Source organism: Pseudorca crassidens, chromosome 18, assembly GCF_039906515.1.
Source record: "Pseudorca crassidens isolate mPseCra1 chromosome 18, mPseCra1.hap1, whole genome shotgun sequence".
NCBI classification, from domain to species: Eukaryota; Metazoa; Chordata; class Mammalia; order Artiodactyla; family Delphinidae; genus Pseudorca; species Pseudorca crassidens.
Genome location: NC_090313.1, coordinates 3,041,550 through 3,113,638, shown reverse-complemented (window position 1 = coordinate 3,113,638; position 72,089 = coordinate 3,041,550). Strand labels below are relative to the sequence as shown.

At 44.5% G+C, this 72,089-nt stretch overlaps 1 protein-coding gene across 2 annotated transcripts; it reads right to left on the bottom strand.

The window, feature by feature from the left end:
• Window positions 1-36,385: 36,385 nt before the first annotated feature.
• ANKRD10 (ankyrin repeat domain 10) lies at window positions 36,386-69,253 on the bottom strand. 2 transcript variants are annotated; one of them, XR_010936883.1, is made up of 7 exons: window positions 68,896-69,253; window positions 65,319-65,471; window positions 61,493-61,584; window positions 49,784-50,019; window positions 41,306-41,395; window positions 40,625-40,919; window positions 37,890-38,018 (listed from the first exon to the last, which is right to left on the bottom strand). XR_010936883.1 is itself a non-coding variant. In XM_067713202.1 (6 exons), the coding sequence occupies exons 1-6, from the start codon at window positions 69,103-69,105 to the stop codon at window positions 37,543-37,545; spliced, it is 1,257 nt and encodes a 418-aa protein (XP_067569303.1). In that variant the 5' UTR covers window positions 69,106-69,248; the 3' UTR covers window positions 36,386-37,542. The 2 variants fall into 2 exon arrangements, 1 of the variants encoding a protein (XP_067569303.1); XM_067713202.1 differs by lacking the exon at window positions 40,625-40,919 and having other exon boundaries at window positions 36,386-38,018; window positions 68,896-69,248.
• Window positions 69,254-72,089: the final 2,836 nt, after the last annotated feature.

Sequence of the window (72,089 nt, the reverse complement as noted above, 5' to 3'; positions counted from 1 at the left end):
TGTAATTCCATATGCTATAAAATGTTAATATGCAGTGACTTACGATTAATTTGGGAGAACAACTAATTGACATCATGGAAGATGGAAATTTACTAGCTGAATTTCAAACAAAAATGTTTGCATAATTGGTGGATAAGATTGAAAAATGAGTAACATGATTTAGTAAGTCAATTATTCATTATTGTTTGGGTTTGTGCTTCGTTGAGGAGTATGTTTTACAAGTTTGAGAGCCATTAAAATCAAGTATCAAAGTAAACGACTTAGACCTTCAAATGCTGTATCAGGAAATGTTAAACTAAGAGTCTCAAAAAGAGTGAAGTGTGTTCAATCACATCACTCTCCACTAAAAATACTATTATGTATTACAACACAATACAAAAAAATTTTATTATGTATTATATATGTATTATTTTATTACAATTTTTTTTTGTCGCTTTGTCACAGCTTACCCTTCACCCTCCCCATATCCTCAAGTCCATTCTCTAGTAGGTCTGTGTCTTTATTCCTGTCTTACCCCTAGGTTCTTCATGACATTTTCTTTTTCTTAAATTCCATATATATGTGTTAGCATACGGTATTTGTCTCTCTCTTTCTGACTTACTTCACTCTGTATGACAGACTCTAGGTCTAACCACCTCATTACAAATAGCTCAGTTTCGTTTCTTTTTATGGCTGAGTAATATTCCATTGTATATATGTGCCACGTCTTCTTTATCCATTCATCCGATGATGGACACTTAGGTTGTTTCCATCTCTGGGCTATTGTAAATAGAGCTGCAATGAACATTTTGATACATGACTCTTTTTGAATTATGGTTTTCTCAGGGTATATGCCCAGTAGTGGGATTGCTTGGTCATATGATAGTTCTATTTGTAGTTTTTTAAGGAACCTCCATACTGTTCTCCATAGTGGCTGTACCAATTCACATTCCCACCAGCAGTGCAAGAGTGTTCCCTTTTCTCCACACCCTCTCCAGCATTTATTGTTTCTAGATTTTTTGATGATGGCCATTCTGACTGGTGTGAGATGATATCTCATTGTAGTTTTGATTTGTATTTCTCTAATGATTAGTGATGTTGAGCATTCTTTCACATGTTTGTTGGCAGTCTGTATATCTTCTTTGGAGAAATGTCTATTTAGGTCTTCTGCCCATTTTTGGATTGGGTTGTTAGTTTTTTTGTTATTAAGCTGCATGAGCTGCTTATAAATTTTGGAGATTAATCCTTTGTCAGTTGCTTCATTTGCAAATATTTTCTCCCATTCTGAGGGTTGTCTTTTGGTCTTGTTTATGGTTTCCTTTGCTGTGCAAAAGCTTTGAAGTTTCATTAGGTCCCATTTGTTTATTTTTGTTTTTATATCCATTTCTCTAGGAGATGGGTCAAAAAGGATCTTGCTGTGATTTATGTCATAGAGTGTTCTGCCTATGTTTTCCTCTAAGAGTTTTATGGTGTCTGGCCTTACATTTAGGTCTTTAATCCATGTTGAGCTTATTTTTGTGTATGGTGTTAGGGAGTGATCTAATCTCATACTTTTACATGTACCTATCCAGTTTTCCCAGCACCACTTATTGAAGAGGCTGTCCTTTCTCCACTGTACATTCCTGCCTCCCTTATCAAAGATAAGGTGACCATATGTGCGTGGGTTTATCTCTGGGCTTTCTATCCTGTTCCATTGATCTATATTTCTGTTTTTGTGCCAGTACCATACTGTCTTGATTACTGTAGCTTTGTAGTATAGTCTGAAGTCAGGGAGTCTGATTCCTCCAGCTCTGTTTTTCGTTCTCAAGATTGCTTTGGCTATTCGGGGTCTTTTGTGTTTCCATACAAATTGTGAAATTTTTTGTTCTAGTTCTGTGAAAAATGTCAGTGGTAGTTTGATAGGGATTGCATTGAATCTGTAGATTGCTTTGGGTAGTAGAGTCATTTTCACAATGTTGATTCTTCCAATCCAAGAACATGGTATATCTCTCCATCTATTTGTATCATCTTTAATTTCTTTCATCAGTGTCTTATAATTTTCTGCATACAGGTCTTTTGTCTCCTTAGGTAGGTTTATTCCTAGATATTTTATTCTTTATGTTGCAATGGTAAATGGGAGTGTTTTCTTGATTTCACTTTCAGATTTTTCATCATTAGTGTATAGGAATGCCAGAGATTTCTGTGCATTAATTTTGTATCCTGCTACTTTTCCAAATTCATTGATTAGCTCTAGTAGTTTTCTGGTAGCATCTTTAGGATTCTCTATGTATAGTATCATGTCATCTGCAAACAGTGACAGCTTTACTTCTTCTTTTCCGATTTGGATTCCTTTTATTTCCTTTTCTTCTCTGATTGCTGTGACTAAAACTTCCAAAACTATGTTGAATAAGAGTGGTGAGAGTGGGCAACCTTGTCTTGTTCCTGATCTTAGTGGAAATGGTTTCAGTTTTTCACCATTGAGGATGTTGGCTGTGGGTTTGTCATATATGGCCTTTATTATGTTGAGGAAAGTTCCCTCTATGCCTACTTTCTGCAGGGTTTTTATCATAAATGGGTGTTGAATTTTGCCGAAAGCTTTCTCTGCATCTATTGAGATGATCATATGGTTTTTCTCTTTCAATTTGTTAATATGGTGTTCCACGTTGATTGATTTGCATATATTGAAGAATCTTTGCATTCCTGGAATAAACCCCACTTGATCATGGTGTATGATCCGTTTAATGTGCTGTTGGATTCTGTTTGCTAGTATTTTGTTGAGGATTTTTGCGTCTATGTTCATCAGTGATATTGGCCTGTAGTTTTCTTTCCTTGTGACATCCTTGTCTGGTTTTGGTATCAGGATGATGGTGGCCTCGTAGAATGAGTTTGGGAGTGTTCCTCCCACTGCTATATTTTGGAAGAGTTTGAGAAGGATAGGTGTTAACTCTTCTCTAAATGTTTGATAGAATTCGCCTGTGAAGCCATCTGGTCCCGGGCTTTTGTTTGTTGGAAGATTTTTAATCACAGTTTCAATTTCAGTGCTTGTGATTGGTCTGTTCATATTTTCTATTTCTTCCTGATTCAGTCTTGGCAGGTTGTGCATTTCTAAGAATTTGTCCATTTCTTCCAGGTTGTCCATTTTATTGGCATAGAGTTGCTTGTAGTAATCTCTCATGATCTTTTGTATTTCGGCAGTGTCACTTGTTACTTCTCCTTTTTCATTTCTAATTCTATTGATTTGAGTCTTCTCCCTTTTTTTCTTGTTGAGTCTGGCTAATGGTTTATCAATTTTGTTTATCTTCTCAAAGAACCAGCTTTTAGTTTTATTGATCTTTGCTACAGTTTCCTTCATTTCTTTTTCACTTATTTCTGATCTGATTTTTATGATTTCTTTCCTTCTGCTAACTTTGGGGTTTTTTTGTTCTTCTTTCTCTAATTGCTTTAGGTGCAAGGTTAGGTTGTTTATTCGAGATGTTTCCTGTTTCTTAAGGTAGGATTGTATTGCTATAAACTCCCCTCTTAGAACTCTTTTGCTGCATCCCATAGATTTTGGGTCGTCGTGTCTCCATTGTCATTTGTTTCTAGGTATTTTTTAATTTCCTCTTTGATTTCTTCAGTGATCACTTCGTTATTAAGTAGTGTATTGTTTAGCCTCCATGTGTTTGTATTTTTTACAGATCTTTTCCTGTAATTGATATGTAGTCTCACAGCGTTGTGGTCGGAAAGGATACTTGATATGATTTCAATTTTCTTAAATTTACCAAGGCTTGATTTTTGACCCAAGATATGATCTATCCTGGAGAATGTTCCATGAGCACTTGAGAAAAATGTGTATTCTGTTGTTTTTGGATGGAATGTCCTATAAATATCAATTAAGTCCATCTTGTTTAATGTATCATTTAAAGCTTGTGTTTCCTTATTTATTTTCATTTTGGATGATCTGTCCATTGGTGAAAGTGGGGTGTTAAAGTCCCCTACTATGAATGTGTTACTGTCGATTTCCCCTTTTATGGCTGTTAGTATTTGCCTTATGTATTGAGGTGCTCCTATGTTGGGTGCATAAATATTTACAATTGTTATATCTTCTTCTTGGATCGATCCCTTGATTGTTATGTAGTGTCCTTCTTTGTCTCTTCTAATAGTCTTTATTTTAAAGTTTATTTTGTCTGATATGAGAATTGCTACTCCAGCTTTCTTTTGGTTTCCATTTGCATGAAATATCTTTTTCCATCCCCTTACTTTCAGTCTGTATGTTTCTCTAGGTCTGAAGTGGGTCTCTTGTAGACAGCAAATATAAGGGTCTTGTTTTTGTATCCATTCAGCCAATCTGTGTCTTTTGGTGGGAGCATTTAGTCCATTGACATTTAAGGTAATTGTCGATATGTATGTTCCTATTCCCATTTTCTTAATTGTTTTGGGTTCGTTATTGTAGGTCTTTTCCTTCTCTTGTGTTTCTTGCCTAGAGAAGTTCCTTTAGTAGTTGTTGTAGAGCGGGTTTGGTGGTGCTGAACTCTCTCAGCTTTTGCTTGTCTTAATTTTAGGTTTCAATTTCTCCATCAAATCTGAATGGGATCCTTGCTGGGTAGAGTAATCTTGGTTCCAGGTTTTTCTCCTTCATCACTTTAAATATGTCCTGCCATTCCCTTCTGGCTTGCAGAGTTTCTGCTGAAAGATCAGCTGTTAACCTTATGGGGATTCCCTTGTGTGTTATCTGTTGTTTTTCCCTTGCTGCTTTTAATATGTTTTTTTTGTACTTAATTTTTGACAGTTTGATTAATATGTCTTGGCGTATTTCTCCTTGGATTTATCCTGTATGGGACTCTCTGTGCTTCCTGGACTTGGTTAACTATTTCCTTTCCCATATTCGGGAAGTTTTCAACTATAATCTCTTCAAATATTTTCTCAGTCACTTTCTTTTTCTCTTTTTCTTCTGGAACCCCTATAATTCGAATGTTGGTGCGTTTAATGTTGTCCCAGAGGTCTCTGAGACTGTCCTCAGTTCTTTTCATTCTTTTTTCTTTATTCTGCTCTGCAGTAGTTATTTCCACTATTTTATCTTCCAGGTCACTTATCCGTTGTTCTGCCTCAGGTATTCTGCTATTGATCCCATCTAGAGTATTTTTAATTTCATTTATTGTGTTGTTCATCGTTGTTTGTTTCATCTTTAGTTCTTCTAGGTCCTTGTTAAATGTTTCTTGCATTTTGTCTATTCTATTTCCAAGATTTTGGATCATCTTTACTATCATTATTCTGAATTCTTTTTCAGGTAGACTGCCTATTTCCTCTTCATTTGTTCAGTCTGGTGGGTTTTTATCTTGCTCCTTCACCTGCTGTGTGTTTTTCTGTCTTCTCATTTTGCTTATCTTACTGTGTTTGGGGTCTCCTTTTTGCAGGCTGCAGGTTCGTAGTTCCCGTTGTTTTGGGTGTCTGTCCCTAAGGTTGGTTCAGTGGGTTGTGTAGGCTTCCTGGTGGAGGGGACTAGTGCCTGTGTTCTGGTGGATGAGGCTGGATCTTGTCTTTCTGGTGGGCAGGTCCACATCTGGTGGTGTGTTTTGGGGTGTCTGTGGACTTATTATGATTTTAGGCAGCCTCTCTGCTAATGGGGGGGGTTGTGTTCCTGTCTTGCTAGTTGTTCGGCATAGGGTGTCCAGCACTGTAGCTTGCTGGTCGTTGAGTGGAGCTGGGTCTTGGCATTGAGACGGAGATCTCTGTGAGATTTTCGCCGTTTGATATTACGTGGAGCTGGGAGGTCTCTGGTGGACCAATGTCCTGAACTTGGCTCTCCCACCTCAGAGGCACAGCCCTGATGCCTGGCCGGAGCACCAAGAGCCTGTTATCCACATGGCTCAGAATAAAAGGGAGAAAGAAAAGAAAGAAAGAAAGAGAGAGAGAGAGAGAGAGACACACAGAGAGAGAGAGAGAGAGAGACAGAGCAGGAGGGAGGGAGGGAGGGAGGAAGGGAGGAAGGAAGGGAGGAAAGGGAGGAAGGAAGGGAGGAAAGGAAGGAAGGAAGGAAGAGAAAGAAAGAAAGCGATAAAATAAAATAGTTATTAAAATAAACAATTATTTTAAAATATTAAAAATAAAAAAAAGAAAGAAGAGAGCAACCAAACCACAAAACAAATCCACCAATGATAACAAGCACTAAAAACTGTACTAAAAAAAGAAAACAGACAGAACACTAGGACAAATGGTAAAAGGAAAGCTATGTAGACAAAATCACACACAGAAGCATACACATACACACTCAGAAAAAGGGAAAAAATATATATATCTTTGCTCCCAAAGTCCACCTCCTCAATTTGGGATGATTCGTTTTCTATTCAGGTATTCCACAGATGCAGGTACATCAAGTTGATTGTGGAGCTTTAATCCGCTGCTTCTGAGGCTGCTGGGAGGGATTTCCCTTTCTCTTCTTTGTTCTCACAGCTCCCGGGGCTCAGCTTTGGATTTGGCCCTGCCTCTGCGTGTAGGTCGCTGGAGGGCGTCTGTTCTTTGCTTAGACAGGACGGGGTTAAAGGAACCGCTGACTCGGGGGCTCTGGCTCTCTCAGGCCGCGGGGAGGGAGAGGCATGGAGGGCGGGGCAGAGGCCGCCGTGACGTCGCGCCGCCGTGACGTCGCGCCGCCGTGACGTCGCGCCAGCCTAAGGCGCGCCGTGCGTTCTCCCGGGGGAGGTGACCCTGCATCCCGGGACCCTGGCAGTGGCGGGCCGCACAGGCTCCCCGGAAGGGGGTGGTGGATGGTGACCTGTGCTCGCACACAGGCTTCCTTGTGGCGGCAGCAGCAGCCTTAGCGTCTCATGCCCGTCTCTGGGGTCCGCGCTTTAAGCCGCGGCTCGCGCCCGTCTCTGGAGCTCCTTTAAGCAGCGCTCTCAATCCCCTCTCCTCGTGCACCAGGAAACAAAGAGGTAAGAAAAAGTCTCTTGCCTCTTCGGCAGCTCCAGACTTTTCCCCGGACTCCCTCCCGGCTAGCCGTGGCGCACTAAACCCCTGCAGGCTGTGTTCATGCCGCCTACCCCAGTCCGCTTCCTGCGCTCCGACCGAAGCCCGAGCCTCAGCTCCCAGCCCCGCCCGCCCCGGCGGGCGAGCAGACAAGCCTCTCGGGCGGTGAGTGCCGGTCGGCACCGATCCTCTGTGCGCGAATCTCTCCGCTTTGCCCTCTGCACCCATTGCTGTGCTCTCCTCCGCGGCTCCGCAGCTTCCCCCCTCCGCCACCCGCAGTCTCCGCCCGCGAAGGGGCTCCTAGTGTGTGGAAACCTCTCCTCCTTCACAGCTCCCTCCCACTGGTGTAGGTACCGTCCCTATCCTTTTGTCTCTGTTTATTTTTTCTTTTGCCCTACCCAGGTACGTGGGGGGGTTTCTTGCCTTTTGGGAGGTCTGCGGTCTTCTGCCAGCCTTCAGTAGGTATTCAGTAGGAGTTGTTCCACGTGTAGATGTATTTCTGGTGTATCTGTGGGGAGGAAGGTTATCTCCGCGTTTTACTCTTCCACCGTCTTTCCGGCTTTTTTTTTTTTTTTTTTGCGATACGCAGATCTCTCACCGTTGTGGCCTCTCCCACTGCGGAGCACAGGCTCCGGACACGCAGGCTCAGCGGCCATGGCTCACGGGCCCAGCCGCTCCGCGGCATGTGGGATCTTCCCGGACCGGGGCACGAACCCGTGTCCCCTGCATCGGCAGGCAGACTCTCAACCACTGTGCCACCAGGGAAGCCCAATGTATTATTTTAGGGAGGATAAAAAGGTTTGCCGTACCATAAATCAATAAAATAACCCACAATTATTTTAGAGCATTATTCGTTTAATCTTTAACTCAGCCTTTAAGCATGTTTATTGTTGTGTAGGTTTTAAAATATAGGTAATATGTTAGCACGGCCATGCTTATATATGGTTTAAAAATACATAATTATGTAAGGAGAGTTTGCTTAGCTGTTTTCACTTTTGGGGATGTGAGATCAAAAGTATTTTTAGACCACAGCTCTGAATCCAGGATGGCTTGAACCTCAGAGCAAATGTTTTATATGTGTTACTTCATTCAGTTTTCACAACAAGAAGAGGTGAGTCTTCTTTGTGAAGTGATAGTTGTCCCCAGGTTTTAGTTCAGGAAATGGGAGGCTGAGAGAATGTAGGAAGTAAACGTGTGGTTTAAAGTCAGGAAGGGATTTGCCAGAACTGAGAACCAGCCTCGTGTGTCTTCCCCCCTGCGCTCTGACTCGGCGTGAGTCTGTCCACAGGCGCCACGGAGTTTCTAAAATGGGCTTCCCCTCAGTGTGGAGGCTGAAACCGTGAAATCATCTCTCATCCTCACGGGCACCTTTGTTGATGCCCTGTGTGCTGTGTCCAATAGATGTGGAACCGGGGATCTGAATATCAGGACGTGTAAATATTCACCAAGGACAGTGGTGAAATTAACTGTCTGCCTGTGCCCCGAGAGAATCAGCGCTGTGCTAATCTGTGTATGAGGTCGTTCGGTGCCCATGTGCGACGACACTATTATGCTTAACTTCTGCTTTCATTTGGGGAGCCCCTGCACACACGCTGGCTCATCGCATTATCACAAGAACGCTTTAGACAGGTATTATTTACCCCACTTTTCCTTGTGTGCAGGTGGGAGCGGGCAGCGCGCTGGGGACTGAGCGAGGACCAGCCTCGTGGGGCGCCGTGGCCACTCCAGGAGCATGAGAGCGCCGGCGTTTACACCAATGAAGTTGGGGGGGGCGGAAAGAGGTGATTCTGAGTCCCCATTTTGCAGAGAATTGACTGAGGCTCCGAAGGGGAAGTTAAATGACTTTCTCAGGGTCACACAACTTGTAAGTGTGCCCCAAAATCCATTCTGAATCTACTGTATCTTTCTGTCTGTTACTAAACGCTTCGTTCAGTGGTTCTTACCAGGGGAGGTTCTGCCTCCGAGGGGATCTGTGGGGACGTTTTTGGTTGTCGCAGTGATTGCTGATATTTAGTGGGCAAGGGCCAGGAATGGTGAAGGTTCTGTAAAGTGCAGGGGGTCCCACACAGTAAGAAGTGTCTTATGGCTGCCCAACTTTGGTTTTACGACGTGTTTGTCGTTATCTGGACGCAGAATGTAGCACCACATTGAGGTGCAGAGCTGGACAGCCATGGAGGGGTGCCCATCCTTGTCCCGTGGTTCATGGTCAGGTACCAGGACTTCCCAGGGAAGGGATGCCGGGGCCCAAACTGCTGGGGAAGTGGGTGGAAAGCTCTGTGTATATTTCCTCTTCCACATTCTCCTTGGAGAATTTGTTTTTTGGAAGTATTTGTTCATTACCTCTTCGTCCACATGCAAAACACTTTTAAAAAGCCATCATGGTGTCTCGGGATGTTTTGTAATCAGACGCCTCTGGTTCTAATGCTGGTCTTCCCCCTTTGGGGCAAGTTCCTAAACCTCTCTGGGCCTCGGTTTCTTTGTAAAATTGAGTAGAATCGCAGCCTCACTTGGTCGTCCAGGAAACCAAACGAGGCAGAGCCTGTGCCTAAAGCACGCGGACCACTCGTGCCCCGTCCGCTCCCCTCCTTCCTTTTTCTGCTACACGAGGAGTTCAGTTTGCCTCCTGTAACGTATCCCTCATTTAAACAGAAGAAGTGTTTTCATCATCGAGAATGTCTTTCTTTCTGCAGTTGTTCTTGTTCAAAACAAACAAAAATAAGTAAATGCATGGCTGCTATTCTGAGCATCGCAAGGACTGTGGCCTACTTTGAGATTCTAACACACATCTCCCCGCAGGTGCACAGACACACCTGCCCATGCACTTTTACAGGTAAGCCTGGCTCCACCTAGAGAGGCAGGGTGGGCGTGGCTCCAGAGGACGCCTGAAGGCTGCCCTGAGTGGTGCTGAGCTGGGGCTGCACCGAGACCTGGCGTGGAACCGGGCCCCAGGGCACAGGCAGGACGGCCTTTGGGCCGACCGGCTGCGGGCCCGCGGCGTGGAGAGACAGGCCGCTCACAGACGGACAAAGCTTTCAACTGCACACGCAAGCACCCGCAAGTGCCCACACTGCCACCTTGATTGCCAGGGCCGACCCCCGTTGTCCTGTCCTCCCCTGTTACTGAAGCATCTTCTGGGGCAAAGAGGAAGCTACTGTGGTCAGGGTGTGTGAGAAGCTAGCACCTTCATTGTCAGTTTCACCACTAAAAGACCTCATTAAGTCAAGCATTTGAGAGTGACCAAGTGGAATTATTAACTTTGGGGATTTCCAGTTTGGTCTGCATTAGACCATGACCAGAGACATTCACGCCAATGACAAGCCAAGAGCTTGAGTTTTCCCTCTTAAACGTTACTTTTAGGCAGAAGCCATGATGCTCTTTCCACGGAACTGTTACACGATACTGTGCAAACTGCAGGAGTTTTCCAAGTGAACACTTGAAAGCAGTGGTGCCTGGTGGGTTGGGATTGCTTGGACAGAGAAACAAAAGAAAATGTGTCCTAAAAATAAAGCCCGGATAGGGAACCTGATTTTCCACCTGGAGGTCACCAAAAAGCATGGTTACGAATCTGTATTGGTTTTTCAAGGTCTTTCCAGGGAAAGAAATGGAGGAGGGAGGTGAGCTTTTGCTTCAGGCGGCATCAGAGTCCTTGCTTCTCTTTTGTCCCGGGTCTTGCTATGATCCCTGCAAGTTTTCACTGGTGGTTTACAGCCCAGACTGCCTGGCCCTCGGGGGGACGCTGAGCTGATGGGATCTGCAGGCAGGACCCGCGCATGGACGGCGCTATCTTGCCCTGGTCACACTCACACACAAGGTGAGCCTGAGAAAACAGCCAGGAGAGAGAAGGGTGTGCTTCCTCATGCAGCGTGACCCCCGGAGAGGCAGCGAAGGGTCCTGGGTGAACAGACGTCACCTGCAGGGCTGGGATGAAAACTCCTGACTTTTAGTCCCAGTGGGGAACTGGGGGTAATCAAACCAAATCCTGTTCTGCCCTTTCCCGATGTTGCAGAGTTGTGGCAGGTCATATGACCCAGCAATGGCCCTTCGGCGATGACCGTGGCCAGAGGGATGGCTGAGCAATGGCTTGGAGGGAACCCGGGCTCCCCCTGCCCAAGCGCAGGGAGCACAGTGTTGTTTATACAAGCAAAAATGACGGCAATAATCTAACACCTGTCAGTGGACTGCTTCAAGAAACGTTGCTGCAACCGAACAATAGAATATATAAAACCATTTCATAGAATGAGGATGCTCTATATGTACTGAAATGAAACCACTTCCAATATATAAAGTAACGAAACAAAAGTACCATGAGGAAGTTTGATTCCTATGCTCTCGTTTGTGTAAAATAGGTTGCACTCGTGTATATTGGGTATGGAGTTGAATATACTTTTACGCAGATGATGCAGTACGTAATACTTGAGATGTCAAAAAACCAGTAACAGAGCTTGTCTCTGAATAAAAGAAACACGAGCCTGAGGAACAGAGGTGATATCAGTGCTCTTACTACATATGCAAAGAATGTCACAAAAATAAAAGAGTAAAACAATGGAAAACATCTCATTTTTCCTTTCGACCATGTTTACTAACTACCCCACAGCTTACCCTGCGTTAGCTGATGGGATGGGACAGAGAGTAAGACACCAGGTTTAGAGCGAGCATCGGGCCAGGAGGCGAGGTTGAGGCCTGGGTGGAAGGGCTTCCCCGTGCAGCCGGGAACCCAGTGCGGTGCAGCATCGGCCCTGGGACGCGGCTCCAGGGGGAGGCCGTGCAGGTCCCTGCTCCCGTGGGCTGTTGGGAAGCCCTGGGCTGGCTGGCTGGCTCTGCGTCCATGGGGTCCTCACCTCGGGGTCCTGGCGTCCATCGGGTCGCCTTAGGGATCAACTGGCTGGCAGGTGAGGAAACAGACTCAGAGACATTGAGTGCTGTGCCCAAGGTCACACAGCCGGCTGATCAGAGACTGGGATACGGGCCCCCGTCGCCGTGTCCGCGGCTGAAACAGCACACGCACGCTTCTCTGATTCTGTGGTCGGGAGGCTGGGCACGGCTTTGCGGGGCCTGACCATGCTGGCCTCTGCCTGCAGTTTCTGTCTCCTTTCCCAGCCTCAAACCTCCTACCACCCTGATCCTTCTTCTTTCATGCCCCTCGAGTTGCTCCTGTAGTGCTGCTGGGTCCTTTGTGTAGTAACAACGTGATTCTTTCACAAGCAGACGTGTTTTTACAGTGCTGCTCAATAGCCCACCTCCTGCATGGGACTTTCCATCGATTCCTGTTGGGAAGTCTTCAGGGTGCCTTACAGATAAGTGACCTTTTCAAAAACATCGCAAAAGACAGAAGGACTAGTGAACGTATTGCTTTGGGGCCCTTCTGTGCCCTTGTTAAAAAGAGAGGAAAGAGCTTCATTTCTGAGCATCCCAGGTCCTTTTCCTGTGGCCACAAGGGTGCAAATCTATCCGTTTTGATTTACTTAAGGAACGGTGTTGCTCTAGGAAATGACACAATAGCATTCCAGAAACAACCGGTCACAGATCCTTCGGGAAAGCGACGTCCTTCCATCCATCTAAGCTGCACTTGAGGTTCTCAAGGCAGGGGAGGGAATGAAACAAAAACAAGGAAGCCCATCTGCACTGGAGCATTTCCATAGGCAAGCTACACCAAAGATGCGTGGCATTCTCACTCCCCAAGCGACAAAGCTTGGGCACACAGACAGCAGACATACAGATAGCAGGGCCCACCAAGCTCCCGTTCTCTCGAGGTGGCCTTTACATCAGCCTGGCTCCCGAACGACCTTCACCGATTTACCTAATCCCTCTGCAGCTTCATCCCGGCGGCACACTGGGAACAAGGACCCGTTGGAAAGGTGGAGGGCAGGCTGCTGTCCCCTGGGACATGCCTGTGTTGTGTGTGACCTTGCTCTGATGGGACCTCCACGTTTCAGGGTCTCCCCAGTGTCGTAGGCTCAGAACATCAGTAGTTATTACAGGAGACAAGGAACTGATGTCAAATGAGCTCCGCCAAATCTGAGGTCACGGTATTAGTCTACAGCAAAACTAAATCCAGTGGGCAAAATGCAAGTGTTTGCGGATCCTATGTTCCCTCCTGTCTCCATGCCAGACGGGGTGGCTTTTGACAACAGGAGTCTGTTTCTCGCAGTTCTGGAGGCTAGAAGTCCAAGACGAGGTGCCGGCCGATTCCATGTCTGGTGAAGGCCGGCTTCCCGGTCCATAGACGGCTGTCTCTGGCTGTGACCTCACATGGCAGAAGAGGGGAGGGACTGTCTGGGGTCTCTTTTAAAAGGGCACAAGTCCCATTCATGGGGGCTCCACCCTCATGACCTCATCACCTCCCAAGGGCCCACGTCCTGACACCATCGCATTGGGGATTAGGTTTCAACATATGCATTTGAGGGGACACATATTCAGTCTACGGCAGCTCCTTAAAGGCAAGTGTATGCGTGGAGACCAGGCACAATCCGCGGGCTGCCTGGAGCATTGGACGGAGCCGGGCGGGGCTGGGCGGTGGACAGCGGTAGTGGTTGTGGTCCAGCTATAAGAACGGGGCCCCCACTGGCCTGGCAGGGAGGTACCACCGCGCACTTCGCATGTTGTGGTGCCCCCAGGGCGGCCCCTGACTGCTGGCCTGTGACTCTCCCGCAGGGCAGGATGCGTCCAGCTGACTCCTGCGAGCTTCCACACGTTTGTGTGCTTGTCCTCCAGGCAGGGTGATCTCCATGACTTTTCCTTAGAGGTTCACCAGCTACGTATGTATCACCGTAGACACACAGCGTTTGGTTTTGTCGTTTTGGACCCCTGTACAAATGGAACTGCACGTTATGTATTCTCCCACGATGCCTCTTGCTCAGGACACATCATGTTAAATTTGCACAGCTTTGTCTCATTCTTTACGACAACTGCATAGTATTTTTTTATGTGACGCACCACAACTTACTTATCCGTTTACTCCTGATGGATCGATGCCCAGCCCTTCCCTCCCACCAGCGGCTGGTGTTGCCTGCCTTCTGATGGTGAAGTGGTAGCTCAGCTGGTTTTAAATTCTCTCCATTGCTAGTGAGGTGGAGACCTCCACGTACGTTTATGGGCCATTTGTGATTCCTTCTCTGCACACTGTCCGATAGTGTTTTCTGAATATTTTTCTATGAGGTTATTTGTGCTTTTCTTGTCTGTGTGTGTGAATTCTCTGCATATTCTGAATAGTAACTGTTTGTGAGGTACATGTGTTGCCAGCATCTTTTCCTAATCCGGGCTTGTCTTTTTATCTTTTTTTTTGGTTCAAACAAAATTTTTTTTTATGGTGGTAAGAACTACCCTCTTAACAAATTTGAAGTGTACAATACAGTATTGGCAACTATGGGCATCATTTTGTAGAGCAGATGTCTAGCGCTTACTCATCTTGATGGTAGCTTTTGATGAGTAGAAGTTTTTAATTTTAACATAGTTCAGCTTATCAGTTTTGTTCATGATTGTGTGTGTCTTCAGATGCAAATGCACCCCATGGTTGTAGAGTCTTTTTATTATCTTGTAAAAGTTTTACAGTTCTTTTTCGTATTTCAGTCTTTAATCCACGTGGAATTGATTTTTTAATATGGTGTGAAATAGGGATATGACATCATTTTCCTCTGTGTTTAATGTATTGCCAGGGTTCTACTCATTAAATGGTACTTACTATTATCAAATAGGGCACACCTGCGCCAACACAACTCTGTCTCAGGTATGAAGGGGCTTGGTTCTTGGCTCCCTTTGCTGTCCTGCTGTCTCTGTGTGTCCTCTTGCCCACCCCACGCTGTACTAGCCACTCAGCTCCCTGAGTTGACCTCCTCCTGGGAGGGTACCTGCCCCAACCTTGCTTTTCTTCCACACAGTCTCAGCTACACTGGGTCCTTCATTTTTCCATATAAATTTGAGAATCAGCTTTTCAAGTTCCATAAGAAATAAAGCTCGTTGTGATTTAAGTGAAATTCTATTGAATCTACAAGTCTGTTTTTACTTTTTTATTGTTATTTTCTAAACATTTCCCCTCAAAAACAGTATTCCAGTTCCATGTAGAAAACTGGAAAACCCAGTAAAACAAAAACAAAGAAAATCACTAAAGCAAATCTCAGCACTAGAGATAAGCACTGCTACCATTTTAATATGCCATTTTATCATCTTTTTACATACAGTCTATTATATACAAAATACCTATTGAATACATGTATACGTATACAGAACATATATAAATATAACACTTATCTATATATACAGAATATTTATATATGCTGCAGACCACATATTATCAACCCCCAGTGCCCACTTTTTTCTCTTCTCTGGACGCAGGACGCTCTGTCTAGTCGCCCTGGGCCAAGCAGACGTCTTGCCGTGTCCTCTCCTGCGTAGGACCTTGCAGGCAGAAACACTGCAGAGGCAGGGCTGGAATGCCCTTCATTCCATAGACGCTGCTTCCCTGCATTGCTGCCCTTGTGGAAGTGTCCTGAGGAGCCTGACGTGTGCACCCCGGGGTGGGATGCGGTTTGGAAGACAGACTCTGAACTTGACAAATGGCAAAGGAATCTTAACCACTTGGTTTTGCCTTATTTCCCTACTTAGGTATCCAAAGAAGTGGTATTTGATAAAAACCCATGTCTAAATAAGACAAAAATAGCTCTTTTGACAAGTACAAAATGAAAATTCTAAATGTTGATACAGCATGCTTTTTCACTGAGTTGTGAACACTTTTTTCCCTCTTAATTGGCCATAGAATGATGGGATGTACCGTGTAGACCGTGGATGGGCTGGTACAGTCCACCGGCATTAGCACTAGGGTCAGTTCCTATGGGGCGTGATCCATCCGCCTAGTCGCCTGGTTCACAGCAGGTGAACAAATGGAAACCCTTTCCTCCCTCCCATAACTGGGAATCGGCTGTGGTTCTGTTTTGACTCTGACATGAGTTATCAGCGACTCCCCCGAATTATCACGTCCAGATTGAGGTTTGGTGTTGTGTTTTAAGTACCATGTGTGTTATCAAAGATGCACCCTGAACTCCCCTTGCCTTCTTTGGGATGGGAGTTCAGTGGACATCACCAGGTGGCCAGGAAGGTGATATAGAGGGTGCTGCTGCCCCCTGCTGGTGGAGGTGGACATTGCCAACCATCAAAGCAAAGGCAACCAGAGTTTCCCGTCCCAGGGTTATCTTTTTCCCACAAGCCACACAGCTAATTTGATGCAGAATCTGGGATTTTCTTGTAACATTGAAGTAAAAACCACCTGGGTACACAACTCCAAAGCAATGGTGGCATTGCTACTAGAGTTAAGCTATTCTCAAGCAGAATTTATTTTTTTCCTACTGCTCACCAGGTATTAAATATTTTTGGTGAAATTTTGCTTTTCCTGGACACTGGACAGTGTAACTATTTCAAATGTATTATTTTGTTATATACTGTGTATTCACTTTTATTAGAGTATTTTTTAAACATGTACTATGGCTACCTTTTAAAAGAATCATTTAAGTTTTTTTTTAGTCTGCCTTATATTTTGTACCAATTTTTAGTAGTACATTTGCTCTGTCGATAGGAATTTTATATACATTTATTCTAATTTGTTTCACGTTGTGGCTTGCTTTTTATTTATTGGTATTTCCTGAAATACAATTCCCAGGTTGGCTTTTAATGGTACGTGAAGCATTTGTAAATTTACTAGTAAATTTGTTGTGTTTACTTGTGCCCTATTTAACAAGACTTCAAACACAATATATTTATGTTTGGCTCTATGGCTTTCCATTTTTCTTCTTCAGGTTTAAATCACTGTGATTTAAACAGTATCATCCCGACTGGACTCTAATGCCCAGTATAGCTTTATGTAGGTTTGCTCCTGTCATAACCCTTGAAAATAGCGTTCCAGACATAAATGATAAAAAAATGCTTAAGATTTTGTTTTTCAAAAATGTCCTTGTTGGGTTAGGAGCCCATATTCTGGGTATGGGTGGACGGGCCTGCCTCTCCGCCTGCTGCCCCGTGGGGTTACGATGGGGAGGTGATGTGTCGCCTGAGTATGGCGCTGTAAATGACCTTTGCGGATCAAGGGCTTTGGGGGCTGCCTCTCTGCAGCAGATGGCCACTTCCTGCCACTTTCCCTAGGGAAATCCTCGGAAATAAGGAATTATTGTCTCCAAGAGATTGTTCAATTCAGAGATAAATACATACTGGACTGGGAACACAGGCGTGCAAAGGGCCTCCACATCCCAGGGACCTGCTCTGGTTTCTCTGAAGTGTGAGGTGTGCAGACCCGTGGGAGCGCTTTCTGGCTCAGAGTTCCCGCTACTGAATGTTCTAGCCACTTCCCACCCGCAGGGGACGGCACGGGTGGACCCTGCTGGGGACTGGAACAGGGCTTCCCCTTCTGCCAGTTGGTCTCTGCATATGGTTGAACCGGTTCGTGTAAATCAGAGACCAGCGAAAGCCAGTTTGGGGAGAGATGGAGAATCCAGCAAATGGGGAGAGAGGCGGAGACTGAACCCTGAGCACTGTGTTCTCAGCAGCATCTGGTTGCAGGGGCTTCCCGAGGCTCCGGTGCGCCCCAGCGTTTGTGTCACCAGCCAGCCCTGTACGAAACGTCATTGCTGCCTCGTCTTGCCTCCGGGGGCCTGAGCTTGCCTCCAGTTCTGACAACCCCAGTACACGAATGGATACAGTGACTGAGGCTTGTCTGACGCTAAAGAAACGTGCCTTGTGCAAGAAATCAGGTCGTTTAAACATCGTCAGCTCCCACTATTAGATATCAAGGGTTATTTTCATAATGGATGATCATTTATTATAATTTGAAAAACTAAACATCAAACCTCCAATGAATTGACTCTGATATTAATGCAGTAGCATCATTGGGTGGGGAATATTCTGGAACCTTGGGCTGTTTGCTTTTTGTTTAACACAAGAAAGCAGCTGAAGGAGTACGGTCTTATTCGGAAGATGGGCCGGCCAGCAAAGGGAGCAGAAACAAGGAGGTTCAGAGTCCAGCCAGTGTGTCCTGCCCAGGTTCCCTGGGCGTGATCCCCCTCCTCTGGACAATCTCCCCTGACAACCCCACCACCCGTCCTGGGAGCGCTCATCCCCCGTGGACCCTGTACTCCCCCCTCGTGGCACAGAATCATAATTCCCTGTTTACTCGTGTGTCCCAGAAGCAGGGTGAGCTGCTGGAGGTTAGGGGACTCTGTGCGCCCTTCGCCCTGCCAGCCCGCACCCGTGGGGGCTGAGAGCAGAAGGAAGCCTGGCTTTGTGCAGCCCTCCGTCCTGGCCGTCTCCATTCTCTGTTAAATATATCCACATCCTCAACACAACCGTGTGGGTCACTCACACACCCACTGGGTAGTCGGGCCGTGCGTGGCTCGGGGCCAGACCCTGCAGCAGGCGCCTGGCCCCGGTTCACACATCTGGGGCGGCGCGAGGCGCCCAGGCCACAGGCCTCTTTGTCACTTCCAGACCTCCCTAGGAGCTTTTCATTTGAACTTCCACCAGCTTCCAGGGTTTCTTTACGAGCAGCTCGGGTTTCTGACAATGCTTTTAGAAATGTGATGAGTAATTATCACGCTACCATACATTCTGCGCTGTTCTGAGAGGAGAAGCCTCAGAACAGCCTGAATGGTTTATTCAAGGCCCCGTCCAGCCCCAGGCTGAGGCCAGGATGGTGCCCAGGAGTCTGAACTGTACAAATCAGGGTTCTCTGGGAAGCAGAACCAGCAGGATTTATACACACACAGAGACTTGTTACCAGGAGTTGGAGAGGGAGGCAGGGCACCAGGGCAGATCCTCCGAAGCCCTCATGGTCATGACCAACCGTTGATTTGCATGTTCGGTCTGGGGGTTTGATTTGTTGGTGGTGAATTCCACAATGTGGTGTTTATTGGTTAATCCACTTAAAGGGGGATGACCCCCAAATCCTGAGACTAGGTTAGGACCACCACCTGCGACAGGCTGATTATGACTAGTGGGGACGGAGGCTAGCGTCGCTGGAACGGTGTAACCCACCAGAACTTGTGGTGGGGGGTGGCCGCCCTTCCGCCCGGCACCCCGCTGCACACCCACGTGCCGGAAAAGGGCACCCAGGCCCCGCTCCCCCGGCCCCGCACGTCCGCAAGTCCTCACGTCCCCGCCTCCTGGGCCTCCTGGGGAGAAGCCGTCCTTCCTCCTGGGGCCCCCAACAGCCTGGCCTGAGGACAGCTGAACCAGAGCCGTGGGCGTCGTCCCGGGAGGAAGACCCAGGGCAACGGGCTGCGGTGCGTCCCTCTGTCCCCCAACCCAGGGGCATCTGGGGCCGGAGGGGAGGGCGGGCGTCGAGGGCAGAAACTCAGACCAGCACAGGGGCCAGGACTCCGGGCCGGAGCAGCCAGCAGGCCCGACTGGAGGAAACCGAGTCCACACAACAGCATTCGCTCGGAGGGTCCTGGTCCTGGCCCAGATGCTCACAGCAGGGGAACGGGGAGGGGCTGGTGACCTGACCTCCTCCTCATATCACATCTGGGACTCTCCCGAGGGACGGCGACACGGACAGCCTCAGCACACAGATTTTGTAAACTCGTGACCTGAATTGGATTGACTGTGACCAAAGGTCTAAGTGTCTCAAATGTAAACGGTAATGGATGGGCTGCTGTCTGAGGTGCAGGAATTTGAGGGCTTCTTTCTCACGGCCTCTCCATAACTGCCTGGTCCCAAATCTCTCTTGGCTCTATTTCTTTTTCTTTTGTTTTTGTTTTTGCGGTATGCAGGCCTCTCACTGTTGTGGCCTCTCCCGTTGTGGAGCACAGGCTCCGGACGCGCAGGCTCAGCGGCCATGGCTCACGGGCCCAGCCGCTCCGCGGCACGTGGGATCTTCCCGGACCGGGGCACGAACCCGTGTCCCCTGCATCGGCAGGCAGACTCTCAACCACTGCGCCACCAGGGAAGCCCTTCTTTTCCTTTTTCTTTATGGCCATGCGGTGTGTGGGATCGTAGTTCCCGGACCAGGGATCAAACCCGTGCCCCTGCATTGGAACGCGGCTTCTTAACCACTGGACTGCCAGGGAAGTCCCTTAGCTCTGTTTATTTACATCAGGGCATTGGGTCCCTCATTAAAACACGGTGATTATTGGACTTAGGTTGCGTTTTCCTAATTTACAAGACCTGGATCCATCAGCTGTCCAGTCTGTCTCCTGTGGCTTGGAGTCCCCCCTCCCTACTGCCTGGTTCCCCCCAGGTAGAAGCCGGCCAAGCCCTCAAGTCCTGAAGGCCAACTCCTCCTGGCCCCCTGCCCGTCTGCACTCGCACCACGTGGCCCTTTCTGTCTGAGGTCCCCCACGTCCCTGGGGAGTTAGTGTGAGTGACAGCTGCCCTCCCCTCCACGTGCTCTGCAACCGCGCTGCCTGACTTTGGTCCCTTCCTTCCACAAACGCAGCCTTGCACGCGCATGGCCCCTCTGCCCCCTGGTTTGATGGGGCACTCCTCCCGTCTGGCCCTCCTGGACCTTTCGGCAGCTCTGGGCCCCGCCGGGCGCGCCTTGCCTCCTGAAAGCTCACTCCCCGTGTCCACAGCCAGCGCATGGTGCTCCTCCGACGTGCCTGCCCAGTCTTAGCGCCTTCTGCCCAGGCGCCTCTTCCTCTGGCCTCCTTTACATTCTCCTTCCTTTCCTAGCCTCGCTAGGTGAACTCACCCATTCCCATTGTCACCTAGAATCTGACCACGTCTCAATCCATATACCTTCTTAGGTCTTCTTGAGTCTCAGGCTGAAACGCCCATTTACTCACTATCAACTAGATATGTATTTTTCTATTTTATTGGAGTGGAGTTGATTTACAATGCTGTGTTAGTTTCAGGTGTACAGCAAAGTGAATCTGTTACACATATACATGCATCCACTCTTTTTTTAGATTCTCTTCCCATATAGATCATTACAGGGTACTGAGTAGAGTTCCCCGTGCTCTACAGGGAGGTCCTTATTAGTTATCTCTTTTACATATAGCAGTGTTCAACTAGATATTTCCACACGGCTGTGTTATGGGTTCAGTTGTGTTCCCCCTGAAAGAGGCTGCAGCCCTAACCCCTGCTACTTGTGCATGTGACCTTATTTGGAAATAGAGTCTTTGAAGATGACCCAGTTAGGATGAGATCATTAGGGTGGGCCATGGTCCCATATTTCTGTGTTCCTATAAAAAGGGGAAATTTGGGCCCAGAGACAGGTACACACGCCCAGGGAGAACAGCATGTGAAGATGAGACAGAGATTTCTGAGCCGAGGAGAGGGGCCTGGAACAGACCCTTCCCTCACAGTCTGCACGGAGTACCAGCCCTCTGGCACCTTTGTTTCAGACTTCCGGCCTCCAGAAATGGGAGACGATCTTTCTGTTTTCGAAGCCTCCAGGTTTGTGGTATTTGGTTCTGTTGGCCCCAGGAAATAGGCAGTAATAACTAATGCTCACATGGTGCTTTCCAGGAGCCAAGCACCTTTTAAGGATGTTCCAAGCATTAACTAATTTAATTCTACACCAATCCGTGAAGCAGATACTGATTCCCCCATTTCACAGCTGGGAAGATTGAGGCGCGAGCCCCGGCTGCGTGGGTCCCCAGAGCCTGTGCCGTAGCCCTTCCGCTCTCCCTCTGACGCTCCAGACCACCCTGTCCAGGTGGCTCTGAGCTCCCGCCTTCTCATGCCCCCTCCCCACCACTGCCTGGGAGATGAGTCAGGTGACATAGCCCTCAGTTTCACAGGAAGGGCATCTGCACCCAGCTCTTCACTAAAAGGCCCGAATCCACCACTATCACAGCTGGACTTGGATGTTAGAACTCTCAGTGGTGTGGAAGTTAGGTCGACGGTTCAGGTGAAAGAGAGACGCAGTCCGAGAAAAGGCCATAAAAGCCTGAACGAAGGCGGCCTCGTGGGATGGAGGGGAGGGGGGTTCCGGAATCATGCAGAATTATCATCGCTGTGACATGGTGAGTGGCTTGAGGGAGGGGGTCAAGGGCACGCACATCCTCCAGCTTCAGGAGCTGGTCCGTGGGGTCCCCATTGCCAGGACAGGGGACAGGAGGATGACTGGGTTTGAGAACCTTCTAGAAGGCTGATGAATATTTGGAGCTGAAGCTCAGGAAGGGGTTTGGGCTGGTAACCAGAATTCAGAATCCTAAGCAGTGTTCGCAGACGCAGGGTAAAGTGTCCAGGGAAGACGCTGCCTGACTTGTTACCCCTCCTCTTAGCTTCTCCGCCGGCGTGCAGAGGGGCAGGCAGCTCGTAGGGACGGCGATGCTGGCCACTGCCTCCGTCGAGCAGCCCCACCAGCACTGAGAGCCTGTGGAGGGGCCCCTGGCACACGGTGGCGTGGGCGCCCCACTTTTCCATCTAGAGAAGGGGAGGGGGCTTACAGGCCAGGGGTGGTGAAGTTTGTTGTTGCCCAGCTACTTAAGAAGAAAGAAGATTTCTCCTCCATGCTGGGCGGGTGATGCCCCTCCAGATGGGACCAGGGATGCTCCCTCTACCCCTGGCCGCCCTTCTGCCCTTGGATTCATGCTCATGCCCGCAGGGGCCCCTGTTATGAGTCTCTGAGGCCAGCAAGTCCATCCCGCTTTCAGGACACTTCCACAGAGGCACTGCCCCTTCTCCGGACCCTCCCTGCCTTGGGCCGCTTCCTGGAGCCTCCAGGCTTCCGCTGGACAGACTCTGATGGTCGGAAGAGGCTCCTTGGGTGCACCTGGGCACTCTGCTCTGCCCAGCCTCCCAGATGGGGCAGGTAGAGGCTGCGCCCGGTCCTGGGTCCCCCGGCTCCGCTCCAGTCTTCACTCCAGCCGAGTGTAAGGTCCTGCTCGCTCCTTGACCTGTGACTAAGTCAAACATTTCTCAGATGCTGCTTGTGACTTTACTGAGGAAAGAATATTCCTTCTGTGAGCAGCTTCCTGACCTCGCGCTGAGGCAACAACGGGACCTACTAGGACCCTGAGGAGGACGGCGCTTTTTGCTGCTCTGTCTGGGGATCCGTCAACATCGCACAAGAACTGCACCACCTTGGTTCTGTTTTCACATTTTCATCGAATCGCAGCACGTGTGAAAGGCGCAGACCACCGTTGTATGGCTTGAGAACAGCAGCCAGGGGACTCGCCTGTGAAGCCATCATCCTGGTATAGATGTAGAACATGTGCCCAGGAGCCCCCTGTGCATCCTCCCCGTCACTCAGATTAGATTAAAAAGAAAACAAAATGAACCTGAACTATATTATTTTTATGAGACAGTCAAAAGAGTAGTCAAGAAAGAAAGGAACAGGCAAACGCTAAACAACGAGGAGAGGCCAAGTGGAATTCAAGGTCCTGTTAAGGTGACAGGACACGCACGATGGCAGCCTCGGGTGTGGATCGCTGGAGGAGGGCTTAGGGACAGGACTGTGCACCAAGGTGGGACAGTGTCTTGGGCACCACGGGGGACTCTCGGTGGCTGCCGACCACAGGACTGTGCTTTCTCCAAGTTTTGAAAAGGTGGGAGAGGGCGGGTTATGGGGCCCAGGGGGACAGAGTCAGTGGGAGGGGTCACCGAGAGGGGGCAACCCGAGGCAGACCCACAGGCAGGGGCTGCGGGATCAAGGCGGGGCCGCCACCCCCCGAGGCCCACCCAGGCCGGGCGCAGAGCCTGGAGGCCGTCCATGGTGGGTCACTTCCACGGAAGGGAGCGGGGCCGGGGGGGCTGGACGGATGCTGCATCCACCCGTCCGCTGGGCTAAGGGGTATGTCGCGAAGTTAAAAAGAATGGTCCACTTAAGAAAGGAAACAGTCAGTGCACCAAGCCAGACACATCAGGCAAAAGCCCCACAAATCCAGGGAGAATCTGTAAAATCCCACTCCCAGGGGGAAGCTGTTACCCCTCTCTCAGAACCTGACCAGTCGAGAAGGAAATAAACAGACATTCAGGATTCAAAGAAGAATCAACGAGCCAGGGTCTGTGTGAGCGCACATGTGTGTGTATGTGTGTGAGATATTCTCTTGTGAAAATAGAAATTTCCCAATTTCTTTGATATCAAAGGAGTTTTTCATAAATTGTGAAAAGTAGAGTTCTTACAGACCACACTAATCTGGAAATGAATAATAAGAGGCCAAACTATTTATCCACTTGGAAATTTGAAAAACACTTTAGGAAATGATTCCCAGATCAAAAGGCAAATAACTTCTAAGTGACTAGTTATGTAGAAATCTGTAAAGGGAGTATATTTCATCTTAAAACCTTTAAGATGAACCTAAAGTCATAATTAGAAGAAATTTTGTAGCTTTACCCATAATTACTTTTATTGTTGAGCAGGAAACGTTTGAAATGAACAAGTTAAGCATTCACTATTAGAAACCAGAAAAAAAATGAATAAAAGAGAATAAGAAGGATAAAATTGAGAGTGACTAAATTAATAGAGTACCAAAAAAACCCTGGACTAATAAAAAATACCAAAAGCTGGTTATTTAAAAAAATATATATTTGGGAAAGACAAGTTCCTGGCAAGCCTGACTTTTAGGAAAACCGAGAGGGAATATACACAATCGAATTTAGGAGTCAGAACAGGGATGCAACGGCGAGAGATGCAAGAGACGAAAAGAACTGTAAAAGCTACCTGTACAATTTTTTTGTCAATACATTTGAAAATATGGATGAAATTAATGACTCTGTGGAAAAATTCACCCGCGGAGTGGGAGTGAGCCCAGGTAGATAGCCTGATAACCACATAATCCCGCGAAAAGCATAGCAAAGACTCACCACCAAAAGAAGGTGAAAAGCTGCCCAAGTCAGACGATTTTTCAAGTGATTTTACCAGATATACAGGGAACATGTAACCCCTGTTTACACAAACTGTTCTAGGACAGAGAAGACTCGAGTACCAGTCATTTCGTAAAAGCTTCACAAACCACTTAATAAAGATCCCCCCATACACAGTAGAGACGTTCCTTCCTCATGACAAGCAAACACCCCAAGTAAGTCATGAGCAGACTGAACCCAGCAGTGACACGTTAAGAACTCAGACTGCGGTCAAGAGGGGTTTATTCCAGAGCATGGGGACTGCTTCCCCCCTGAGAGGTCTGTCAACACAGCTTATCACATCCCACGTTCCAGAGAAGAGAACTCAGGGGATTTTATCACTGCACGACCAAAACGCAGCTGAGAACATCAGATTTCCTAATCACAAGCTTGGTGTAAATAGAAATAGAATAGAATTTCAAGACTGTAACAAAAAGTGTCTTCCAGAAACCAACAACAAACACGACCTTAAATGAGGAAATACTGAAGGTGTTAAAGGCAGAAACCATTTAGAAATGCCCATTCATGTAATATCGCTTCAGACATGTCAATCAAAGCAACAAAGCAATAAAACTGAGTATACAAATATTGCCAAAGAAAAGACAAACTATCGTTACTCTCATTTTTAAATAATGGCTAAAAATTAACTTTATTTTTACCAGATTTATTGAGGTATAATTGGTATATAAAAAACTGGACATATTAATGTATATAATTTGGTGAGCTTGGACATATGTATAGACTCCTGTCACCATCACCACGGCCAAGGAAATGAACACATCCATCGCCTTGGAAAGTTTCCGTGTTTCAGTTTTGTGTCTTTTGTGGTGATGACATTTAACAGGGGAGCTACCCTCCTCGCAGATTTTTAAGTGCACGATACCTTTTTTTTTTTAAGACGGAAGTGCTGAATTTTATTTTATTTTATTATTGTTTTAATAAATTTATTTATTTATTTTTGGCTGCGTTGAGTCTTCGTTGCTGCGCGTGGGCTTTCTCTAGTTGCGGTGAGCGGGGGCTACTCCTTGTTGCGGTGCGCGGGCTTCTCATTGTGGTGTCTTGTTGCAGAGCATGGGCTCTAGGCATGTGGGCTTCAGTAGTTGTGGCACGTGGGCTCAGTAGTTGTGGCACATGGGCTTAGTTGCTCCGTGGCACGAGGGATCTTCTCGGACCAGGGCTCAAACCCGTGTCCCCTGCATTGGCAGGTGGATTCTTAACCACTGAGCCACCAGGGAAGCCCCACAATACCTTCTTGTTACCTTTCGGCACAAACTGTACAACAGATCTCTGGAACTACTCATCTGGGGTAACTGTAACTTTACACCCATGGCGGCCCCGCCCCCTCCCCCATAACCGCTGTTCTGTTGTCTGTGTCTATTTCAGGTGCATCTCAGCAGAGGAACATGCGGCTCTTATCTGGTGGCGGGTTTATCTGACTCAGCATAACATCCTCCAGGTCCGTCCACATTTCTGCCAATGGTAGGAGTTCCTTCTTTTGCAAGGCTGAATAATATTCCATTGCATATATATGCCAGATTTTCTTTTTCCATTCACTTGTCAATGGACACTTGGTTGTCTCCATACCTTGGCTCTTGTAAATAGTGCTGCAATGCACATTGGAATGCAGACAGCTCTTCGAGATACTCATTTCAATTTTTTTGAATATATACCCAGAAGTGAGATTGCTGGATCGTACTGTAGCTCTATTTTTAAGTTTCTGAGGAATCCCTACACTGTTTTCCATAGTGGCTGCACCATTTTACATTCCCACCAACAGAGTACAAGGGTTCCAATTTCTCCACAACCTTGCCAACACTTAAAAAAAAAACTAACAAAAATACTCATCTTAACAATGTGAGGTGGTGTCTTATTAAAGTTTTGAATTGCATTTCCCTGATGATTAGCAAAAAAAAAAAAAAGCACCTTTTCACATACCTGTTGGCCATTAGTATATTTCCCTTGGAGAAAAGTCTATTCAGATCCTTTGCCCATTTTATTTTTTATTCACTTAAAATTTATTTACAACTTAATTTGAAAACAACTTTTCAAGCATGGTAAGTTCTGGGGATGCAAAGTCAAGGAGTTTTTAGACTCACAGTGGATACAGGTAAGTAAACAGTGTGACAGTGCTGTTGTATCTACAAGAGCAACCCAAATAAAATGGAGAGATGCAAATAAAATTTACCTAAAATATTTGTACATTTTTTCCTGTGATTAGATTCCCTACCTCTGCCTTCTACATGTACACAGAGTATAATGTATGTTATCAACAACAAAATTATGGGCTCACTCACAAAGTCCCATTTTTAGAATGCATCTATACATGTAATACAAAATTAGAAAAACCAATTCTCTTTTGTGTAATGTGAGACAAGCAGAAAGCAGTCCTGATAGGTTATTTTTATGTGTTGCTACTTTCATCTCACTCTTTTTTTTTTTTTTTTTTTTTGCGGTACGCGGGCCTCTCACTGTTGTGGCCTCTCCCGTTGCGGAGCACAGGCTCTGGACGCACAGGTTCAGCAACCGTGGCTCACGGGCCCAGCTGCTCCGCGGCATGTGGATCCTCCCGGACCGGGGCATGAACCCATGTCCCCTGCTTCAGCAGGCGGACTCTCAACCACTGCGCCACCAGGGAAGCCCCCTTTTATTTCTTTTTCTTATCTGATTGCTGTGGCTAAATCTTCTGAAACTATGTTGAATAACAGTGGTGATAGTGGGCAACCTTGTCTTGTTCCTGATCTTAGTGGAAATGGTTTCAGTTTTTCACCATTGAGAATGATGTTGGCTGTGGGTTTGTCATATATAGCCTTTATTATGTTGAGGTAAGTTCCCTCTATGCCTACTTTCTGGAAGGTTTTTTTTTTTTATCATAAATGGGTGTTGAATTTTGTCAGAAGCTTTCTCTGCATCTATTGAAATGATCATATGGTCTTTCTCCTTCAATTTGTTAATTTGGTGTATCACATTGATTGATTTGCGTATATTGAAGAATCCTTGCTTTCCTGGGATAAACCCCACTTGATCATGGTGTATGATCCTTTTAATGTGCTGTTGGATTCTGTTTGCTAGTATTTTGTTGAAGATTTTTGCATCTATGTTCATCAGTGATATTGGTCTATAGTTTTCTTTCTTTGTGACATCTTTGTCTGGTTTTGGTATCAGGGTGATGGTGGCCTTGTAGAATGAGTTTGGGAGTGTTCCTCCTTCTGCTATATTTTGGAAGAGTTTGAGAAGAATAGGTGTTAACTCTTCTCTAAATGTTTGATAGAATTTGCCTGTGAAGCCATCTGGTCCTGGGCTTTTGTTTGTTGGAAGATTTTTAATCACAGTTTCAATTTCAGTGCTTGTGATTGGTCTGTTCATGTTTTCTATTTCTTCCTGGTTCAGTCTTGGAATGTTGTGCATTTCTAAGAATTTGTCCATTTCTTCCAGGTTGTCCATTTTATTGGCATAGAGTTGCTTGTAGTAATCTCTCATGATCCTTTGTATTTCTGCAGTGTCACTTGTTAACTTCTCCGTTTTCATTTCTAATTCTATGATTTGAGTCTTCTCCATTTTTTTCTTGATGAGTCTGGCTAATGGTTTATCAATTTTGTTTATCTTCTCAAAGAACCAGCTTTTAGTTTTAATGATCTTTGCTACAGTTTCCTTCATTTCTTTTTCATTTATTTCTGATCTGATCTTTATGATTTCTTTCCTTCTGCTAACTTTTGGGGGTTTTTTGTTCTTCTTTCTCTAATTGTTTTAGGTGTAAGCTTAGGTTGTTTATTTGAGATGCTTCTTGTTTCTTAAGATAGGATTGTATTGCTATAAATTTCCCTCTTAGAACTTCTTTTGCTGCATCCCATAGGTTTTGGGTCATCATGTTTTCATTGTCATTTGTTTCTAGGTATTTTTTGATTTTCTCTCTGATTTATTCAGTGATCTCTTGGTTATTAAGTAGTGTATTGTTTAGCCTCCATGTGTTTGTACTTTTTACAGATTTTTTCCTGTAATTGATATCTAGTCTCATAGCGTTGTGGTCAGAAAAAATACTTGATACGATTTCAATTTTCTTAAATTTACCAAGGCTTGATTTGTGACCCAAGATATGATCTATCCTGGAGAATGTTCCATGAGCGCTTGAGAAGAAAGTGTATTCTGTTGTTTTTGGATAGAATGTCCTATCAATATCAATTAAGTCCATTTTGTTTAATGTGTCATTTAAAGCTTTTGTTTCCTTATTTATTTTCATTTTGGATGATCTGTCCTTTGGTGAAAGTGGGATGTTAAAGTCCCCTACTATTCTTGTGTTACTGTCAATTTCCCTATTTATGGTTGTTAGTATTTGCCTTATGTATTGAGGTGCTCCTATGTTGGGTGCATAAATATTTACAATTGTTATATCTTCTTCTTGGATTGATAATTATGTAGTGTCCTTTGTCTCTTGTAATAGTCTTTGTTTTAAAGTCTATTTTGTCTGATATGAGAATTGCTACTCCAGCTTTCTTTTGATTTCCATTTGCATGGAGTATCTTTTTCCATCCCCTCACTTTCAGTCTGTATGTGTCCCTAGATCTGAAGTGGGTCTCTTGTAGACAGCATATATATGGGTCTTGTTTTTGTATCCATTCAGCCAGTCTATGTCTTTTGTTTGGAGCTTTTAATATATTTACATTTAAGGTAATTATCAATATGTATGTTCCTATTCCCATTTTCTTAATTGTTTTGGGTTTGTTATTGTAGGTCTTTTCCTTTTTTTGTGTTTCCTGCTTAGAGAAGTTTCTTTAGCATTTGTTATAAAGCTGGTTTGGTTGTGCTGAATTCTCTTAGCTTTTGCTTGTCTGTAAAGGTTTTAATTTCTCCGTTGAATGTGAATGAGATCCTTGCTGTGTAGGGTAATCTTGGTTGTAGGTTCTTCCCTTTCACCACTTTAAATATGTCCTGCCACTCCCTTCTGGCTTGCAGAGTTTCTGCTGAAAGATCAGCTGTTAACCTTATAGGGATTCCCTTGTATGTTATTTGTTGTTTTTCCCTTGCTGCTTTTAATATTTTTTCTTTGTATTTAATTTTTGATAGTGTCTTGGTGTGCTTCTCCTTGGATTTATCTTGTATGGGACTCTCTGCACTTCCTGGACTTGATTAACTATTTCCTTTCCCATATTAGGGAAGTTTTCAACTATAATCTCTTCAAATATTTTCTCAGTCCCTTTCTTTTTCTCTTTTTTCTCAGGGACCCCTATAATTCAAATGTTGGTGCGTTTAATGTTGTCCCAGAGGTCTCTGAGACTGTCCTCTGTTCTTTTCATTCTTTTTTCTGCTCTGCAGTAGTTATTTCCACTATTTTATCTTCCAGGTCACTTATCCGTTCTTCTGCCTCAGTTATTCTGCTATTGATCCCATCTAGAGTATTTTTAATTTCATTTATTGTGTTGTTCATCGTTGTTTGTTTCACCTTTATTTCTTCTAGGTCCTTGTTAAATGTTTCTTGCATTTTGTCTATTCTATTTCCAAGATTTTGGATCATCTTTACTATCATTATTCTGAATTCTTTTTCAGGTAGACTGCCTATTTCCTATTCATTTGTTCGGTCTGGTGGGTTTTTATCTTGCTCCTTCATCTGCCGTGTGTTTTTCTGTCTTCTCATTTTGCTTATCTTACTGTGTTTGGGGTCTCCTTTTTGCAGGCTGCAGGTTCGTAGTTCCCGTTGTTTTGGGTGTCTGTCCCTAAGGTTGGTTCAGTGGGTTGTGTAGGCTTCCTGGTGGAGGGGACTAGTGCCTGTGTTCTGGTGGATGAGGCTGGATCTTGTCTTTCTGGTGGGCAGGTCCACGTCTGGTGGTGTGTTTTGGGGTGTCTGTGGACTTATTATGATTTTAGGCAGCCTCTCTGCTAATGGGTGGGGTTGTGTTCCTGTCTTGCTAGTTGTTTGGCATGGGGTGTCCAGCACTGTAGCTTGCTGGTCGTTGAGTGGAGCTGGGTCTTGGCATTGAGACGGAGATCTCTGTGAGATTTTCACCGTTTGATATTACGTGGAGCTGGGAGGTCTCTGGTGGACCAATGTCCTGAACTTGGCTCTCCCACCTCAGAGGCACAGCCCTGATGCCTGGCCGGAGCACCAAGAGCCTGTTATCCACATGGCTCAGAATAAAAGGGAGAAAGAAAAAGAAAGAAAGAAAGAAAGAGAGAGAGACAGAGAGAGAGAGACAGAGAGAGACAGAGAGAGAGAGAGAGAGCGAGCAGGAGGGAGGGAGGGAGGAAGGGAGGAAGGAAGGGAGGGAAGGAAGGGAGGAAGGAAGAGAAAGAAAGAAAGCGATAAAATAAAATAAAATAGTTATTAAAATAAACAATTATTTAAAAATATTAAAAATAAAAAAAAATATTAAAAATAAAAAAAAGAAGAGAGCAACCAAACCACAAAACAAATCCACCAATGATAACAAGCACTAAAAACTATACTAAAAAAAGAAAAAAGACAGACAGAACACTAGGACAAATAGTAAAAGGAAAGCTATGTAGACAAAATCACACACAGAAGCATACACATACACACTCAGAAAAAGGGAAAAAAAAATATGTCTTTGCTCCCAAAGTCCACCTCCTCAATTTGGGATGATTGGTTGTCTATTCATGTATTCCCCAGATGCAGGGTACATCAAGTTGATTGTGGAGATTTAATCCGCTGCTTCTGAGGCTGCTGGGAGAGATTTCCCTTTCTCTTCTTTGTTCGCACAGCTCCCGGGGCTCAGCTTTGGATGTGGCCCTGCCTCTGCGTGTAGGTCGCTGAGGGCATCTGTTCTTCGCTCAGACAGGACGGGGTTAAAGGAGCCGCTGCTTTGGGGAGGGAGGGGCACGGAGTGTGGGGCGGGCCTGCGGCGTCAGAGGCCGGCGTGACGTCGCGCCAGCCTGAGGCGCGCCGTGCGTTCTCCCGGGGGAGGTGACCCTGCATCCCGGGACCCTGGCAGTGGCGGGCCGCACAGGCTCCCCGGAAGGGGGTGGTGGATAGTGACCTGTGCTCGCACACAGGCTTCCTGGTGGCGGCAGCAGCAGCCTTAGCGTCTCATGCCCGTCTCTGGGGTCCGCGCTGTTAGCTGCGGCTCGCGCCCATCTCTGGAGCTCATTTAGGCGGCGCTCTGAATCCCCTCTCCTCGCGCACCCCAAAACAATGATCTCTTGTCTCTTCGGCAGGTCCAGACTTCTCCCTGGACTCCCTCCCGGCCAGCTGTGGCGCACTAGCCCCCTGCAGGCTGTGTTCACGCCGCCAACCCCGGTCCTCTCCCTGCGCTCCAACCGAAGCCCGAGCCTCAGCTCCCAGTCCCGCCCGCCCCCGCAGGTGAGCAGACAAGCCTCTCGGCCTGGTGAGTGCTGGTCGGCACCGATCCCCTGGGTGGGAATCTCTCTGCTTTGCCCCCCGCACCCCTGTTGCTGTGCTCTCCTCCGGGTCTCCGAAACTCCCCCCCTCTGCCACCTGCAGTCTCACCCGCGAAGGGGCTCCTAGTGTGTAGAAACCTTTCCTCCTTCACGGCTCCCTCCCACTGGTGCAGGTCCCGGCCCTATTCTTGTCTCTGTTTATTCTTTTTTCTTTTGCCCTACCCAGGTACGTGGGGGTTTCTTGCCTTTTGGGAGGTCTGAGGTCTTCTGCCAGCGTTCAGTAGGTGTTCTGTAGGGGTTGTTCCACGTGTAGATGTATTTCTGATGTACTTGTGGGGAGGAAGGTGATCTCCGCGTCTTACTCTTCTGCCATCTTGAATCCCCTTCCTTTGCCCATTTTAAAATCAGGTTATTTGTTTTTTTGCTATTGAGTTGAAGGAGTTCCTGACATATTTTGGGAATTATCCCCATATCGGATACGTGGTTTGCCAATATATTCTCCCATTCCATAGGTTGTCTTTGCACTTGGTTGGTTGTTTCAGTAGGTGTGTAGATTTTTAGGTAGATGCAGTGACCCTTGTCTGTTTTTGCTTTTGTGCCTGCGCCTTTAGTGTCATATCCGAGAAATCACTGCTGAGACCAATGTCAAGAAGTTTTTCTCCATGTTTCCTTCTAGTTTTATGGTTTCAGATCTTACATTTAAGTCTCTAATCCATTTTGAGTTAATTTTTATGTATGGTATAAAATATGACTACAAAATTTAAAAGCCTTAACCAGGACTTCCCTGGTGGCGCAGTGGTTGAGAGTCCGCCTGCCGATGCAGGGGACACAGGTTCGTGCCCTGGTCCGGGAGGATCCCACGTGCCGCGGAGCGGCTGGGCCCGTGGGCCATGGCCGCTGGGCCTGTGCGTCTGGAGCCTGTGCTCTGCAATGGGAGAGACCGCGGCAGTGGGAGGCCCGCGTACCGCAAAAAAAAAAAAAAAAAAAAAAAAAAAAAAAGCCTTAACCAAAGATGTATTCGACTAGGAACCTTCAGCAAGATAACTGGGTATGAGACAAATTTATGCAAAAAATTCTTTCATATTTACAGTATTGTTAGGAAATTAAAGGCCCCACCCGGCCTGGGGGGGTGGCCTGGCCCAGTTTCACCCCCTCATCAGCCAGCACCGGCAATCACCCCACCACTGGCTGCACTTATGCCCCCATCCGGAGCCTGTCCCTCCTCCCCCGAGGGTTTGCTGCCTGGATCACCCTGGCCCTTCACTCTGCTCGGGCTGTTTCACTGTTCACGGTGACTATACCGTCTTGTCCCCGCGGTGCCTGACTAGCCAACGCCATCACCTCCATCAGAACTGCCCCCCGCCCCCACCACCCCCCTCCTCAGCTTAAATCCTAGCCACTCCAACCGCTGCTTTGTCCAGCTGGCTCAGCTGAACTGTAACGCGGTTCAGCTCAAAGTCAACTCGGCCCTTCTGCCCAGGATCACCTATGGCTGCAGCCACAGGTTGGGATGCCAGTGTCTCTTGGAAACCACCTGCCCAAGCTGGGGGCTCACAGTTCACCAGAAACGAGCACCATCAGGGGACCCACCCCTTCTCACGTGCTCACCTGGGCCTCCAGCCTTCCCTCCTGTATCTTCCTTCTTCAAACTCTCTCTTGATGTCACGTCTGCTTCTCCCTACAGCCTACTTCCTGGCTCCTCTTTTCAGGAAAACTCTTCAGAAAGGTTTCTACGTTTCTGTCTCCAATTAGTCTTCCTCCATTCTCTGTTGCTCTCAGTTTAAAAAATTCAATCTACAGAAAGGCCTAAAGAGCAATTCAAAGAACCCTGTCTAGATCCCAGCATTTATCCCTCAGTTGCTGAGGTCTCATCGGCCCAAACGCTAACGGCACAGTTGATCCAGCAGTTCTCAAACTGGGATGAGCAGACTCCCCGGGACCCAGGGACCATTTCAGGGACCCAAGAGGTCACAGCTATGTTATCAAGATGTGAGTTGCTTTCTCCTGTGTTGACATTTGCACTGTGGCTCAGAAGCAACGGTGAAGCCTCAGCAACGACTGTCCTGACTACCACTATGTTCTTCACTGCTGTGCAGTTAAAAAAGGCCAATTTCACTTAAAAATGTCCTTGATGAAGCAAAAAATACATATTACATCTCAACCACTGAGTACATGTCCTGTGATGAAATGGAAAGCACGTGGAACAAAGTACAATATTGCCTCCAGGGAAAGCACTTGCCTGGGTGGTTGTGTTACAACGTAACCAGTTGCTTTCTTTCTAGAAACATCATTTTTATTTAAAAATAATTGACAATGGTTATTAAGACTTTATATGACTTTTTATGTTTGGCAGATGTGATTTAAAAGAAGATTAACCAAGTGAGCCTGTCACTTCAAGGAAAACAAATGACAGTATATGTGGCGAATGAAGTCAGCTTCGGACTTTTATAGTTAGTGATATTAATGAGTTTTTCTAAATATTAAATGAAATGTTTCAACATGTGGAAGGTCTGCGGACCTCAGTTAAAGAATATTTTCTGGAATTTCCTGGCGGTCCAGTGGTTAGGACTCCGTGCTTCCACTGCAAGGGGCAGGGGTTCGATCCCTGGTCGGGGAACTAAGATCCCACTAGCTGTGCAGTGTAGCCAAAAAAAAAAAAAAAAAAGGAAGATTAAAAAAAAAGGATATTTTCCAGATAGCTAAGGCATGATGTTATAAAATCATGCATGATTAGCCGTCCATTCAAAGTACAAGATAAACAGATTTAATGTAACTGAGTACAAGAAATTCATCCATATGGTTTCTGATTCAACATTGAACCTTTATGAAACCATTGCTGTAGAAACCACCTCTGCAGAGTTTTGATTTTGTATCTGATACCCATGATCAACTGCAAAGGCTATTAAAATACCTCTCCTTTCTCAATTACTACATACTTCCACACATTTACAGAGACCTTTCTCTCACAAGTGTTTTACAGTTTCCAGTGTAGAGGTCTAGAACACCTTTTAAGACATACTCCTAGGTATTTTATGGTTTTGATGTTACTGTAAGTGGACTTATTTATTTCACTTTCCAGCTGCTTGCCACTAGTATTTAGTACAAGCACCTAAAAGGCTCTTCAGACCAAATGTTAAGAACCAGTGAACTACCGTGAGAGTTCAGCATGAAATGAATTTTGGTAAGTTGAGCAGAGCAAAATTTGAGCTTATTCTTGGTCAACGTCAAAATGATGTCTGCAGTTTTTAAAAGTATTAGAACATTTGTTTTCTTCTTAAAGTCCTAATTTAAAATATTCTTCCCCAATTATATATGAAGTAGACAGAATAACGAACCTTCACGTGCCCAATGTTGATATCAGCTCAGCCCAGATCTTGTTTGAGTTTCGTCCCATTCACTCTCCAGTCCTACATTATTCTGAAGCAAATTCCAGGCAAGACAGAATTCCAGCGTAACAATCTTATGTATTTCTAAGCACTTTATGTCAGTGACTTTGAACCACAATGTATCATGCACCCACTGAATTACAGAGGTTGCCGAAATACAGATTCTATGCAATATTCTTATCCCCAAGAAGCAGTCATATTCTCCCCAATTCCATGGCTAACCAAATGTTCTGACCTTTAGCGTATTTTAAGAGATTCATTTAATGTTTTCCAGCAAATATTAGTTCACCAGGAAGCCTCTGAGATACCTTCAAATACAGTCCACGCAGGGAATGAGAGAACGGCATTAGGTTTCCTCTGTCTTGAAACTCAGCCACTTGGGTGGCTTCATGATCAGTCCCTTAAAAAGGTTTCCGAGGTCACCTGCGTCCGGGCGTGATGACTGACCCTGCACGGGAGAAGGCGGGGGTGACACGGCAGATGTTCTGACTTCTGCTCTCAGCACAGAGTAATTTTTGTGACAATTCCAAAGGCTCGTGCTCCTTCACTTGGTCTAGCAGGTTTTCCCATCACGTACAAAAATAAACGTTTTAAATAACATACTAGGCATGCCAGAATGGCTATTCTGTTGCCGTTATTAACTTTAATTTATATACTTAAAAGGCTTACATTTATTAATACGTGCCGGCCCAAAGAAGTTTAGGAAACTATGGTTGTGGTCTTTTATGAAAATAAGCATGCAGGGACAATACTGTTAGCTGACAGCAATTTATACCTCCCCCTACCCCCAAGAGAGATCCAGTGAGAGTGTTCATAAAATTAGAGCATGTGAACGAACCAAAAGCGGTGAAAAGGACTACATGGGAGGATGAGAAGAGTAGATGGAATCTTACAAGCAAAATGAAAGGCAGCAGTAGAAGTCGACCTCTCCAGTTCCTCCCACGGACCACCCTCACGCAGGGAAGCATACCCAGAGACACATCGGGCGTGAGCGTTTGTTTATTCCATGTGTAAAGGACAATTTAAAAACAAAATGTTAGTAACACTCTGAGAACATTGGTTTTGTTCATCTGACACATCCTCTATCTTCACCAATTTTTATTACAAAAATCAGAAAAGTAAAAATTCATGACAATATTTGCACAGTGTAACCACTAGTTGCCTAAACAAAAGCTAATTTCTATAAAACCATAAACTTAATGCAGCTTTATTAAGAGAGATTCAAAATTCCCTCAGTTAACTGGATATACATAGTGGTATATATTTTAAAGCAGAAAACCCCAAAAAACAAAAACAAGGAAAAAAGAAAATATATGTCAAAAGAATCAGTTAAATATTTTGACCTGACAGTCCCCTACAAAGAGTAACTTCCACTACATATAGGGGAAACCATTATCTGTGGTAAAAATCCTAGAGTCCAAGTAGGAAATGTGGAATAAAAACACATCAAATCAGAAGTAAGTCCCAGGCTGCAGGTGCTTTCAGTGAAATCCAGGGCAGTGAGCTACACCATTAAAGAAGGGACCACTCATGTCCCCAAACCAATACGTGTGTCTACAAGTAAGACCTTCACCACACGGCACGTAGCAAAGTTATCAATGAAAAGACTTTGAAAAAGACAAACGTTCTTTTCTTCATACAAATCACTGCAAGAAATCTTTGTAAGGCTGTACCTTGCATAGGGAAAGAGTTGTCTTCTGTCAAAAATTCTACTGGAAAGAGTAAAAGCAAGCTCTTCAAAATGATGCCCGCGTGCAAAGGGGTAAATTACTAGGCACCTCATTCACTGTCTGCAATCTATCCTGATCAGATACGATTTAATTTGACGGAAGGAAAAATGGCGATTTACGGTGATGGTATTCAAGAGAAAATATTGAGATTGGCAGCAGAAAAATTAAATTTCAAAAGTGCACCCTGAGAGAGGCCCCCACTGTCCCACGGAGAGACACGTGTGTGCTAAATAAGCCTACCTGCGCTCATGCTAGGACTCAGCGAGAACCTGCCGAGTAGAGTGCACTTTCTCAGAAAGCTGAAGTGTAAGACAATAGTACAAGTTGTGGCATTCCTTCAGGTTGACGCTACACTAGCATTCGGAGTTGGTTAGCAGGAGGCCTCATGTGTCCAAGCGGCGGCCTCGGCCCTAAGAGCCATGGAACAGGTGCATGGTGCCCAGGACGGCGCTGTCGTGCCCCTCCTCCAGCTTCACGGAGTTGGAGTGCTCTATCACACTGCTCAGCTCAGGGATGCTTTCGGCAGTGTCTCCAAACCCGTGGTAGTGTCCGTAGTGCAGGTTCTCCCCGATATCTTCCACCCAGGAAGGCCTGCTGGCTATGCAGCTACTTGGACTCCCGTTCAGGTGCAGAGAGCCGCACATCTCAGGGTTAACGCTCGTGCCCTTTTCTGGCTCTTCAGTCCCATTAACACAGGGAGAACCCTGGCTACTCGGAAACGGCGGTCCTGGAACTAGTCCACCGCCAATTCCATTAGGTCCTGTCAAGCACTGGTCACTCCTGCTCTCCATCCCACTGAGCTGTGTCGTGGAAGGGAAGTCCAAATGTCCATTGATGAGACATCCATTTGTCAGTGTATTCGATACGGAGCTACTGTTTTTCGTATCTGCATTAAGAAATACACCTGTCACCAAAATTCAGAACCAGAGGGGAGGAGACAGTATAAAATGCTTCATTCCTGCTACTGTTTTAAAGGATTTATTTAGTTTCCTTTCTTTAAACAAACCAGTTCCTCTTGCAAGGCAAAAAACGGTGCATAAGTGATTTAAAAGTAAAACACAACAGAAGCGTTTGCCTGGTAAGATAGGAAACATTTATAGATTTCATTAGTGCTGGGGAACCAAATGAAAGAACTTCAGCTGACAAACATACCGCATGAAAAACACCAACAGCACTGAACTGTTCTCAGTTTAAGACTACTTTGGAGAGCAGTTTTAAAAATCGTCACGTGTGAAAAAGTCCATCAGAACTGAACGTGTTCCCACAAAGGGTTAAAATAAACCAAAAACTTCTCCAGCTTTTAAGAAATTAAAAAAAAAAAAAAAAAAGAAAGAAAAGCAGTTGATGAAGTATGTGAATTAAGGAGGCTCCCGGGACAAAGTCTGACAGCGTCACAGGAGGCTCCTCAGAGCGCTTCCTCCAAGCCAGGGACGCGCACACAGGAATAGGAACAGGGAGCGCTTTCCTCAGCAACACTCGAATCCCACAGCACTTCTGCAAAATGCCACACAGCACTGTGAGACTGCAGGAAGAACCATGAACCCTAATGATTCCATGCATACAGTCTTGGGCCAAGAGCACAGTTCTGAAGAGTTTCTTCTGAGTTCAGCAATTACAGTGACTATGATCTCCAAGGTTCCACTTTCAAAAACCGTAATCTGCACATATAGACATCTGTTAAGAGGGAGATGTCTTATGGGAAAAAAATGTCAATCACAAAACGTTTGGACACATGGGAATAGGCAATTACAAGGTATTTTCTGTATAGTGAAACTCAATTAATATTCATGTTCACAGGAATTCACAGAACAGTACAGAGAATGATCTAAAATTATGACTTGCTTAATGATGTTAAAATTTACCCCAATGTTCTGCACTATTCAAGTAAAGTGTGACATTAAATACAGAAGCACTGACTCTGTAACCTCTAGAATGAGGACACACAGGTGTGTGTCCCATGACCCTAACACCCCGCACACTATGACCCCCGACTGGCACCCAGACATAGGTTTCTGTGTGTCCTGAAAATCTTTCTGATGACAAAAAAAATCACATCTTGTTCAATGAACAAAAACATCTTCTAAACATTCTATTCATCATCAATTTTCTGGCAGTTTAAGTGACACAGTTTAACAGCCGCTATAAATTCTTCAGCGGATTATGGATTATTTCTTTTCAAATTGAACGACAGATTTTCTATTTAGTTAAACTTAAGGCTGGAGAACAAGTGTTTCAAGAACTAAACATGAGGTAAAATTAAAAATAAAACAAGTTATTCCCAGGGAAATATTTATTTACTTTTTCCCCAAAATAAACAGCTTTTCCTGGGTAATAAAACTCATGAGTAGGATGTTGACCTTGATAGTTAATAAGACAACTATACTACTACTAACAAAGATAGAAACTGTATTTTTAGGTGACTGGGCCTCAGAAATCCGAGTTAACTAGACTGATGCTTTTTTGTTTAATGGTCACTGCATGTGTATCTTTCTTCTCTGGTGCCCAGCTGAAGTAAATTAGCTCCATTATGCATTCTCAAAATCAAGGCTAGTTGTAACCCCATGTCATTATGAAACATCTAGTAAAACTGAGCATGAGAGCAGCAAACCTCCCAGAGACTGGCTACGACCTACGGCTGCTTGGTCAGACCCGCACCTGCCGACGGTCTGCAGGACCGCCCAGGGCCGCCCATACACTCTGTTCCAACGTGCCTTCCAGGACTCGCCTCTTGCACCCCAACCCCTCGCCCACCTACTGCAAGTGACCGCTAGCAATTCCATACCTTTTGTTTATTCAGTCAGAGAGTGTTACAAACGAAGTGATGAAAAACATGGGGAATGCTTACTTGGCACCTATCGTATGGGATGAGTTGAGTTTAAACATTGGCCTTTTCAACGTTAGGTTCTTTAAATGTATTATCCAATCAGTTTCCCTTGGAAAATCTACCCATTTAAGTATTTGGCAAAATGGTGACTCCATCCGTAACAATTCTGTAGCTTCTAGAAAGATGTACACATTTTCTTTTCATCTTAGTGAACAAAAATGATTTTTTTCATGTACCTCTGGGAAACAATATATATAATCTTTTATCCCCAGTAAAGAATTTAGCATACAGATATAATAAAACTTTAAAAAAACCAGTATCTATTTCCAAATATATTAACATATTAAGAGAATGGCTAAAATGTTTTCATGGTCACCTAGATAAAAGAATGGTAGAGGGCTTCCCTGGTGGCGCAGTGGTTGAGAGTCTGCCTGCCGATGCAGGGGACACGGGTTCGTGCCCCGGTCCGGGAAGATCCCACATGCCGCGGAGCGGCTGGGCCCGTGAGCCACGGCCGCTGAGCCTGCGCGTCCGGAGCCTGTGCTCCGCAACGGGAGAGGCTACAACAGTGAGAGGCCCACGTACCGCAAAAAAAAAAAAAGAATGGTAGAAAAAAGCATTAGCTAAATGGCTAAATCTTTAAATAGTAAAAGAAACAAAGCCCTTACTTTTTAAAAACCAAAAATGACTATCAAGTGTTTTACTATACCACCAATTTTAGTGAAGAAGTGTGTTCTGTGAGACACAGTGCTCAGCATCTTAGCAGATTCAGAGTGAGCGCCACACAGACCAAAGCAACCAGGAATGCTGAGTTAGAGATTTCACAGTGGCCTGACTGGTTAGAAGTCAAAACCACAACATCTACTAGTTCTCAGTGTTTACAGCCAGACAGTCCTTTTGCTGTTTATCGCTTCGAAATTACTAGCAATAGATGTTCGTTTGGTAGAGTCACCCCAAGGTCCTCTGTCAGAAAATGAAAAACGTGAAACCTCATTAAAACTAAACAAGGCACATTGAGCAAGTCTCAAATCAAAATAGGAAGATTGCACTTACATTTCTCATATCCATAAAATGCACCAAAACACTTCTCCTTATAGCTACAAACTTGTCCAAGATATGCAGATTATAGCATAACATTCTTTAAAACACTGGGCAAAGTGCAAAAACTGCTTGAGCGAACGCATGTTAGAAATAACACGCATACTGGTTCTTGCAACGGCAGGGGGTCTGCATTGCTGAAACAGTATAGATTTCTATTTCTTTCGGTCCAACAGAACCACCCTCCTGCTGTTTGGTGTCTTCGACCATTGGACCGCTGCTGTGGCTAACAGGAAACTGTCCACTCCCACCTGTTACAAACTCTCTATCGACGTGCATGCTGTCAGCATCGTCTTCCGCCTCGCCATTCAGGAGCGGCATGGGGTCATCCGAGCTTTGAGCTGCACAGAAAACAAAGGCAATTTTAGGTTCCCTACACCAAAGCAGAGGACTTTAACACAGATGCTTCTCATTCCTTGTTGTCTGAGCACTGGAGGCTCCAAAACTGTCAGGTAACTTTACAATCTACGGATTATTAATGGACTTGGCACACTACCAAGAAACGTACTTTTCCCCAACAGAAAACAATTCCTCAAATGTGCAGTTTCGATGAAAAGTCATGGCATTTCAGATACCTACTTGAGATTTACTTGTCGGCATAAATTTTCATTTAGGGCTGTTATTTAGACAATGTAAAGCAGTTATACAACTCAGAGACATTTCTAGCTAGTTTTAAAGATTCAGGACACTCTACGTTATGCCCCCACATGTTCCTTCAGTTGTTTTTCATAAAGAAATGACAATTCTTGAACAACATAAAAACCATTAAAACGGTCCTCAAATTTTAAAAAAAGTTAACTTACTTCATTAACAGAAAATAAAGTAAAAGCCGAGATCAAGACGGGTTTGTCCAGTACCACCCGAGAGCAGCTCTGGCCCTCTGCACCAAGATGCAACGCAACTGGAAACACCCACTAAACGTCTGGGTTCCAAGACATTTGGAAAGGACGCTACGCACGCACCTTTCTTATGAGACTCCCACTCCCGCATCTTGGAGTCATGTGCACACTTGGCCAGTCCTCCAGGGGTCACATACCCTGTGCAGCAATGCCTCCTGCGCCCCCGGGGCAGCCTACTTCTCGGGAGCAGCCACTCTCATGCAGCGTATGGCTCACCAGTCTTAAGCAGCACGCATTTTTACAAAATTGGATCCAAAGAAAATCACTTGCATGCCTCGCCTTTATTCACTTACCATGGCATGAATGCATCCCATCAAGTAAATTCAAAAGGATCTTTCAAGTTGAATAATAACCCACTGTATGCCTGGATTACAGTTCACCCACCAGCCAGCTCCCCACTGCGGTGTGGGTGGCTCGTTTTCTTTCCCATCATGAACATACCATAACTAACATCCCTATAAACGCACCTTCGCATACACTTCTGGTTCTTTTCCAAGATAAACTAGAATGATTTCTGGGTCAGAGGGTATATACAACAAATAAGTAACAACTTTCAGTGTAATTTCTTTCAAATAAACATTTAAAAACAGAGAGACCTGAACTGTGCAGCTTCAATTACTTCTAATTTTGGACACACACGAGTCATCTTCAATATAGGAATGAGCATATCAGTTCCAGAGTATTCTCCAAACGGTTGAAACAGTTTTAAATGAAAAAAAGTCTTAATAAAAGAGAAACACAAATTCTCAATGATCAGTATATGGAAGAAACAGAGCCGTGTAATTTGTGCAGTTGAGGAAAAATCTGCACAGGTATGAAGCCAAAAGCACCCTACAGACGGAGGTGATTTAAAGCCAGAGGCAACAACTGAGGACTTCAGTCTTGTGAAGCTTTTCTTAATCCTCCACAGGCCCCAAGTCAGTGATAGGCTAGGCTCCATCTTCGCTATGAAACAAGGTACTTTCAAAAAGTCAGTGGTAAACAGGACGTCTTAGAAAATGGGGGTGGGGGTGGGGGGCTGGGAGAGGGATGTTCCAGGTACTGGTTGACAGAAGCCTCGCAACCTTCAGTGCTCACTCAGTCACCGCGGAGATGAGGGGCCTGCAGTAGCAAGGCCCACGTTTGATGAGCCAGACCAGGCAGTTTACTGAGAACCAGTGCAGGTTATCGGGGCAAAGCCACAGACGTCCTCATACAAGAGGTCAGACTTCACTGGGGATACGGTGCAGATAGCTTTATGTAGCCATACTCATAACGCCTGGTTTTGTTCTGGAATTCGGGGCCCGTGTTCCTTGGGGAAAGTGACATCTAGGTTACAGCGGCAGTTTCAGATCTCTGAAAAGCAGGTTTTAAAAAGAAAGCTGACAGGTGAGACACGAGGACCCCCCTCCTCCCCCAAAAGTGCAACAAGAAAACAGCTTCATGAAGGCAGGGAATGTGTCTCTTCACTCCCCAAGCCCAGTGCCTGGCACTGTTCCATCGATGAATGATGCCCAGGCTCTAGCCAGAAAAGGCACACACACAGAAAGCAAGCAAAACTATTAAGAGTAACGAGAGTAGTCATCTCAGGTCAGACTAGCTATAAAATGAAAAAGGACAGGAGGGCGACCTGCCACTAGGGGGCCAGACGAGCTGGTGGCAAAGGGAGGGATTTTCAAAATAAAAGCGGGTATAGAGGAGTGGGCACAATACCACCTTGAAGCAGAGACTGATCCCTTAACCAGAGGCCTACGCAGTGCACTAGGGATGCTATCCTTCTACACGTGTCTTTTGTTCATGCAGGTAGCTGCTCACCAATAGAGAGGGATAACAACGAAACACACCAAAGCTTTCAGATTCTAGTAAAGAAAACTCTTGAACGTGGGAGGCATATGCTAATACAGACAGCCTAGAATTTAATTACCCTCTCCGTAGATATGCAGTCTTTGCAAGGCGTTTTTCCCATACAGTCTCCATCTGCCGGGATGTGCAGCCACCTGGCTGCTAACCTAGATGCCTAGAACCCTGGGTGATGTATTTTATACCGACACCTTCATGTCTTTATTTCTAGCACCTGGAAACGGGAAGGGCTGAAACGGCTCAACCGGAGCACTGAGGTGGTAATCATTTACCTTTTAAAACTGCACTATAAGCCATGAAATTAAAATTGGCCTTTCAGAATTTTGACGGACACTGCATCTGGACTCGACTCCTTTCTCCACAGCCACGGAGCACGCCACCTGCGGCCTTTTCTCCCAATACACGTATCGTCATTGCCAAAGGAACTACCGAAATATTCCAGGCCGCGTCTGAGAAAAGTGGCTTGTAGACATCTCAGAAAAAAAATTTTCTTCCAAAAGTATCCATTTTGATTCTATTTGCTTTAGAAAAGCAGCACTTTCCCTTCCCATTTTCCTATTCCAGTTAAAAGGAAAAATTACCAAACATTGGTTAAAAGCGTCCTTATCTTTTACTTTGACTGCCAAAGGAGGTATTTGTTGACTAGACATGACCTCAATACACGTTAGACGATGCGTATTTAAGACAGAAAATCACCTAGGATTGGCTCAAAATAAACCCTCCCAGTTTTCTTCCCCCAGAGGTGGAGTCATGACCAGGTGTTAACCACTGCCTAAGAAGCCACTCATCCTTGACCTTGGGGCCAGTAAAGATGCTCCACTCGGGAAGGTGCCCAGGGCAACACAGAAACCCGCATCTGAATTTTCATCTAAGACTTGAAAAAAACTCCTAAAGCCAGATACCAGTGAGATTCTAAAACTAAACAACTTCTGATCAAGGAGTTTCAAAACATAGGAAAAGCCTTCCTTAACTTTTAAAGACAGGGAGGGTCTGCAGCATTCCAGAAACGGTACCATCAAGGAAGCTTATTTCCGTGCTGGCTGTGGGTCAGCTTAGGAAGACGTGCCCTCACTGTACAAGCGGCACGCCGCTCATGCCAAGATGCAGAACATGCACACAACAGGATTTTGACTGCCAGGCGCACTTACAAGGCACATCTAGGGCTCGTGAGAAACGCCTCAGCAGACTTAACTTTTAAGGCAAGGAAATCTCTTACGAGGCAAAAACCAGTCTACACAGTCCTGTGCTTTAAGTTGTGAACACTTAGTTAGGTAACAGGGCGCCACTACCTAGACACAACCCACACAGGTGACACCATGCGATGTGCGAACACTGTCAAGCACTTTCACTCAGCGTGTCAAGTGCAGCCTGGGGCCAGGGGACCGACTAGTGGCTCACGGTCCTCTGTGCCTCTTGAGGGGGCCAGTGCGGGAAATCCTACGTGCTGACCCACAACCAAGGTTACCTCACACCCCTCTGGCCTTCCCACTGAACTGGGAGCTCTGACCATTGGGGAACCCTGTTCTCCATGAAACGAGCCAGGAAGGAAATGTTTCCTTAGTGGTTTCCCTGCATTACTAATTACAACTGTTCTCTCCTACTATACAGTACATTTTACCCAGATAACTACCTTCGCAAAGAAAGGTCCTGTTAAAATCACACCACCACATAAAGCCAGTAGGAAGGTGGTTCTACCACACGGTGACCTTCCGTGGGACTCCTGCCATGGCCCCAACTGCAGCAGACTGGGGGTGGGGAGATTCAAGAAGGCAGGTTAGTGAAGGTGCCAAGGACACGGAGAAGCAGTGACAGTTGTGGAAACACTAACGAGGGATCTGGGGTTCTGCTAAAAGAACACGGAAGGGAAGGTGCATGTGACACAGACCACCCGGAACAAAGCGTGCCAGGACCTGGCCCTGGCTGATTTCCGCTGCAGCTGCCACAGTGTGCAGAGGACGAGGTGCATGAGGTTTGCTGAGCTCAAGACTAACACAGAAAATCACCTGGTTCTTAAATGTCATTCATTCAGACTGTATTTATAAAATGCTGTGTCTTTGGGGACTGAGATAAAACAATCATTTGTTACTGCAATGCAATTAGGAATGTTCTCTGGTCAAATTTTTAAAAGTAAATACAGCCATTTACTGCAAGTTTGAGAACACTAAAGATACATGAGAAGTTACTGAAGTCTTCTGTGTATGTCACATACATGGAACTACATTACCAATTTGATTTCTATCATCTAAAGTTTTAAGTCATTAGCTAACCTGTATCACTTAACAAGCTCGTTAAGCCACACCCATCCTCCTTTCTCTTTTTAAGCCTGGTCAAAACGAACAATTCGGAGCAGAAAGTGGAGGGAGATTCTCTATGTTAAATTCATCCTGGGGATCATCTGCTGAGCAACTTCCTACTGCTGACTTGAAGCTAAGTCATGCTGTACTTTTCCTAAACGGTGTTTTCTATTAAATACCTAACACGTGGCATATGAGATGCTAAGCTCAGTAATACACCTATTTGACTAAAACAAAACCGTGAAGTCAACACGTGAGGTCTGGTACCACCACAGCCTCCTACTGATGGCAACTGTTAACCCCAAATAAAACTGTAGGTTCCTGGGTCAGTCTGTAACTCACACTGCCTCTCCCCAGTGAACACTCTGGAGCTGCACCCCAACAATTATGGATTAAAAACAAGATGAAAAGTTTCTCTCATGGATGGGAGTGGCATTCTTCTCTATCCTGGATCACTGATAATTGGGACAAGTTTTCCAGGAATACATTTGTGAATAATTGCAGTTACTCCTGAAGATTAACTAGAATGCTAACAGACCTAACACAAATTTTACTGAGCAGCTGCAGCTGAAGTCCCGAGGTCCACCTGTCATTCCATCCTGAGCAAATGGTTGGTAAACAGGGAGGAAAAGAAAACACAACCAACCCCAAACCTAGTTATATACTGATACTTCCTTGCACCATCCTAAGTGAACAAAATCCATACCGGGGAAAATACTACCCCAAAGTACTTTTCATTTATATCAACCACCCACATAGCTTTGGATTTTATTTCACCTTCGAGAGGTCGTAGCCACAACTATCACATCTGTGTTCTGACCAGAGTGCATTCTGATACTGGTGTGAATGACCACATGAAAGGCATTTAAAGTATGTCTGTAGTAAAACTTGCTTCCAAGGACAGTCTGTATTTGAGCAGAACAAATTATCACTGCATTACATTCTCTTACATCAATAAGGTTTCCATGGGAAAAATTACTCCGATTACCTTAAAATATCTGAGAACAGTTTATTGAGAGAGATCCTACTCTCTATGGAGAGGAGTAGGTTAACTTTCACATTCGTGATTCCAAACTTAAAAAAGTTAAGAGTCAATTTTACAGGACACATACATCTTTAAGAGTTGGCTTAGCCAGAAAAATTTCTGAAAGTGATTGCTTTTGTGAATATATATTCCACACTAAAAACATCAATATGTGTAGTTATTAAATTCTAGTAAGACAGAATAGACTAAGTTTATTGATAAGGTCCACGCTATGCATTTATGTTGCCAAGATATTATTCCAGGCATCTCTTTTTAAAACAGCAAACTTAAATTGCGCCCCTCCCCAAAAGATTTAAAATTTCTCTAAATACTTTTACATGTGAAGTTATTCAAAGATGTATTTTATATGCATATGTTACACAAGGGGGTAAACACGTATTTTTTTACTCTGGCATAAGAACTAAAAACTTATCTACAAAATGAGTAATTCAGAATGAGCAAAACCTCAAGCTCACACATTTATACAGCAAATCAAAACAAGATGTCAGAAATTAAATGAAAATGAACTAAAGCAACATACCAAAAAAAAAAAAAAAACCCACACACATACCAAAAAACCCCAGTCACAGAATGTAAATAACTATACAGCTATTGAAGCCAACTATTATTTCACTTAGAAAATTCAGGCAGTTGGAAAGAAAAACCTTGTTTTAGTAACTGAGGATTACTGCCCCAATACCCCATTCATAGTATGTTATGGCAAAAAGAAAAAAGAGAAACCTTCTCCCAGAGAAAAGAAAAAGGAGTGCAGTGGCAAGGGTGGGACGAAGGCCCATCTGTTCTGCAGGCGCATCCACACATATGCACAATCCTGAGTGACGTGTGGGCTGAACCTCAGGGGCCAGTAGCCATGCGAGGGCCCGGAAACAGGAGCTGAGAAGTCAGGCGCACGTGCTGAGGGTGAGAAGACCCCCGCTCTCTCCACGTGCACTGGAGCAGCACTGAGGCTTAGGTGTGCGTAATCATCCCCTGCAAACTCAAACGCCAGGCTACAACCCCATTTTCTTCTCAACTGGCATCCTCGACCTGAGCACTAAGGGATGGGCTCTTTGGGAAAGCTGCACTGTGAGTTTCATGTGCAAAACACCAATCTCTAACTCAGTCAGCCAAGATGAATCCCTGTCTAGAGGAGAATAAAATCTCCCAAATACCTGCATGATTATTCAAGCCCTATTTGTGCACCCCCAGGGTCTAGGAAACAAGTTCTTAAGTTTTAGGAATCCTTGGAAAGGCTTGAAAGAGATACTTCAATAAGAAGATGCTGGCCAATTCAACCCAACTTAAAACCTGATGAGACTAGTTTAAAACTCTTTAGGTACATTTGAGTCTTCTTAGAATGTTAAGTGACATCCTTTTTAAAAAACTAAACAGAATTTAAGATTTATCCTATACACTAACATGATATGGACACCCGTCCAATTCTTGCATGAGGTCGTAGAGTGAAGCTAACAATACCATCCCAAAATTATTAACCAGGCATTAAACAAAACAAGGAATATTTTTTGAAGTTTAGACATACCTTCAGGTTGTGCATGTGATTTTTATACCTTTCTAAAATCTATTAGGCCCGTAACTTACAAAAGCTATGAATCTGAGAAACTATTACTTTTAAGTTCATACATTCATTTCTATAGAAAAGTCACATAATCACAAGTTTTTATACTGACCAACATTTTAAAAGTTGTGAAGGAGATGATACAATTTTACTGACTCTGTAGGAGAAATGTTTTTGTTTGGATAGACTCCAGTTACACAAAAGAGGCACAGCACTGGGAAGAGGATAAAGCTGACACATTAAAGTCAACTGAAACTAGCCACTCAGGTTTTGCTCAGATTATACATGTATAGTTGTTTTTTTAAAGCCAAAGGGCACAACTTTGTAGTTATCTCTGGCAAAGTTATCTGAGTGCATAATTTCACCATGATTACTTTTAACCGTCATCTCTAAACTTCCCTTTCCATGTAAGTTTGCTAAATATTCCTGCCAAGCTAGTAATTCTTAATTTTTTCCCCCTAAATGAAAGGGAGAGTTTTTTCCTCAACCGTAAAGAGTGACTAGCTGACTCTGCTTAGTTACAAACCCCGAAACCATCTAAAGATAAAAAGGTGGAAGAACACTTAAAACTAAAGTAACTTACCTTAGAGACTTAAGTCCTCAATGTCAAAGTGGCACACCAGGCCTTGCTGTGACAAACACACACCACACTGTGTCCAATGCAAACATCTACCTTCCCAGATGTGAAATCATATTTTACTATCAGACCAACAATTGTTGTAAGCCCAGGAAAATTCACAGGAAAAAAAAAATGAGGCACGGGGGCAGATTTTTTTTTAATAGTTGTATTTCAAACAGGAACAACAAACGAGAAAAATCTAATTCATGGCAGGTAAACCTGGGTGTGCAGAAAGTTATATACACACATTTACACTTCAGCTGTCAACACTGCCCTCTCATATCCTCCCCTTTCGTTAAATGGCCAATCTTCAAAGTGGCAACACAGGAAAAACTCCTCCATCACTGCACCAGAGTCCTCCGGGCACAGTACCCCTTACGTGAAGGAGTCGTCTCGAAGGTGCTTTCAGCCATAAAAAAGAAAACATGTTAAAGAAAGGAAACAAGTTTGCTCTTTCCCACCCACAAAGTGGTCTCACCTGTGGTTCTAGCTTTCTTTACTCCAAAGGGTTCCGAATCTTCCAAGCATCTCTTGCGATTTGTTCCCACACTAATGTGATTAGGAAATACATTCGGATGGCCCCCATTGAAGGGGCCACCGTTATAGAAAGGATTCAGATGACAATTCTGGAGGTTCAAGAGAAACTGGGTACACTCTTGGAAACCCTGGGTTTGAGCAATGTCTGCTGCCGTCAGGCCACTGGCATTTCTCAGGCTGTACGACACAAAAACACTGAATTACATCCCATTACCATTTGCATCTGGTCTCTGTTCCTGCTGCACTGACTAACTATCTGCAGGTGACATGACAGAGCATACAGATTTACAGCAAGTCTGAATTAACGAAGGAGTTACTCATCCCAGCTCTGTAACTAACTTCTCTCTTATGCACATTTGATTACTAAGCAAGATTTGGGAGACAGTAATTTAAAAATCAATATACTAAACGTTAAAAAAAAGGCATCTTCCTATTTAACTTCTCAAAATCATTTTTTATGTTAGTCTGAAGAATATAAATTTATGCTAACTTCAGACTTAACCTGAAACTGAATTCTATATTATCTGCACTTAATTTTAATAATCCATTCCTTTAGCTCGAGTAAAATCATAACAAACAAACATGTACTGAATTGTCCATGGCATTTATAACAATTGGCTTCCTAACAACAAAGGCAACTGGCTTAACGACAAGCCAGAATTTGTGCTAACATGTGACACTATAAGTGGAAGTTTAGAAGGATGTCCTGAGACTAATTTATCATCAGACTGGAGATCTGAAAAGCTGAATTTTTTGGCCTTAGGAAAACTTGCAGAAGTTCAGAGCATTTGAGTGGGTGTTTCCTTCTAATACTGTCCTAGGAACTCATCCCCCTAGGCTGAGTCCTACCATCAGAAAGAATCAACATCATCCTGCGTGGCTAATAACATTAACAAGTAACGGTCCGATGTCCTCTGCATTAGCTAGGAGTCAGACTAAATCAGAAGTGGTGGCAGAATATAAATGAAAGCTCTAAATAAGATGAATACGAAAGAACCAGTTGAAACTGTAAATCTTAATTAGGAAACAATAAAAACTGAGGGAACAAAAGCAACTCCACGTTTAAGTTCCCCTGGAAGACAAGAAAATACACTGCTCTGTGAAATAAATCTGTAAAAAGCAAGACAGGTTGTTAGCTGCACACTGATCCACTGAAACTGGAGAAGCACTGAAGGGCCGAGGCAGTACCACACCTCCCAGCGAGCTCTGCCACAGACAGTGCAGCTGTGACCAAACACAGGCCTCGTCTTGTTCCCGAAAGAACAGGGCACAACCCTGGATGCTTTTTCCCTAGATTAACGTGAATGAAAAAAAAAAGCCATTTCAGGGAGAAAACTACAGAATCAGGGACAAATAAGGATTTTCCATTTTAAACATAACAATAAGCCCTGTATTCCTATTTCCAGCCATCATACGCAGAAGGTTCCAAACTCAGAAATGAAAAATCTATATACTTTTGGACAATCACTAAATATGTTCCCACTTTTAAAAGCATGAGATAAAGAAATGTATCATACATTCTGAAGAAAGGCAAAAGCCCAAACTCAATCTGATCAAATATAAAAGAGACAAAACTTGAAAATCCCCCAAACCAACAATATTTTCTTAAAAATATAAGGCAGCTGTGTGCAGGGCTACTGAGAACTAAAACTGACATTTTTATTTGATTTCATGGCTATGACTTCTGATAAACATTATTCTAAAATTTCACAATATTTTGATATATGAATTAAATAGAGAGGAAACATCAAAGTTTGAGTAGAGTGAGTTACATTAGTTATGTGTATAGAAAATGATCAGATACTTGATTTTTAATATCAACATGTTATAGAAATTTAACATTCAAGCAAGTGTAAAACTGGATAATTTTTTTAAATGGTGTATTACATTTTCAGAAGATATCATGAGTGAATGGTCCAAAAAGGTCTACTCTATCAAGAATGTGAACAGAATAAGTAGCTGCAATAAAATTTAAAAAAAAATTTAACTCTACACAATTTGAAAAGACAAAGACCCAGAACATAAGCAAAGTTTAAAAAATGATCATTTCTACAGATAAATATGCACTTGCTCTCCAAAAATTAAAGAATACAGAAATGAGAAGCTGCTGCTTAAAATCAGGACAAATAACGCTGACAGTAAAGATTACTCCTCAGTGGATGATAAAATAAAGAACAGCACACAGATTTTTTAAATGGCATTTACCACCCTAAATGCCAGTTCACTGAAGAAAGCTGAGATGCTCAGGGAGCATGCCAACTTTTCTAAGTCACTGAAAACAAGAACATCCAAACTACACTCAATTCCCTTACTCTTAATTCAGAAACTGAACAGTAGACTGAATCTGAGTTAGAATAGCAAGTTTACTGTTCTTCCAAGGAAATACAGCCTTAAAGAGAAAGAGCAAGTGCGCGCCAATATCCGGAGGCCACAGAGACTGTAAATGTCTGAGTGGGAGCGCCTGCCTGCACCTGAGAACACAGGCAGCGTCTCCTGCCCGTCTCCAACTACCACAAGTGGTCCCAACACGTGCACATCACTCGGCTTGGACAAAGCCAATCAGATTTCCAGGTGGTGTGAAGTATTATCTTCAAAACTCGAAAGAACAGTCACTAGAGTCAACTCATGCTATGTACTCATGTGTGGACCAAGCAAGTAAGAACAACCACAAGCCGAACTGAACTTCAACTGGTTCCTCATATAACTCTGAGGGATCCAAAGAGAGATCCAAAGGGGAGTTCGAAACATTCCAGAAAATGTATGGACAGATATCAGAATCTGGGACGTAAGGTAACTGGAAAAATTACCTGGGAGATTATAATTTTGGCACTATCCCTACAGTAGTATTATTAGAAACAGGAACATACAGTATCCCTTCTCCACTTCTGGTGAAACTACAGAAGTTTTCAACTATATTATTTCTCAGTTACTAAGGACTGAATGTAACATTCAGTTTAACAGTGTTACGTTCCTCTAAAGCAGAAAGATCCGTTAATACCTGACCCTGGAACAGGCCAGCAGAACCGCCCACTTCCCTCCCCTACCTCCGAACGTTTTCCTTCCCATCTCCTTTCCTACATACCCACACTCATTCCTCCTTTCTTTACCTGTAGTTTAACACGCTAATTCTGCTCTGCTCATATTTAAAACCTTGCAAGTGGATCTGCAATCGTATGGTGCACAAAAACTGGGTGGAAAGGAATGACTGGGATCACCAATCCGGGGCAGGCACTTTTTCTGTAAAGGGCTGGACAGCAAAAACATTAAGCTCTACGGGCCACAGTCTCCGTTCTCTCGTTTTAGCCTGAAAGCAGCCTTAGATGATGTGTGAACACAGCATTGGCTATGTTCTAATAAACCTTTAGTTACTGGCACTGAAATTTGAATTTCATATATTTTAACGTGTCATGAAATATTATCCTTTTGATTTTTGTTCAACCCTTTAAAAACATAAAAATCATTCTTAGTTTATGGGCCATACAAAAACAAACAATGGGCTGGACCAACTGAGTAACATTTAACCAATAGATGATACTGGTAACTAGTCCTCTACTCTTTTTTAAAAAATTTTATTTTATAGAAGTATGTTGATTTACGATGTTAATTTCTGCTGTACAGCAAAGTGATTCAGTTATACATATATATACACACACACACACACACATTCTTTTTTATATTCTTTTCCTTTATGTTTCATCACAGAATGTTGAAGATAGTTCCCTGTGCTATACAGTAGGACCCTGTCGTTTATCCATTCTATACACAACAGTTTCAACTGCTAACCCCAAGCTCCCAATCCTTCTCTCCCCTGTTCCCCCTCGCCCTTGGCAACCACAAGTCTGATCTCTATGTCTGTGGGTCTGTTCCTGTTTCATAAAAGTTCATTTGTGTCATATTTTAGATTCCACGTGTAAGTGATATCACATGGTATTTGTCTTTCTCTTTCTGACTAGTCCTCTACTCTAAATAACAGATACCTATGGGTTCCTGAAAACTGTCTCTCTGGTAATTTTCTGCACTATTCAATTCAAACAAAAAAATAACTTCTTAGAAGTTGCCAAATCTGTTAAATCACAAAATGTTAAATTCCAAGAGAATATCTAAAGGTAAACTTTGAAGAATGTAAATTAAAAGACCTTGAGAGAGCACGCAGAAGAAATAATCATTCCTACTCCATCTGAGTGTCTTCTGTTAAAAGTTCTAAGTGTCTTACGACTGAATTAGGCGACGTGCTTAATATGAGTGAGGCGGAAACTGTCTTTACAGGTCTGAATTCCTCAAGTCACTTCTTAATAAGCAGAAAGGGTTTTCAAACGTATTACACAGAGGCTGAAAATCACGTGGGTTTCTAGGTGAAGAGCAGCATAAAGAACAGTTATGCGGTATAGTTCTTAAAACACTTTAACAAAACAGGCTCAGGCCTTTAAATGCATTTTTAAATATATGCTCTCCTATTTGTTAAGCATGTTTCAATTTTAACGTTTTAAGAGTTGAAACAGTTATCCTGGTTAAAATGTATCATCAATTTATTAAGCCTTCAGCTCTATTTAGTGTTACAAGTTTAAGCAGATATTCAACCTAAGCAACCTTCCATGATTTTCCTAAAATCCAATGGGAGCTGGGCACATGAATGTGATTTAGGATTTTACAGGTTCTATGATAATTTCACATTTGAATTTGGTCTTTTCTTCTGTTACAGTACTTTTAAAACAGTCAAGCCTTCACTCTTCAATCCCGAGGTATTCACTGCGGGTGTGATATGGCCACACTGCACTCTCTGCTGGCTACTCCTACCAACCCGAAGTGAGGGGCTGCTAAAGACAAAGTTAATCTGAACTGTGGTCTTCACACACTAGTCCAAATGGAAATTTTCAGTATCTGGAAGATACTGTTCAAAATTACTCTCAAAAACTGTATTTTGTATGAGAATTGGGGCACTAATGAAAGTGTACACAATATTTTTAGACTAAGTCTTTAAAAAACACACATGAATTTTGTGCCTTTGGTTTACTGCACTCGGGCAGATGACGCCTCATCTAAAATGTACCTCTGTCCATTTCTGACAGCAAGAAGCCCCATGGGGGACGTGCTGTGAGGTTGTTCTAAAGCTCCAGTTCACCTTTCTGGTCCCCTCTGGCATCCGTTTGAAAAATCTTTGTAAATGGGCAGAGATTTAAAAAAATCAGACACCAGTCAACTTGATGTCCAAACTGGGTCTAGTCTGTTGAAGTTTTAAAGCTGACTTTCTTTAAGAGTTGACATGATCAGATTCTTAGACTAGTAAAAATCAACTTGCTCCAGTTTGTCACAGAAGCTATGACAACCTTCACCGAGACTATGAAAAGTCACTTTGGGCAGGCTACCCATTTTCTCCCAGTAGTTCCTAGTGTTCTTTCAAAATTGCAATATGAAAACATGGGAAAGCATAGATTAATATTTACTGTGAATTATTTATCCTGCTGAATAACTGGCAAAATAAACTTTTTTAAAACTTTACTAAAGTTAAAACATAAAGGCTCATATACTGTATTTTCTGTAATAAAATTCTGAATAGAATGTTAAGACTTATTATACCTAAGAGTGTCTCCCCAAAGAACTTTAAAACAAAACTCCACTCGGCCGCCAGCTAATCCCCCATCTATTTTCCACTTATAGTGTCACAACGTCAGAATATGAGAAGCCGTTCTAATAAGTTTTTCTTTTTTTTTTTTTTAATTTGCAAAACCACGGATCAGGAAGTATCTGAAATATACTTTTCAGAATCTGAGTTGTCACATCACCTTCAGGATGTTTTCTTTTTTGTTAATGCCATGTGACAATAAAAGATGACCACAATTTTCATATAAAGAATATTTCTGTTAAAATTCTGATCTCAACTTAACTATTGTTAGTTTACAAGTAAATAGGTAGATATCATAAATTAGGGTAAGCAAAGCATGCAAATCTAAAGAATCTATATCTGAACTCCTAGATTAGCATTAAAACCAATCACCGCAACAAATACCTCAACAGTATGCCTCGAGTGGAGAAAGGAAGCCATACTGAACATTCAATGCCACAACTGTAAGGTTTTCGGAGAAGCACCTGTGGCAGTTTCAGCAGTTTCTATATGGAATGCTCCCCCTTTCTAGGATTACTTGAAAAAATCAAGTCAATTCGAATTACGTAGCTGTAAAACATTGACATGTGTAGTTTTTACAGATTCAGAATCTTCTGTGTGATTTAAAACGGGCAATGGTTCATAAAACAGGAAACTTAAATAATAAGGGATCACATATTTGCAGGCAACATTTTGATTAAAAATACATATACATACATGAGGTGCAGAAGCACATTTACTGAGCGTAAGCCATTGTCATGTGACCACCTTGACCAAGAGCTATTGCTCTAAAACACTGCCTTTTCAATTACTTCTAGTAATTTTTAGCATGAAGCCAATTTAATTATGTCAGTTATTTCAACAAAAGTTTAACAGTATGGACTAAAAACCATTAACTCACGATTCTGGTTACTTTAAAATTTGGTATGCTGTATCTCAAATACATTAGTAACTATTCCTAGATGGAAATAAGCAAATACATGGAATCATTAAAAAAAAAAAAAAGATAAAAAAACATTACTAAATGTCCATTTGTACAGACAAAACATTACAAACATCTAAAATTTCTTCAGTAAAAGGAAAACGTGTATTTTTAACCCTTTGGTATCCAAACTCTTAAATACGTAATTATGAAGACTTTCTTAAATATATTCTTCAGGTAACAATAGGAAGAAACTATCTTTTAAAGTTTCTACTTGAATAAATTTGGTGCCAAGTTTTCAATTCAAGTTCAACATTACTGAGGACAGTTTTATGTTGCAACTGAACCCCAGCTATGTTTGCATACATTAAAATATAACAGCATCATTCAAAGAGTCTGATGAAATATTTAACCTGCTCCCACTATAATTTAGCAAAGGAAAAGACATTTGAATTTAGAAATCATTGGTTTCACTTGAAAGCACTATATAAAAGCAGTGCTTAAACAAATATTAAAACCTATATATTATTCAGGCTGTTATGAAAAACAATCAAAATTCTAAACTGAATTTGTCAACAACTCTAGAATACTGTCAGCCTGCTATCTATCTGCTCCTTTCCAGCAGGCAGAACTTCATCAGCTATCTCGGGAAGTAATTCCTCCACCTTGCCTGCAACAGTTTAATAAAAGGAAAAATGAGCCAGGAAATTGCAAGATCAGACAAGACTGCTGTAGTGACAAGTAGGTCAGGGAGGGAACACTAGGTCAGGACTGGAATGCACAGGATCCAAGATCAGAAACCACTAATTCAGAGTTACACTGCTAATAAATTTCATGGTTGGACTATTATTCTGAAGGGCAAATAGGTGAACAAATGAAAAGAAACCACAAACTTCAAACATGAATAAATGTCTAATGAAGTTTGCCAAGGGCAAAAGCTGCAAAACAACTTCCGACACTAATATTACATATGCTCATCACATGATTTGCCCTAATGAAAATTTTGCTTCTAGACAGAGCTCTACGGGTAAGCAAATAAAGGTGGGTCATAAACATGGACCAAACTAAACCAACTCCATTTCAATTAAGAATTTTTAAAAGTTCAGCAAAATACTTTTTCCTGCAACATTCAAAAGCCTATTATGACCACTTCTGTTACTAAAGCCAACTGTGTCTATTTTCTAAATTAGGCAAGAAAGATTTTTTCAGAGTGAATCACTGAACTTGCTTATATATAAGGTTATAGATGCTTCTCCAGCTATCTGATGATCATAGTTAAGCTCCTCTTGGGATGAAAAGAATTAAGTTAAAATATATGTAACCCACTGGAAGATCTGGTTGCCACAGAATCAATGGCTTCTACAGAAATGCTCTCCTACAAAAAGCTATGGGACTTTGCCACAACATAAACACTGGCACCTGGTATAATGTGGTATTAAAATGGACTAGCAAATTGGCCTTAGATGCAAGCAATTCTGAATCTCTAAATCCCACTAAATCCCTTTATTTCTACTCTGAGGCATTAAAAAAAAATCTACTTTTATATCTGGTTGATATGGAAACATTCTCCGCTACATCTCTCAAGAAAATACAGACAAAAATAACCAAAATCAGTCAGTGCCAAAATACTAAAAGGAAAGATAATTCAAGGCTAGAAATGTGTACATTACAGAGTTGTTTGTAAAAGGTCTTTTTAAAAAAATTTATTTATATATATATAAATTTTTCTTTTGTAAAAGTAAATGCAACACATAAACATTCAGGATTGATCCCAATCTTTTGGAGTCAGGGAGGAAACGTTTGATTGAATCACCATGCAGGTTACATTCATCTTCCACTGGCATGACTAGAGCCCCCAAGTCACCTGAACAGAACAGTGCCCAGCTGGCCTGTGGGAACACAAATAGGCTCTCTTGCTTCTCCTCATTGGTCACATAAAAGGTGGTCTTAATTATCAGCAGACAGCAAATTTTCAAGAGTCCTTCTCTGAAATCACATTAAAACTTAATTTTATATTGTTACTTATTTGATCATCCAAAAGAAAAATAAGGCAACAACTTTTCCATGTTACTATATGTCCTTCCTCCAATCAAAAACCCTTTGTGTGTAGCAAGTAGCATTCAAACCCTGGCTGCAGTGAAGAACTGAACTGCATATAAGCGAAGTTAAGGATGACGACAGTTTAACTTACTTAATAAAAACTCCCTACTTGAGAAAAAAATGAGAGTGAGAAGCGTCTGTAGAGGTTTAGATCATTTAAAGTATACAAGCATTCAGTCTGGTCACAGAACTGACACTTAATCCTGTGTGTTTTTTATTTTTAGATGTAAACGGTGGCAAGTAACAATGACAATCATATAAGGAGAAACAAAACCTCACATGAAAAAGAAAACTTGGCACCAAAACTCAAGATGTAAAATAAGAGAAGAAAAAGAAACTCCATCAACATACTCACGTGTGGTGCTAGAAAATGTGCTACGATGCACAGCAGCTGACATGCGTTATCTTACAGATGCAGCCTACATTGACAAGTAGGTTATGTAACAAACCATTCTAGCCACAGATGCCTGGTACGCTTGCCCTCACCATCATCTACCCCATGACCAAAAAAGGAGCAACTTCAGATTTTGGCCACTTTACGTAGCAAATATATAAAAAGCAAAGTAGGAATTAACAACAAAATTATTAATTACCACCAAGTGTGATAAAATACTGATACAAGACAGCTTTTAATCTGGTCACGGAAAAAGGAAAAATTTCCACCAACTCCTAAACACTATAGCATGTAATATTAAAATTAATAATCTGGCTCACTTTGAACTGGGAACAAAATAAGTTAACTTCAAGTAAGTAAATTAATTCTGGGCCTCTTGATGACCTTAAAAGAAAAAGGCATTTTTATTTGCTAGGACTACACTTTACCATATAAGCAACATAACAGGAAACAAATAAAAGAGATCTAAGTACCATAATTTGGGGGAATCAAACTATCATTTGTTGGTAGACTAAACGTGTTAAACTATAAAAATGTGCAGAATAGATATTAAAAAGCAATGTACAATTTAGCTTACTGGCGAAACTGACATTTTATCTAGATGTTAAAACTAAATAACCACATATACAATAGCAATAAATAATGATTACTTGTGCTCTATCTCCAGGCCAAAGACATATAATTTTAAAAATTGCTTTTGGCTAGGTGGCTCAGGCTAAATATTTCTTCTAAAAAATATCTGAAAGTTCAGTCAAGGGAAATCACCATATGCAGGGTCTTGAGGGAGTGGCTCTTATACTGAGAAGGAAAAACAAACTGGCACTCGAGGCCATGCTCAGTCACACTTGGTGGGAAAGAGACACTCGAGGGTCCTGTAACAAGGACAGAATTGTAAATAAAATGATCTCATTTTAAAAAAACACCTATTAAAAAAAGGATATAGCGCAAGAAAGATATTTATTGGTTCAAAGGATTAAACTATCCATTAAAGTGAATAAAACTAACATCTTAGTAATAAAATGCTCAGGACCAATTAGAGTACTGTTTAGAAAGATAAGTCACTGAAAAGATCAACTTTAATTATTCATTATTTCAATAAATGACAATTAAGGAATTTAATCAATTATTTTACGACTCTGTATTTTATAATCAAAGCTTCTGTTGTTAAAATTAAAGATTTAAGTTTTAAATCTAAAAAACAGCTAAGAAAACTGCATCTACAACGTTGCTTTAAAGCAATGCAATGAGAATCATCTTGATGTTTTCTAAACTGTGTAATATATATTCATATTATCAATTGTTTTTACGTTACCTTAAATTATAACTACATATGAAGTCACAAGGTTCCCTGCAATGTAACAGTTAACACAGGTCATATTTATAACACTAAATGGCTACATAAGTAAATGATCCAAGCCCAAACTAATGTCTAATCTTAACAATAATACTTAATGAAACAGAAGCTAAGATACTAAGAGCCTAATGATAGCCCTTGGTATCAGACAGGCCTTTCATTAACCTATATGGTTCTGCTGTCCAGGATCTGTTTTCAATATTTATTATAATACAGAGTCAAAACAATGAAGTGGAAACCAAAGGGTTAAACTAAGTCAGTTTTGTGGGTTTTATTTCTCCCAAAGTCTAAATTTTCATATTTCCAATTAGAATAAAGTGGTTTGTAATTAATTTTTATGAAATATTCAAGACACTCAAGGTAAAACAAAAAAGCTGATATTATCATAGTTATTTTGGTTATTACAGCTCTATAGCTTACACTCAATATTTAAGGGTGAAAACCGCATCCATTTTGTTAATGCTGTGAACTGCAGAAGAAAAATTTTTACAATGAATCTTCAAGAGAAAGTTAATACAAATGAATTAAATACTGAAATAAACGTATAATGCCATGGCTAGCTAATGATTTGCATACAAGATCACATTTTAAAATTAATACACTTAAATGTTAATATTGTTCTCTCAAGCTAGAAATTAGCCAGTTGATGTAAACTGGGCTAAAACAAGGATATTCTAAAATAATGCCATCAGTATCAAAAACTCAGAGTGAGTTTTTAAGTCTTTAATGTGTACAGTTCCATTTTACAAGGAATTATAAAATCACTGAACAATCATAACAGGTTTTAAAACATAAGATGTTCTCATATCTGCTAAAAGATGAGGAAACCATCTTTTTAGCAAAATTAAGAAAAGCTAACTGTCTGCAATAATTTTTTTGAGCCAGAGAGGCCTGAAAAGATATTCTAATCCAATTCGAGGCACTCATTCTGAAATTAAAACTTGGCAAAGTTTGAAGACTTGCCCACAGTGACACAATTAGTCAATGGTAAAGTCAACAATGCCAGGCTCCAAATTTAATGAGTTAACTGTTCCTTCCACCCTAATATACTCTCTCTCTCAGGGCAAGAACGCTGAGGCTGCTGGGATTCAGCCCCTTCTGCTAGTGGTCAGCTCAACTCACACAACAACTTGCTCACTAACGCCAACTGATCTAAAAAGCAAAACTCTACTACCCATATTGAAAACAAAGCTCAGAACTTTTGCTTGCTCTAAATCCTGTCTCTAAACACGACACCCTTGACCACATCTTTGGTTGGCAAGAATAAATGAAGATGCTTACTCGGCATGAGCCCCGTTAGCCACCAGGGCACTAATGCAGTCCAGGCTCCCAGAGCGAGCCGCCTTGTGAATAGGAGTCTCGCCCTCACAGTCCTGAAACAACAAAAAGGAAAGCATTAAGATCCATACAAGACTTCCACATTCTAAAGTTAATTAACAAAGGCCACGTACCATCTCATTCCTCTGAAATAGAATTAAGGTGAGCCAGATCTGAAGCAAAACACAAAGAAATGTAGACATGAAGAGAAAATAAAAGCAGACCAAGGAAGGAGCACGTTCTCCTGAATTCTTAGGTCAAGAACAAAAAAATCATGGGGCCTCTCCAACCATGACAGCACGTACACTCTAGGTGGCAATTTAGAAATAATTTTTATGATGGATCACAGCACAGATGCATATAACACCCAAAATTATTATCCTCAGACCAAAAAATAGTAATCAAGGCCTAATAGCTAACGTCTGGTCTAGTCCACCCACGTTCACCTATGTCCACCACAGGAGAGCCTGAGTCGATACACACCAGTGCCTCCCCCTGGATTTTTTATCTCGAGCCTGAATTAGGACTATACTTTAGACAAGACAGCTAAGGTTAAAGGATCAAGAAAAAAATGGGAAGGGAGAACATAGGGTCAAACACAGGCAGCTCTGTATACAACTCAGCCTGTTCTGTGATAGGGGACTTTGTTCAAGGACTTTTAGAAAGGATGCATCAGAACCTGACTGACCCTTCAGGAAACAATGTTGAAGGAGGCATAGGAAATGAGCAGACTCGGGGAAATGACTCTGAAGCCTCATACAAAAAAAAGAATTACTTTACACTGTATGAATGGACCAAAAAAAAATGTGAAACACAATTTCATTCATAGGCTCTCAGGTAAAAAAACAGGTAAAGAAAGATACAGCGATTAAGAGAAGGAAGTTGTTTCCATTAGAAAAACTGATTTAGGACTTTCTGCCTCAGAAATGCCAACTGACTAAGCAGCAACAGTTCCTGAATCACTCACATCCCATCATCACTGAATGCGAACTTGGCAGTAGAAAACTACACATAATTAAGGGATAAAGACATAAAGCAGGAGTGGGGCAATGGTGCACAGTGCATGGCACTTGGAAATATTAACTCACGGGGGGGGAAACTGAGGTGAGGACTAAACTAGAAAGGAGTGGTAGAGCATTTCACAGAAAAATATAATATGAAAGACTCAACCACTTACTGGAGGGAAAAGTTATGTATAAGCTCAAAAGTGATGTAAAGTTCCCAACAGAATAGTCCCAATTTTGAAGAAAGAAACAAAATCATGAGGCTATACAAGGAACTATCTAGTGAAATCAGACTTAAAAACCAAAAGAAAAACCTACCCTATTGTCTGAAAAGAGGAGGGAAGGGAGAGAGGAGGTACATAATAAGGACAAATAAAAATTACGTACACGTATTGCCAGGAAAAGTAGAACTAAGATTTAGGTGAGATTTTGACAAACACCACAAAAACTCAAGAAAACCAAAAAGGATTTTAAAAGCTATCTTTGGTACAAGAAGAAAAACGTTTTCTATACTATTTCAAGAACAGGGTGGGATAGCAATAGATGCCAGAGAAAAAAGCAAAACTACCCTGCTCCTGTTTTGTGTTATACGAGGAGACTATTTAAGCTGGGAAGGGCAGAATAAACACTATTTAAAGAAAACTGCAACCAAGAGAATGAGAGTAAAGAGCCATTTTAAGGTTACTCACATCTCAAGTTCAGACCAGTCATATTTCAAAAATACCAATAGTCTGTAATATGATTCTAGAACTATTGCTGGCAAACTCTGAGTCATAAAGGACAGGGGGAGAGGTGCCAGAAATCTGAAAACGGACAAGTCACCTTGAATTTTAATTAAAACAATCTTACTTCTAATCTAGTTACAAGGAACTAAAGGCAATACCAAATGCCAGCCCCATTCTAGAAGGGTCACTAAAGAGATGACGTACAAGAAGTGACAGCCACGGGCAGCCACCACTTAAAATCTAACTTCACTTCCTCTCTGGGTAAACTTAGAACACCAAGCCTCCAGACAGCACATCTGAGCTTCAGTAACCCCTCATGCCAACCTTAGATATGGCAGAGAAAGTCTCTATTAAACTTGAGGAAAAGGAACTTAGAATGGTAAGAAACTAACATGCCAAAAGAAAAAAAGGTATGCTAAGGTTCAAAAAATTATAGGCACGCAAACAATAAGAAAAACCTGCGTCTAGTTGCATAAGTTTATGTGGGAAATGAGAAAAACTGTCCACCTTGAGATGAGCCAACAGAAAGCCTACTGGGGCCTCAGGGTCAGTGAGTGCCTGTCGCAGCAGTCCAAACCGACAGCCGAGACTCGGACGGGCCGAAGCTCCGCACGTGAGACCACGGCTAACCAAGGCCCTTCCGGGAGCAGTGCCAAGACACTTAAGAAACCCAAGCGATGCCCTCGTACATGAGAGGACGTGGGGATGCTGAGCCAGGTGGGCTGTTTAAACACAAGAGGAGAGCTGTAAGGAGAGTGGGATCTGGGGACTCTTGCCCTGGGAGCAGAGTTGAGGAGGGATTTCCACGTGGTGCTGTCTCGAGCAGCTGGGGGAAGGAGGAGAGTCTCAAACTTTTTACCTGTGGAAAATACTGAGCTGCTATAAATCATTACATGAAAAGGGGGCTTCTGGGTTTAAAAAGATTTGAAAAGCAGCGTTACACAATTTCTTTAGCTCTCTCTAAATGTTATGTAACAATTTAATGAAAATCATCATATAGAAAATTTATACTTAAAACTCCACATGAATACTAAATATTAATTACTGCTACTCATGGGCTATCCGTATTCTATTGACAGGGAGATTGAGTTACAACCAGTAAACCACTTGTCCAAAGCCAGAGAGATGAGGAAGCAGGGCGTGCCCCTTCTACCAGGAGAAAAGGGGGTGGGGGGAGAATCCACGAGCAGGAAGGAGACTAGTGGGGACAGGCGACGCCTAGCACCACAATGGTACAGAGTCGCCCACTTGTAACTCCTGAATTCACGGACCAAAGCAACAAAGCAGTAGAGGAGCACGCGTGAAAGAAGGAAGAGTGGAGGGTAGCAGGTGACCCAAAGAGCTGTCCCACATCCAGCTTGCAGCTTAGTAACAGAAACAGGCCTAAAATCCAGGGTTCTCCTCACGCGCCCTTCCCACCCAGTCTCTTAAAGAGAACAAACTGCCCCCTTATCCCTCACCACCCCCCCTTCTCACTGACCCTTGTTTTAAACCACTGCTAGAACACCCTTCCTCAATTCGGTGTCCAGGAGTCACTGCCTACAGGACACCTGGCTACTTCTCTGCGTCTGACCATCATCCCCACCCCGTACCTGAAGACAACTCGTGCTGCTCAACCTACTAATGCTACCTGAACCACACAGATGACTGCAGATGACTTAACTGCCATTCTCTTGCTGGAACAGATGTGTTCTCATAATTATCTGTGGAAACGGAGCTAAGGCAGCTGTGAGCAGAGGAGCCAGGAAACCGAGGCTCAAGGCCAGGCTCCTTCACTCACCAGCTGTGACCTTGGGCAACTCACCGTGGGGCACAATAAGTCACATACAGGCGAAAGCACTCTGAACACAAGACATTGCTATGTGACGGGCCAATTATCCACAAATAACTTCATAAACATAAGTTCCAGTTAGCCCACAGGTAAAGATATCAAACTCTAATTAACGCCTCAATTTAAAACTCAACACCATGTAATTAGAACTGGAAGAAGGAAACAAAAACCAAACACGTCAATCATGGGCGCTCCCTTACCGACCGCGTCAATCATGGGCGCTCCCTTACCGGTTTGTTAATGCTGGCTCCTGCTTGGATCAACCAGACGAGGCACTGAGGATGTCCCCCAAAAGCGGCGATGTGGGCTGGGGTCTGTGCGTAACGGGTGGTGGAGACATCCAGTGTGGCTCCAGCTCTCACTAACTGTATTAAGCACTCCAACTTGGAGAACAGCAGGAGGGGGATGAAACAGGCATACACGTCAGTATACTATTAAACGTTACACAGATAATCTAAATTCTGTAATGGAGATGAGTGGCATTTCTTGTTAAACTTTTTTTCTGTTTAAGAAAACAAAGTTAAGTCATTCCTTCCCAGTATCATACAAATTTTAAAAGCCTTATTTAAAAGAACATTTTCCCTCGTCCTTGTAAAACAAAGTTGGTACACAGGAATAGAAAGTCGAAACAACTGACACTATACAAGTTTAAATATTTTGTTTTTCCTACAACTGAAAAAGCCCAAATCAATATAATACTGTAAATCAACTATACCTCTGTGTTTAAAAAAGCCAAAGTCAGAAAAGACTAGATTGCATATTCACAGACTTTTGCAAGAACTAAGCTTTGCCACCTGCACGCTCTATTCTAAAGAAGAAAACCGTTAAAGTGATTGGTCGGTAAACCCTTCCCGGGCAAAGACAATTTTCTGCAGCCTGCACTGGCCGCACTGGCTGAATACGATTGAGGCCCAGCTCCAGATCAGCTCCTTAGGGAAAAGATGTGTGGAGCCAGGGAGAGGGCAGCGCTTCGGCTTTTCATACTGTTTGTACAGACCGCTCCCTCCCATCGAAGATAAAAAGGCCTAGAGCACAGGTGAGCTGTGCCCCTAGCAGGTGACTAAAACAAAAAGGCACAGGAGTCAGGACAGGACTGTGCAGCCAGGCATCGGTACCATACTAGCTTCTGGAAGAACCAGCACACTCAACAAATATTTAGCAAGTGCCTCCCGTGTGCCAAGCACGGCGGGAGAAGGCCTGCTGTCCTCAAAGGTTTACACTGCTCCGCCCAGCATGTCCTCAGGGTCCCGTTTCCCTCCCAAAGCACAATGCAGCTGGAGAAAAAGCTCTTACTGCCAACAATTCTCCTCCTGAGAACAGACCTCAAGCGAAAAACAGCTACACTCGGGTCTCACCCCGTGTCTCTTATCCTCTTTCAGCAATTTAAGCCTTTCTCTGTAAAGGACAGATCACTGCCATCAACGTTTGTGAGATGAACGCTCACAGTTGGTGGTACACTGATTTTTAAAACATGACCTGTCCTCCAGGAGTCTGAATCTGAGGGTAACGGCTGATAAAGAGGTACCACTTTGGTATATTTTTATCTATCGCCTTTATCAATGTACTGAGCGAAAAATGACGGCCAATCCTAGTGATAAGGTGAGCAGGTCTCAAGCCCAACAAAAATGAAACAAGGATGAAAATCGCTTGGCACGCCAGAAGCGGTTAGTCTTAACATCAACCGAGAGCTCCCTGGACTTAAAATTTGTTACCTGTGGGTTGGATGTGGAAAACCCGGTTTGGAATTCTGTACAGATACCGTTCAGTGCGACAGCTGGTAAAGGCAAGGCGTGATCAGAGTTCCTGAATAACGTTCAGTCCTCCGGGAGCGGGCAAGCCTCACAAGGGTGAGGACCCTTGTGCAGAGCTGGCACGTCGCTGGGAACGCGGCCTGAGGGCTGGGAGGGGTTCACAGCGCGGAACGCTCGCTCGGCTGGCTGTCGCCCAGGCTGAGCACAGCGAACGCGTCCAGGCCCACAAACGGAGGGAAGCTGTGGGCAGGGTGCGGGGGCACAGGACCGGGAGCCTGCGCTCAGCCTTTTCGCACAGACCGAACGATACTTTCTGCGGCCCCTTCTGTATCCAAGACTCTCCGCTCACTGCGATTAACGACAACTGAACACCCTGAAGTAAAGGCCTCTGGGTGCAGCTTCTGGTCTCCGGGGTTCACCTACCGCTCGCCTTCTACGGAAGCAGAGACTCCGTGAATTCTCACCGTAAGATACACAGGCGTGAAACCGACCGCTCTAAGCGCTCTCGGCTACTGTGAATCCCGGAGATGCCCGAAGCAGCCTCGGACTGGGACACAGTCTAAGTAACCACTTGTCACGAGGCCGACGCACTTCACAGGACGTACCGGATGGTCCTACTGGGCGTCCTTCTCACCCAGGGTTGGGAGGATCGGAATCCCGAGGGGAGCCGTGCCTCTGCCTCTTACGAGGGCGCCTGTCCCCAGGACACACAGGCACAGGCGATGCTGGGAAGCAACGCTCTGAGCGTTACCTGCAGCTTACTGTAACAGTGCACACGCGCCCTCGGCGGGGAGACCACCCCTCGGCCCGGGGCGAAGGCCGGCGAGGAGGGCGCCTTCCGCCTTGCGCGTCGAGGCTGCTTCCCCGAGGGCGCTCGCTCTCGGCGCCGGGTACCGAGGGGAGCAGCGCTGCGGGGCGCGCCGCGGGCTGTCGCCCAGCCCCTCACCGCGGCCGTCGCGACTCCCTCGCACTCCCTTCGCTAACGTAAACCCGGCTTCACTTCGCGAGCGCGCTCAGCCCCTGCGTCGCCGCACCTCGAGCAAAGCGAAGCGGCCGCGTCAGGTGCAGAAAGGTAACTAACCACAACACAACCATTTCACCCCAAGACGGGAACACGTCTCACCACCATCCTGCCTGTGTCTCCGCAAAAGCGTGTCCCGACTTCAACCCAACCCCATCCTGTCAGGGCGAAGGCCCCGAACGGGGGTCTCCACGTCTTCGTCACGAAAGCCACCCTGGACAACAGCACCGTGCACCTCCCTCTGCGGCCACCGCTCCCAGCGAACAACCCCCTTTACCGCACGGATGAGGAAAACGCTGCCGCAGCTCCTCAGAATTCAGAGCAGCACGCTGCCCTTCCAGTCTCGTGACACTTCAAACACCACAGGTTCGCCTAAGCCGGGCGAGCCGAGTCCCCAGCGCACGGACGACATTCCACACGGAAGCCCCCCGCAGCTCGGTCCGAGCGTCACCTTGCCCCGACCCAGCCGTCGGGGGGCGCCGACGGGCTGACCACGGAAACCCTCTAACGCGACCTTCGGGCCGCGGCGGCCTCACGCCCGGGCGTCCCCGTCGGAGGGGCGTCAGGAGGCCCCGCGGCCTTCCTCACAGAGGTTTTCCTCAGAGAGGCTCCGGACTCTCGCGCGCCGCCCCGCGGACCGCGTCTCCGCACCTCGACCCGAGCCGCCCGCCGCGGGAGGCCCGGCCCTCGGCACCGCCGGCGGCGAGGAGCCCTCACCCGCCCGGGCGGCGCCTCCGGGAAGCCGCCGGCGTTCGAAGCTTACGCCGCCGCACATGCGCCCCGGGCCCCTCCGGGCGCCGCCGCCGCCGGGCCCTCTTCCGCCCGCGCTCCCGGCACTCCCCGCGCGCCCCTCTGGGCCCAGACCGTCCGCGCCGCCGCACATGCGCCCCGGCCCCTCGGGGCGCCTTGGCGGCCGAGCCAGCTGGCGCCCCGCATTCCCGACACGCCCCGCGCCCCCCACGCCTCGGCCCCCGCCTTCTCCGACACCCCACGGCAAAACCGCGGAAGATGGCGCCTTAAAGCGCCCGCGCCCACCTTGCCGAAGTGCGCGGCCCAGTGCACGGGCGTCCAGCCGTAGAAGGAGTCCTCGGCGGCCAGGTGGGCGCGTGGCGTGTGCTGCAGCAGCGAGCAGAGCGCGGCCAGGTCCCCGTCGCGGCAGGCGCGGTGCAGCGGGAAGCGGAGCGACAGCAGCTCCTCGCTGGAGAAGCCCGCCTCCACGCCCGCGCCCGCTCCCGCCGCCGACATGGTCCGTCACCGGAGAGCGCGGGCTGGCGAGCAGAGAAGACACGCCAGTCAGGACCCGAGAGGCCGCCGCCGCCGTCCGAGCACAAAGGAGCGAGGGCAGCACCGCCGCCGCGTCCCGCCGGCTGCCGAGCAGAGCGCGCACAGGGGCGGGGCGGGGCGGGGCCTGCGGCGCCAGGACTGGGGCTGGCGCCGGGAGACGCCGGGCCAGGAGGCGGGGCCTGGGCCGTCGGGGGCGGAGACCGGGGCCGTGGGGCGGGGCCTACTCCTGGAGCGGCGGGGGGGGGGGCGGGGGACCGGGCCAGGAGCAGGGGGCGGGGTAAGGCGGGGTGTAGGGCAGGGGACTGTGCCAGGCCGTTCCCGGTGCCCTGCAGGCGGCGTGGACACTGCGCCGCGCCTCCTGTCCAGACCCCAGGCCCGACAGTGTCCTGATCCCCCTTGATAAAAAGCTCCGGGAGGCGCAGGTTTGGGGTTTGGGCCCGGCCCTCTGAGGTTTTGGCGGCGCAGCTCCAATTCGCTCAATTAATCAGGCGGGGCGTCTGCGGGGACCTGAGGGCAGTTCCCGCGCTTTCTGTCCTGCTTGTCTGGCGAGGTGGGCTGCACGTTTTCGAGAACCCATGGCAAAAACACTGAGAAACATGGCAGCATGCAAGGAAATACTAAATTCTCTTTCAATGATCGAGGATCACAGATTTTTTTTTTAAGCTATTCTTTTCTGATTATCAGTAATTTCACTGTCAAGGGATACCCACTATTAACGTTTATGGCTATTTCCTTACAGTACTTTTGTAACCTTATGGTCTGTTTCACTTGTATATATTCGTTTTCCTTGTGTATATTGCTTTCCTTTTTTCTTTTGCAAAATTCTAAATCACTGTAATTCAGCTTTAAGTAGGTAACCAGATGTCTGGGAAGATATTGATGCATACGGTAGCACATTGCAGCATTGGTTAATAAAACAAGAAATTAGAAACCTAACGCCTAGCAAAGGGAAATTGTTAATTTATGGTATGAATATGCAACACGGTCATCTACTCATCACACAACAAATGTGGGTTGAGTACAATAGTGGATGAAACACTGGGAAATGCTCCAGACACAGCAAAGGAGAAAATGTAGCGGGTATCTCACCTTAGTGAGCAAGTACTCATGGATGCGAAGTGTGAACGAGACTTAGAATCTGTCTCCCATCAGTTAGATGAGGCAAGAAAGGAAATTTCAGTAATTCGAGCAATACTTTTTTGTTTGGACCAAAAAGGTAGAAGTATGCTATAAACCCATTTCGAGCTTGGTCCACTCCAGAATTCAATTATTTTTCTTTGTAAACACCATGATGCTTTTAATCTAATTATCTCTTTAAGAGGTATACCTGGGACTTCCCTGGTGGCGCAGTGGTTAAGAATCCGCCTGCCAATGCGGGGGACACGGGCCCGAGCCCTGGTCGGGGAAGTTCCCACATGCCGCAGAGCAACTAAGCCCCTGCACCACAATTACTGAAGCCTGCGCACCCCAGAGCCCGTGTGCCGCAACTACTGAGCCCGCGTGCTGCAACTACTGAAGCCCGCGCACCTACAGCCCATGCTTGGCAAGGAGAAGGCACTGCAATGAGAAGCCCGCACACTGCAACGAAGCGTAGCCCCTGCTCGCCAAAACTATAGAGAAAGCCCGCACACAGCAACGAAGACCCAAAGCAGCCAAAAAATTTTTTTCAAATAATAAAATAATAAATAAAATTTAAAAATTAAAAAAAAAGATATATACCTGGGCGATGACTTCCACCCTTCCTAGGAAAGAGGCAGCCCATTTTGCAGAAGGACATAAGCACACCTTGTCATCCATAATAATGAGAGGGGAGTAATATTCCTTACCCTACCTTCTGCGAATGATGAAGCCGAGGCAGAGATAGGCCAAGGAACTTGCTCAGGGACAAGCTGCCTGCCTGTGGCAGAGCTTAGAATAATATCCAGACCAGTTTCCAACCCACAGTTAGATTTTTTTTAACCTTGAGATTTATTTTGCATAAAGAGTCCTAAGGTCTCAGAAAACAAAGCAGGTTACAGTGATAGGGTGCTTAGAGTTCATCCTTCCTCAGCTAAGATGACTTTCCAGTTTCTCAGGGCTACTTGGACCATATACATATTGAAGTAGCTATCTAGAAATAGATTAATATGATGACCTCTAAAATATGCTGCATGGTAATTGTGGGTATGAGAATGATAAAGGGCAGTCTAGGGAGTACTGCTACAGTCAACAGTCCAATTGCTTGGTCCCAGGTTTTGCCCAACTCTTGTAATTATTACTAATTACAGATTTTCTTTAGGACTGTTGTTTTTAAAGAGCTCTAGGGAAAAAGAGTGCCTTCATGACTCACATCCTTTGTTTCTTATTAGATAAAGCAACCATAAATAAATGACAAAGATTCTCTCCTTGACCGAGCTCTACTCAGGATCCCCTGAGTTTCAATGAGGCCTCAACTTTTGGACTTGAGTCTTCATCTCAGCATTGTCCAATTCTAGCAAGAATCCTGCCAAGTTGGTTTGGCTAGAATCCCCTGGCCCCCATTTCTGCTAACCCTCCAAATCTAGTTGGGTTCTTCGCCCTCCAACCACCCCCAGATGACTGCTCACCCTGGCTTGCCTTCAGCCAGAGTCCTCTTAGGTCGGTTTAGCCAGAACCCCGGATGTTTAGTTGACCCTAATGGCTCCTCTTAGTAACTCTCCATCCACCGACACCCACCCTGCTCCTTGGCTGTGAGTTCCCGCTTGCCCGTGTGGCATTCAGAGTTCAGTCTGAGCTCTTTCCTCTACTGCAAGAAAAAAACAAGGTCTCACCGGTCCCACTGCAGGGGTCCCAACACCCATATGAGGCCCCCTCTTGGATCAAGTCCGCCTTTCCATGCTTTAACAAGTGTCTCCGAATAATGTCGTCTTTAACAGCGTGAAATAATTTTTTTCTTTAATGTAAGCAAACTTGGGTATTTGAAGATA

Excerpts from the sequence above, each read along its gene's own strand:
- ANKRD10 (XM_067713202.1), bottom strand. The coding sequence starts at position 69,105 with ATGTCGGCGGCGGGAGCGGGCGCGGGCGTGGAGGCGGGCTTCTCCAGC. Across the intron at positions 65,472-68,895 it reads GGGCCGCGCACTTCGGCAAG|TTGGAGTGCTTAATACAGTT; the intron begins GTGGGCGCGGGC and ends CTGTTCTCCAAG. Across the intron at positions 38,019-41,305 it reads CGATAGAGAGTTTGTAACAG|ATACGAAAAACAGTAGCTCC; the intron begins GTGGGAGTGGAC and ends TTCTTAATGCAG.